Source organism: Lottia gigantea (genome assembly GCF_000327385.1).
Source record: "Lottia gigantea unplaced genomic scaffold LOTGIsca_125, whole genome shotgun sequence".
Taxonomy (NCBI): Eukaryota; Metazoa; Mollusca; class Gastropoda; family Lottiidae; genus Lottia; species Lottia gigantea.
In genome coordinates, this window is record NW_008707332.1 from 160,343 (window position 1) to 232,431 (window position 72,089).

Genomic DNA, 72,089 nt, shown 5'->3' on the forward strand with positions numbered 1-72,089 from the left:
CTTTGTAGTTCCACCCTCCATTTCAGGGAGAAAATCGCTTATATTTTGCTTTGGCGAAAAATCTGAGACCAAAAGTGCTGTAACAGACAGGGTTTGCATGGCTGGAACTTTGGAACAGAGCAACTTCAAATGGGTATGTACCGTCAGTGCAAATTTCAGCTTTACATCTCTGATAGTCTTCCATTGGCAGCCTGTCAAAATTATGGCCTTCACCCCAACCAGTGCCATTGGACTGCATTAGGCTGGTTTCAGACCCCATCCCTTCAGTAAAATGGCAGGCTCGTAGCCAAGGGGGGGCTTGGCGGGGCTTTGCCCCCCTTAAATCAAATCTTGCCCCCCTAGCAAAATGTACCGGTCACTTTTTTAAAATACACCTTTTCTTATTCCCGAGTCAATAGGAGCCGCAGGTAACTGAGTCTGAGTGAATAGCACACATTGGTCATTCTGGTCAGGCATTTAATGGTGGAGTAAGTGCACCAGTCAGCTGCTCTTGCATTGTCGATCATATGATGAGTATTTCGATAGTTTGATTATACGTAACGAAAAATAAGGTTATGGCTTTCAGGGCTGCGTTATGCGAAATGGTTAAAACAAATACTAAGTATTCCTATCTGTAGGCCTACTTAAGAACTGTTTTTAAATATCTTTCTGTTTATAGTTAACTGAGGATGAAACCAGACATCATAGCTTTTAATAACATTTTTAAATTTAATTACATTAGAATAGACAATTTGATACAATTGAGTTCGTTGAAAATCATAAAAAGTCTGCAGTAAAGCGTCATTGGTAACAAAATTATTGGTCTCATACTGGATTGTAATCTGTCCCGTCTCAAAATTCAAAAGATTTGATTGGTTGATTATAAATACTAACTAATAGACATATATTATCCTAAATTGTATTCATATGAATCAAACAACCAATCGTAGGAAAAATGGATAAATATTTGATCAAAAAAGACAAATTGCTTGATGGTTCCGACACTATTGGGACTGACACTGCTATCAAAACCACAGCGGGCAACACAACGGATGCAGTACCAAGATGCTCTGAAAAGACAGGAGTACCAGGTGACATTGGAAAAGAAGACGTTCCAAAGCAACCGAGAATAGAGCCATAAAACATACCCGACTACGTTGAAACTAAAACGGCAATAAAAATGTAACGTATTATAACTTGTGTGTTTTAACAAAAATAATCTCGAATCTAAAGTACTCCATGAAAGTCCGTTTCCCGACGTTTAATCGTCTGTTAAGGGGCTTTGCTAAATTTGCCCCCCTCGATTGCACGTTTGCCCACCCAGGAGTATTGGTTAGGCTACGGGCCTGTAAAATGGCCATAACTCGGCCAATTTTGACCCTAGAGGTATAATTTTTGTTGCAAAAGACAGTTTAACATGTCTCCGATCTATTTTATTCGGAAACCAAAATTCGCTTTAATTTTTCGGGGAAAAATTATGAGACTAAAAGTGTTGGAGGAATTTTTTCAGAGCAGGAACTTGATATTTGGTTCGAAAAAAATCGACTTTGAAGTTTCACCCTGATTTTTCAGAGGAAATGGGCTTAGATTTTGTTTTGAGAGAAGGTCATCTTCTAGTTTTCGACCTATCTTAAAATGGCCATTACTCTACCAAATTTTGACCCTAGATAGCCTATCAAGTTTTAACATTGGGTCGGCCATCAGTCTTGTAGCCTATTGGACTACAGTGTAACCGGACAGGCTGGGGGTAAGACCAAAACTTTTACAGCCGCAGTTCGAAAAGTTCGGTGATGTAAAGTTGCAATTTGAACTGAATGTGCGCAACAGTTCTGTTCCAAAGTTCCTGTCATGGTTTTGGTTTTAACCAGAGCTGTATATAGAGTCTGGCCAACTACGTCACAAGGCGCCATCTTGTTACCCTCTCTTAGCTACAAGACGACCGACTTTATCCCTCGTAAACGCTCTAGAATTTACAGTTTTTAACAGATTTTGATAAAATTTGGTATGTCTATACAAAAACACAAAAAGAAGATGAATTTTGAAGTTTAGCACTTTCCAAATATTAACCACCGAAATATTAAACCTGTAATCTTCCATATTAAAATAGGGCCTAGCTGTATATTGTACAGCTTTATGGAACAATAGGCTAATCACTAGTTATAGTTTATGCAACATATTGATAAGTAATACAATGTATGATATAATTCATATTGTTTTTGATCAATAGGCCCTTCCTGACGACTGCATAAACTATAACCAATGATTGTTGTTACATAAAGCTTTAGAATATAGTGAAGTTAATATAAAGGATAAAAGAGCGAAAATAATTCTTTTACTTGTGGGCCTGAACAGAAAAAGGCTCATTATTCAGTTTCAATCAGCACAATTTATTTTATGTCATGAAGGCATGAAAGTTATATCACACCACTCAATAATCATCATTTCAGCTTTGAAACCATGGCCCTCAACAAATTTGCTGCCAAGTTTCCCATCAACATTCAAGTTTGCTTCAGCCTTGGAAGATCGTTTCCTATTTTCCTTTCTAGCCAAAATGTACAATCGAACATTAAAAAATGTAGTCAACAGTTTGGTGCGCATGTGATGGCAATCCGGAATATGATCATCAGTGAGGACTATTTCAGCGGAGTTTATCAATCTCTCTACCAAGTTGTAACCCTTTAGACGACCACTTTCCTCTGCATTCCTGGTTTTTTTGAAAATCCGGACCAGCACAAACATTAGGAGCCATGGCCCCTTGCATCACCGTACAAGCACCAATATGACGCACACCTTTAAATTATACTGTTTGTTTTGGTGATTGGAAGTAAATAATACTAAATACTAAAAAAGTAAATAGTCTTAGAATTTCACATTCATAGAAAAACATAAATCGATCGATTAAGTGTAGGTCTATCAGAATGTTGTTTTAATCAGAGCCGTATATACTGCTCTGGTTTTAATCATCCTGGTTGTTTGTAGACTGAAGTCTCATGGATTACGTCCCCTTCTCAAATTTCTAAAAAAGAGAGGAGAAAAAGCCTATTTTTTTTTTTTTTTGACCTTCAATTGCCTAAACCTTTAAATAAGCTACAGTCCTTTTAAATAAGCTACACACACTGATTTAACTGATAACAGACATGGATGACGATTGCCAAATTGAGGTAAATGGTTGCATCTTTTCTACTCGTAGGGGAGAGCTGGGATAATTGGGCCACCTTTTTGTGATCTGGCATACATCATCACATTAAAAATTACACCAAGAATCAAACAATTGGCCATTTCTCAGATATGATAGTAGATAGATTTATCTTAGAAATTTTTTAGGTTAAATGGACCTTAAGTAGTTATTATGAGGTAGGCCGAAGGTAGGACACTTGAGGGAGATGAGGGGTACATGACAGGAAGAAGTGGGACGCAATATTAAAACATATTATTACATTTTACTATTAACTTTTGATTAAAACAGTCTTTGTTACTTCTAATGACTGGAAGTGTGAGTTTCAAATAATTTGAATCATAACTTTTCAGTGAAATATCTGCAACGCATTTTGAAATTTTCAAATAGTGTAATCTTTATGTTTAATCTGTATATTACGTTTTACTCCTTTTGTAATATCTCAATCTCTACACTAGTTAGTGTAAATAAGCTTATAGTAGTTTCTTCTCTGTCTTGCTTTGTTAGGTTGCTGTTTCGGGCTACTGCTCCCAACATGTTTTTTTTTTATTTTTTCAGTTAAATATTCCTTCAAGAAATTATTTTTGATAGGTTTGAATTTTATTTTTCAGGAAACAACAGTTGTAGTTGAATTGAATGGGTTAACAGATACAGAATTTTTGAAAAAAGATAACGTACAATGTAAAGTGCTTGTAAGTAGATACTTTCATTTCAATGTGATCTAATGGTTTTATATGATCCATGATGTGAGAAAATTCACTTTTTAATCCATTTCTATCAAATTTTAACTGCTATTCATGATATTGTCTATTAGTGGTGAACTAGGGCTACTTGTGTAAAAGTATTGATTTTCATCAAATCTCAGTGAAGTCTTATAGCCATATATGATAACAAAATGATATTACCAGTACTTGTAAGCTTAATTTATTATCATAAATTAAACAGGGCCATTCAATAAGATATGTATTACATATGGCATGTCATGTTGATATTTCAATTCTCCAATCTGGATTTGTTGTTATAGATTTTGAACATGTTGTTTTGTTACTATGCATTGATCTTTATAAAGAAATGTTCGCAAGATGGAAACTTCTTTAAGAAAAATGCTACATAATTATGTCATTTCTTGGGGCGAGATATTTATTAAGTTATAAATTGATGGCTAGTTATATGACAAACACAAGATGAAATTTGAATTCCCAGCTGATTTGCTAATCTAATACACTTTTTATAGGATTTGCTTTAGAGCTCAATTTTGGCAATTTCAAGGGACTTTCTGTTCATAAAAATTTACTAAAATTTTATTTGTTATATTGGAGAATAGGGCATAAGATTTTAATTGTAAAAAATAAGCTAAAATTTAGCTCTATCTGCAAACATTAGACAGCGTTATTTTTTAGCTCGAGAGTTGGTAAATTCAAGCATGGATTTTTTACTATCATCCAAGTTTTCCACAATGTTTGTTTTATTATAAAAAGGTGTTAAATATGAATTGTATGATGCTATTACCTAATTTTTTTTTTAAAGGGTATAAATACAGAAAAACCATTACTGCAACTTGGTACAAATATATTTAGTGGAGAATATAAAGATAGTGTGGGTACATATTTATTGTTGAATAAAAAATCAGGTGATTAATTATGATCATTATTATCATGTTGTTGCAAGCTTTCATGATTTTATCTCAATCTGTCTTGTGAGAGTTTCATATATACATAGCCAATCAGATACCTTGTTAAAACTAGTTACATATCGTAGGTGACCGCTTGAAACCTAGTATAACGATATATAACGCGGAATTAGTTTTCGAGAAAAACGCAAAAAACTATTTGAACGCATATTTTGTTAAAATCTTTTTTATTATTTTTTTTACTGTTATACGTGGTTTCCATTCTTGGAAAATATAAACCTCGTATAACAATTCGATATCTCCGGCCTATTGAACCAAAAACTCGTATAATAATACAGTATACAAGGTTTTTCATTTTCATGCTCAAAAAAAGGAACATTGAACCTTGTATAATAATATATTTTACGAGGTTTAAATTTGACTGTTTATATACGTGTTATTTAATTTGCGCTTTTTGAGTTGTTTACAATCAAGCTAAGAATACGAGGATTTGATCACAAGATCAGCGCTTTTACGAGCTTTCGAGCGGTACCAAAAAGTCAAAATGACCAAATATGGCATATACGAGGTTCCAAGCGGTCACCCAGGATATGCAACCCAATGATTCAAGCTTTGATAAAGAAAGTCTTAAATTCTTTTAACCTTACCCTAAGCTCCTCTCTACTCTTAAATCTTAACTTTTGATTCCAGTCATCTGATTGGTCAATTACTAAGATTAATATTAAATTCAGTTTTATTATCCAATGAGATTAAGATTATTATATTTCTTAAAATATTGGTTTTACCAAGGAACCACATGTACATTTTGAATATTTAATTTATTGAAAAAATATGGTTTGAGAGTTCTTCTTCTGACATCATTTGCTTTGTTACGTTGAACAAATGGCGGCTGTGGGTTCCGATCGTGATTGGTGTGTGAAAATGTGATTACCTTAAATAAATCATCTTCACTCATAATATCATTTGACCCAGCCGTAAATGGGTACGGATAATCTGAGAAAAGACCAGCTGGTAGAAAGGATCCTTAACTGTGAACCTAAGTTGTTATCCTTGTAAAATATAGTTGTTTCTTTTTCCGTTGTATTTTCTATTTTCTCAACTTTACAGAACAAGATGCTGGTGTAAGTGATGTTGAATATCATAGTAAAACAACAAAAACTCTAGTCATGCATCGAACATTTCTAAATGAAAAGACAGGTTAGTACGACATGATTTCAGTTATTTGTGTCACTTAACAGAGAATAAACCTGACACCTGGTCAGTCTGTAGTTTATGATAAACTTAAAGGAAAACTGTCAGCAATCAAATGAACCAAAATCTTTTTCTTTAAAGGGATTGTTAAGAGGTTTTTCTAATATTTTTATGTGTATTATGCTGGTAGCAGCAATTTTTACCATTCCAATTTTCAATCAGACGTCTGTGGTTTCTGCAATTTCACAAAAAGAAGTGCTTGATGATGTCACATAATATGCTATATCACATATGGCCCTTCAAGAGGTCATCAAACATTTAATTGGAATGGTGCAAATTGATTTCTATCAGTGTCCCCAATATACCATTTGTTTTTTTAGAAAACATCATTAGAATCCCTTTAAGTTAGTAGAGACACCTTGATAAGTGGATCCATGGCATCAAGGTTCACACCCAGAACAAAATTGGCTTTATTGTCACATTAATTGTAAAAAATGGTCAAAAATAGTTATCTCATTGTATGCAGAAACCTCATGAAAACACATTGGTCTTACTATATCTTTGGCAAGAAAAAATGAAATGTGTTCCTTTTGGTGACATTGATAGTTGAAAGGTATAAAAATATATTTCCTAAGTTTTTTTACTGATTAAAAAAGAGATACATTACAGGTAATGGTGAATCATCAAATGTTAATGATAACAGAAGTAAAGAAACCAACAGATCAAGTTCTTGTAGTTTTATGCTGGAGAATACTTGATAAGAATAATGCAGTTAATTTGATAGGACTTCATGTTGGTTGGCTCCCTACTTCATGTGGACAATGCAAATTATAGTACGAACAAGGACCTGAAGCATTTATTCCAAGAAGACTTGGAAATTGTGGGAAAAATCGTCAGTTATATTCCGGTAGTTGAAATGGAATAGATTCAAAAGTTGGAGATTTAGTCTCAAATTTTTAAGAAAGAGATACGAGATATTTAATTTTCTTTGACAGTGCTTTAGAATCTACCAATATCAATATGAACATTTGCCACTTCCTGTGCAAGTTCAAGGACATGAAATTGACTAAGTCAGATAACAAAGTTTTTCTGAACTGGATATAGAGAAGTAAAATACCACAGAGTTCATGTTAAATGATAGTATATTCATTATTTCACAGAAATGAAGCAATATTTTTGTACATAGAATAGCTTATACTTTTATCAAATAAAATAGATTAGAGTTTATGCTCTTTTTTTTCTCTTTTTTCCATAGCCTATTCACTTACCTAATTATTATATTATCTATACTTCAACTTGAATGATCATTGCAGGTGATATTGCACCACATTTTTGGTTAATGAGTTTTACATTGTTGTGGATCCCAAACACAGGACTAGAAAGTTGGGGTCAACAGCTAAACCGACAATAGGCTAGAATTGTTTTGAATTAGTTAACACTGTCTTTGGTTGATTTGAAGTAATGTGTTTGTTGTTTATCGTCTTATCATCATCTGTAACACCTAAAAATTGGCTCAGAGCTTGTTTTACCATAAGACAATCTGTTCTGCAATGCAAGAGCGACATGGAATGGTCTTAATCTTGGTGGGCATGGGAAAGAAGTCATCCTTGAATAAGTCATCTTTCTTGTATGATCTGTCCGAATCTGTCTTGTGACCAAATTACTAAATGTGACACGTTTATCATGTAACCAATTTACTGCATGTGATCCATTTATCATGTGACCAATTTACTGCATGTGACCCATTTATCATGTGACCAAATTACTGCATGTGACCCGTTTATCATGTGACCAAATTAGGCCTACTGCATGTAACCCTTTGTCATGTGACTAAATTTTTGCATGTGACCCGTTTATCATGTGACCAAATTAATTAATGTGACCTGTTTATCATGTGACCAAATTTCTGCAAGATACCCGTTTATCATGTGACCAAACTACTCTGAACAATCGCCCATATAACGTGACTATCACATTTCCTTGTGCACAATCAATTGGTCAACAAATCTCGGAAATAACTTCGATAGTCCTTTTATCCTGTCTACTAATAGGCAGGCCCGTAGCCAAGGGGGGGTCTTTTTCCTGAGTTAATAGGAGCGGCAGGTAACTGAGTTGAATGAATAGCCAACAGTGGTCATTCTGGTCAGGCATTTTATGGTGGAGTAAGTGCACCAGTCAGTTGCTCTTGCATTGTCGATCATATGATGAGTATTTAGATAGTTTGATTATACGTAAATAAAAATAAGGCTATGGCTTTCAGTGCTGCGTTATGCGAAATGGTTCAACAAAATACTAAGTATTCCTACCTGTAGACCTACTTAAGAACTGTTTTTAAATATCTTTCTGTTTATAGTTAGCTGAGGATGAAACCAGACATCATAGCTTTTAATAACATTTTTAAATTTAATTACATTAGAATAGACAATTTGATACAATTGAGTTCGTTGAAAATCATAAAAAGTCTGCAGTAAAGCGTCATTGGTAACAAAATTATTGGTCTGATACTGGATTGTAATCTGTCCCGTCTCAAAATTCAAAAGATTTGATTGGTTGATTATAAATACTAACTAATAGACATATATTATCCTAAATTGTATTCATATGAATCAAACAACCAATCGTAGGAAAAATGGATAAATATTTGATCAAAAAAGACAAATTGCTTGATGGTTCCGACACTACTGGGACTGACACTGGTATCAAAACCACAGCGGGCAACACAACGGATGCAGTACCAAGATGCTCTGAAAAGACAGGAGTACCAGGTGACATTGGAAAAGAAGACGTTCCAAAGCAACCGAGAATAGAATATAATTTCCAGCGAAGTCTGGTCGCCATTTTAGTAACAGCTGGTATGATCGATTTCCATGGCTGGAGTATTCAGTGTCAAGGGACACCCCTTTTTGATTTCCATGTCGGGTGTTTCACAATACATCAGCGGGTGCATAAAAATTCATCACTGAAGGCTACACAGATTGGAAGCATGCTGAAGGTGATACTGGAAAGGGCCTCGAAAAGCCTAACAATTGAGGTGTCAAAACAATTTCTCCAAGATAACGTTGCCAAGACAGAAAATCAGGACTCCAATCTTGTTCTTCAAAAACTATACGAGCAGAAATTGGCTTTCCCTAAATTATATGCACTGGCTGCAAGCGTTGTCACATTCGGTTCTAGTACCGCTGTGTGTGAAAGCAGCTTTTCAACTCTTACTCGCGTTGACTCACCACAACGACGATCTATGACTCAGCTTCGCCAGCGCAATCTTGTTCTTCTTGCCTCCAACAGGAAGCGAACCCACAAAATTAACTTGGACGTATTTGTTCAACGTTTTGCCATAAAACATACCCGACTACGTTTAAACTAAAACGGCAATAAAAATGTAACGTATTATAACTTGTGTGTTTTAACAAAAATAATCTCCAATCTAAAATATTCCATGGAAGTCCGTTTCCCGCAATTGACACTTCGTCATTACTTCAGTGGCCGGCCCCCCCTCGATTGCACGTTTGCCCCCCAGGAATACTGGTCAGGCTACGGGCCTGCTTATAGGGTGTATATTGACCTTGTCTTGCTATCTAATATCGCAGTTAAATATTTCTTCACTAAAACTCTAGGCGTCATAGCAAATTATACCGTCTGCAGGAAATGACACTTAACTGAGGTTGTAACTTTAAATAAGGAGCACATTTATATCCGTGTTTATTCAATAGCTATTACGACGGGGATTAACCAACATGATCACTTTTTTGTTCTAATGGAGGATTAATTCCCTTCACTTTCAATACAATATTACATTTAAGGATTAGGACAGGTAAGTAATGCCGGTGAAATTTATTCAAATCCAGCAAGCTTAGAATATAAGGCCTTATATAGGATTCGGAATATCCTATTAGCTAGCAAGAATTTTTTCTAGCAAATTTGAGATTGGAATTTGTACAGTGTTTAGGTGGTCGTATACTATTCATATAGACGTAGTTTAATGAGTTTTATCCTATTCCCTTGATACTTTTTAAACCAATGATTCGACGACTGAGATTTCCTATGAATGTACGAATCGACCCCTAGTGTTTGTTGTACTTCGAAACGACTCGGAGTATACTATTTCCTTCATAACAGTTCGAAGATCATATGCGTTGACTTTTCTTCTTAAACTAATTCAAAACTTAAAATACCTATAACATAAAATAGCTTGACTCTTATCATCCTTATATTAGTTTATTTCTGTTCAGACTAAATTCATGACCACTTCAACCAGAGACTCTAGGATGAAATACTGCGTGGATATAGTTTATCTACTATCGGGGTAAATGATACTTCCGGTTTTTGTATTGGGTCAAAACTTTTAAAAATTATTCCGTAAGTTTTCTTATCATTTATTACCGGTATGGGTTTAGTTTTTATTTGATCGTGTTTTCTAGCCGCTGACACACAGTCGTGTTTTTTCACATTTTAGTGAGTTATTTTATCAGTCAACTCAAAGCCAACTCTAAACTTCAACCAACATTTTTAGTCATTTGGAAGCAAGCCTCTTTCTTTCAATCCCTACCCTAGCCCCACAGGCATCTGTTTCTATCAATAGTCGACTTTATCTACATAGTATATACAGGCATCTGTATATTGATAGAAACAGATGCCTGTGCCTAGCCTCAACGAATTCACATAACTACCTAGTAGATAGTACAGTGGTTTAACCTATTTTCGTGGATATAAGGATTCAACACCGAATTTCGTAAATTAAAAAAACTGATTTTTTTTTTATGTCTTAGATGTTTCCTCAGATATTCTACAAAATAATCAAAATTGGTTTATTTCGATTTTCTTTATGAATCCTTCACTTTGACCCATATTTCATGAGCAACCAACTCGGCAACGGCGGAAGAATGCGTCACCTATTTTCGTGTATAATGTTAGACAATAAGTCTAGAAAAACACATTGTATGGATACCGGGTGGTATAATTAACTTCTCTTAGTATTTATCTTTAATATCAATTTATTATAACTAGTGACAATTCCTTCAAAGAACCACAATTTAAAAAAAAAAACAGTGACTGACAAAATAAGATAGGTAGCGTGATTTGGTCTGGCCTAAAAATAATAAAATCTGTCATATCAATCAGACATCTTTATATCTGAGTGTTGGTGATTAATACTTATTTTGAGCTATTATATTGCTTGTTTTATCCTCAAATTGTCTTACCTATCTTCTTTAGCCCAAACAGATGCAGACAAGAAGGATTTTAAAGTATCAAGTTTCATTTCAGTTGATTTGAGTCTGTAGGCTTAATAAATTAATTTAATAGTTAAAGCATGTAAAGGTCTTGCTATGGCTGAGCGATATTGGTCCAAGTAAATATCGCTAAGCTTATATTAAGCATTAATATATCGCGATATGAGTATAGATAGGGCTAGGTAAAATGATTGAAATAATCGATTATCCTTGCTATGAATGTATAATTTCGATTATTGATTATCAAATTTCATAATCGATTATATGTTAAAGTTACATTTTCTCCACTGTACCTGTTAACAATTAATAATCTCTTCCACATAGGTTCCCTTCAGCACATGTATTACCTACAATAAGCCATACCAACCGATTAAAGCTAGACTAGAATATACTTCTATGACGCAGAAATAACCCATGAAATTAAGAATTTTTGCATGTTTTAAATTTAGTATTTAAGCTTACAGGGTTTGAGTTATTTTGATTATTAATTGATTAGTGCTCAGTAGTCTGCCATCGATAATCGATCTCAATTTGCTATAAAGCTTATTTATTAAGATCTGTAAGCTTATGGGTTTTATTAGTTTTTGAAGCAATATTTTTTTCTTTTTCATTTTAAATGTAACAAAAACAAAAAAAAATCTTTAAAAAACAACCCAAAAACATCTGTTTCAAACATGAAGTTGCTACTTTTTATATATTTATTTTTAGATGATATTAGCTGGACAAAAATTTGATGATCACTACATCATGAGAACTATCATAATCATGATATTGTGATATTTTTTTTTTTATCAAGCTTTATTACTAACGGTAGAAATTTATTACTGATATAAATTCCCTACCAGTATTTATTCTGATGCCAGTATATCCCCTTAGTGCTTGCTAAGTTTGTTGCCAAGCTTAGTAAAATTCCATTTGTTTCATTTAATTTAAGTTTGTACTAATTACTCTATTTTAAAACAGTTTTGAAATTATACAGGCCTTCTATTACAATTTAATTGGTAATTGTGGTGATTTATTACATTTTGTTCTGTATGCATGAGTTAGTATGATTAACTTAGTAGGTACTGGTAACTGATTTCTTTAGACCATATATATTGATAAGATTAGACCATAAAATCAATCAAGCTTTACCAAGTTCTACATTATTAGATATTTTAGACCTAACATTGTCCTAAATTACTACACTTATTAATAGTTTAGTATAGTGCTGCTTGGATTTTCCTGAGGGAAGATTGGATTGTGTGTTCTTCTGTTAATATTTGACTCAAAATATATTTGGATTATTAATTAATTAATTTGCAATCAATAAAATTTTAGTTCTTTGAAGTTATTGAATTAAGCTTTGATCTTTTGTCCAGAAAAACTTTACATGGTAGTTGAACATAACTTGGAATTTCTTTTCTTTTACATGCATTGTGTCATAAATCTTGAAGAGTTCTCTTGACTTGATGTTAGATAAGATATAAACCATGAGAGGTTATATCCTAAGACTGTTATTTAAATAGGTTTACTCTAGTATAGGCTTATATTGGATAGTAAAGTGTTACAGTTGAAACTTCTTTCATAATATTGACTGGGCAGAATGGTGTGTGCATGTAGATTGCAGTTAGTGAAAACTTATTGAAATACACTGGAATGTTTTGATATGAAAGACCATACAAATTATTTTATAAAAGTAATATGTTCCTGAATCACAATAACAGAACACATAATGTATCTGATTAGGAATAAGGCTATTATAAACAATTTTGGATTATGTCGCAGATGCAAGTAAGTTATGAACTTGTTCAGTTATTATTGAGTAACTTATATTTTAGTACCAAAAAAGAATAGGTAACAATTTTATTGACTCTGTGCCTTTGTACTGGATATACTATACTGAAAGCTGATATGATACATACTGTACAAAGTCACATTCAACAGCATATATATATACCGGTGTATGTCTTAATATCTATCTATCATATAAACTTAGAAATATTAAAACAGAACCTAAAAAACATGTTGTTACTCAGAGTTTCATGCTATATGATCTTCTTGACCTAACCCTATCATATTAGCTTTTGCGTTGATTTAAAGACAATATCTATTCCACAACTTTAGCTTACTCATGATTTGTCTTGCCATTTTCATCAGTGACTCATCATATTAGTTTTATTCCATTATTGTTCATTCTAGTGTATTATTTGAAACATCTGATTGTCGTTTGAATTTTATTAAAAACACATCTAAATATTCATTGTGTTTATTAATAAGCGTATATACATGTCCTGAAAAAGACACATAACTAACTATAATAAGCTGCTCTTACATTCTGAAGCTCCGAGTGTAAATATAATAAAATCATGATCATGTGTAATACAAGTTATGCAACATATGACATGTATTTATGTGACCTTACTTGGAAATGGCAGTTTCACTCACAGCTAAAGTATAATATCAGCTCAAGTATAATATCAGGAAATTATGTGGCTAGTTTTAAAAGGGTTGATATAATCAATGAAAGATGTACTGTGATGTTTTTGTTTGTAATGCCTATAAGGAACTTTGTCTATAAATGTCTTGTTTTGATGCCAAATGCCAAACATAGTTTAAGGGGAGATCAGAATCAGTTGAAGAAAAGGGTAGTTGTTGAATGGCAGAATATTTCCGCCATCCTTTTATATTATCAAAATTAGTTTGCTTGAAGATTATTATTACCTACCAAAATTCTTTTTTTTTCAAGCTACTGTATAACACATATAAAGGGATGTATATAGTCATCTTAAAATTTTCGGATCAAGCAGAATTTCAGCTGACAGCACATATTGTCAAAGTCAGATATCTGCATGTGAGAATTCAAGACACAAGAGTTTAATTCTGACAAATTGGGCTCTGTCAACTTCCACCACTGTATTCCTATACATCTAGAGATCCTGATGACACTGCCTCGTTTTTTCATTTTGTAAAAAGATTTTTGAAGAAAATCGCAATATTTTTTTTTAAAAGACGTCTTTATGTTATATAAGCTTATATATTTTTTTTAGAATGACGTTAGAAGAAGATGGTAACATATCTGGCATATCACCATTGGAGTTGAATCTACCACCATTGGAAAAACCAATGATTCACCCTTGTGTGGATCCACCTTTATGTCATTGTTGTCAGAAACAAGAGTTGTCTTTCTTTGATCCAGGATGTCCAGACTGTCGAGATATCTTGTTAAACCCAAACACTACAGTACCAGAAATATTTGCTATTCTACGCCAATGGACACCACAGACCCAACATAACATAGAACTGCTTGTGAATGAGGTAAGATTAAACATTGTATAACGAAACAGATCTGTCCGTTCCTTTGTCAAATTTTGTTATCCTCCATTGAAAGTAGACTTACACCAAAGCATTATTTTAATCAACCTGGATATTTGGTCTGTTTTTGGCATTCTTAAAAAGAAGCTTTCAGATTGAATAGAATAGAACATCACTTCTGCAGACAATGGCAGTAACATGTTCTGTGGTCAATGAAATTGTTTTTTACTACTGCTTCATTTTCTTTGCCTTAAAGTCCATTCAACACAGACTCTCTCTGATGATAACAATGTGTTCTTACTGTTTTTCAGATAATAAAAAGGGGTGCTAATATTAATGATCGAGATGGGTTAACAGATATGACATTATTACATTATGCTAGTAAATCTGGTGCAGCAGGAATGGGTGATGCTGATCTAGCAGCTAAAGTTGTATCCTATCTTCTATCAGAAGGTGCTGATGTTAATATTCGTTGTAGATGGACCACTATGACAGCCTTACATTATGCTGCTTACTTTGATGTTGTTCCTGTTATTAAAGTTCTACTTAAAGCCACAAATGCATTGGGTAAGCAATAATGACAATTTTTAAAGCAAACAGCTAAATTCTCTATAAAATTAAGATTTCAATGGTTTACATCCCATCCCTCACAAGGGCAAATTGGCACCATCTTATTTTACCATACCGATGATTTGCCAATTGCTGCTTGCATGATTCCAGCTTTTTTCAGAAATCTTTTTTTTATTTCTTATGTCAAGACTAAGCCTGATATCCTGTCTCTTTAAAACTATTTTAGATATTGATAGTCCTTGTGCAGAGTTTGACCAAGGTACAGTGTTACATATAGCCGCATCTAACTTAGCTCACGAAGCTATCAAAGTTTTACTACATAATGGAGCTAATCCCAGTTTACAAGATGATCTCAATAGATTACCAGTTGGTAAGAATAATAAAATTTCAATTACTTTAAAGGAATTGAAAACAATTTAAATATGTGGATCCAAAATTACTATTGCTTGCACGATACATAACATGCCCCATTTGCATATAGTCCTTTTGTAAGACTGTGAACTTACATCTCACCCAATACGGAAGAAATTGAATGTAAATATACCATATGTGCATTTAAATCGGGCACTAATTATGTTATCCACAAATATACATTTATAAATATTCATTGAAACTTCGATGTTAAAGTGATGCTTTTTTTTTCCCAATACACCATTGTGATACATAATATCCTATTGTGATACATATCTTATTGTGATACATATCCTATTGTGATATTACATATCTTGTGATACATATCCTATTGTGATACATATCTTATTGTGATACATACCCTATTGTGATATTACATATCTTGTGATACATATCCTATTGTGAAACATATCTTATTGTGATACATATCTTACTGTGATACATATCTTGTGATACATATCCTATTGTCATACATATCTTATTGTGATACATATCTTATTGTGATACATATCTTATTGCGATACATATCTTATTGTGATACATATCTTATTGTGATACATATCTTATTGCGATACATATCCTATTGTGATACATATATCCTAATGTAGCTCAATTAGCTTAGGCATGATTGGCAATACCTTTATATATATATACTCATATATCAAAGGACAGTCTATGTGAACTGTTTTGAATGTTGGTTTTATACAAATTTATTTATTTTGCTTACAGTTAGAATTTATATAAAGTACCTGTAGCCATTCTCAAGTAACTTAGTACTTTCAATTTTTTATTTTTTATTTTTTATTTTTTTTAAATATTTCAGATTGTGTACCTGATTCTAGTAGTTTTGACCAAAGTTCTGATATGGCTAAATTAGCAGTGAAAGTTAAAAAGACATTATTAGAAGCTACTCCAGTTTGCCCTAAACAGCCACCACCTAACTATGATTTAATACAAAGTAAAGTGACATTACAAGCTTTAGGATTAAAGTTAGGTGATAATATAGTGGTTGGGGGAACAAAGGTAAGACATATATTGTTCATTGAGTTTCTGAGTAGAAATAATGATATGAAATGAATGGAGTTTTACTTCTTAATTTCTGCACTGTGAGCAAACGCTATGAAGTTGGCAATGCAGGAAATTTTGCCTGGACAGCAGCATTAGCTTACTCTTTTTTGATTTCCAACTGTCAATGGATCTTTAATGTGCAAATGGATACTGTCCCATGCGAACGACTAGACTCTTTTTCATATCAGTCCCCTCTCCCATGTAGATTTATATACACATAGTTGGACAAAGATATTTATGTAGATTTGAGATCTACACTAGAAGAGTCTATTGTCTAAGTAAAGAATGGTGTTTTAGTTAACATTTAAACACCCTCAAAATATGATAACCTGCTTGTGTTTACGTTTTGAATCATATCCAAATGTAGATAGATGCTTTTGATAGATAATACTGCTATCAGCAATTTTGAGCTGTGATTGTCTGCAAATTTTGATTTTACTTTTTCTTTATATTTGATTTTTAGCAATATAGATCTGTTGTCTGAAGTTTATATGTACAGCATAGAACTAGAGGTAACAACATGTTTCAGATTTTACTTTAATATTTCTATACACCATTTGTATATCAATTTTTTTAGACAGGGACACTACAATATTGTGGACCAACAGAATTTGCGTCTGGTGTATGGGCTGGTATCGAGTTAGATGAACCTGTAGGGAAAAATGATGGTTCCATTGGTGGAATTTCTTATTTTAAATGTCCTCAAAATCATGGTGAGTTAACAAGTTTCCATAAGAAGTTTGTATGCACCTTGGGCAAAATCCTACTAAAGTGGTTGTATAGCTTTTGAGTTAGAGCCTTGTATGGCATCTATTTGCATCATTCCTATTTGCTGTCAGATGTCTAATTATAGAAATTCTGAACCATATGTTAAGTCACTATTGCAAAAACTGATAATGACGTTTAAAGACCTTTGTGATAAAATAAAACACTTAGTTTAAGTGAAATTGCAACATCCATTGATGTCTGACTGAAAAGTAGATTGGTGCAAATCGATGAGCTATCAATGTTGTGATACAGATAAAAACTTTAAAAACTCTTTAAATTGCTTTCAGTAAAGTTTCTTCAGATCATTTCTGTCGAGATAGTTCAAAATAGTAACGAAAATCTAGATCTGCATTTTAATCTTTGATTTTTAAGGGTTTTTTTTTAAATATCTGAATGTCTTGGTAATTTCTTTTCTTTTTAAAGGTATATTTGCCCCAATAAATAAAATCTCTAAACCTGGTGCAGTCAATGCGATATCAAGATCTATCAATGGGTCACCATTAAGGTCCCTATTCAAACCAGCTGTAGTAAAAGTTGATCATGTGACAGCTAAAGTAGATACAGGTAGGTTTAAGTGTTATATTTTGGTATGATTTGCTTTCTGAACTACTTGGGAGTTAAAGTGGCTCAGAGAGTTAGGCTCTTGAGCACCAACCTGAACAACCAGAGCTCATTCCCAGCCTAGTTCAAGATAACACCTTTCAATTATTTCCCCTGTCAGTGATGCAGTACGAGAGGCTGATATGGATCAAATGTTCCGATGAGACAATGAATCAAAGACATGTGTGCTAGATTTGAAATTCCTCTGAATTAGTACAGTGGAATAGTATACTTAAAAGTGTAATAGAAAAATAGACTGTAAGCCATCCTGAGACAGGAGTAAAAGCAAAATACATCCATATATTTAAAGAAATAGTTATACTGTGTCGTATAAATTTACAAAGAAAAAGGTAAGATTTCGTTGCAAAGGTTTTGTTGACATGAGATGTATATATGTGTTATATTGCACATGAACAGAAAAGATACTGGGCTGAGAGATCAAGCGTGAACTTCACTCGGTATTGTGACTGCTGCCATGTAAACATAATCATCTTATTCATCTATATGTTTGTGTTGTAATGTTACCCCAGAGTTTTTATGTAGCGTCTTGTATGTTTGTCTACATCAATAGATAATCCTAATCATCAAATATAGTTTAGAGGTTTCTCATTAATATTATTTCAGAAACATACAACAAATCAATAATTTTTATGTGCCTACATGTAAATTAAATATGATCTATGTAAATGACGTGTATTGAACGTGACCAAATATGAAAATAGTTCAAACATTGCTAACTCGTAGGCCCTACTAGTTTATACAATATGTCTGTATGTGCAGTAAGCAAGTTGGCTAAAGTTTGATGTGCAGTAACAAGTCTACTCACTGAGTTCTTTGGCAATTCCAAATATCTCAATTAGTCGCATTTCAAAGAATTTCAACTTGGAAAAAAAACCATCTGCCATTTTGACATGGATCACTGGAACTACCCCGACATGGATCACTTTTGATATTCAACTGGTGAAATATACATGTAATGTAAAACAGGTATTAAAAATAATCACCTCTACTATATTAAATAAGAAAAGGGTATTTTATTTTAAAAGAAAAGAAGCTTGGGTTCCCATGGATTCTATCTACCAGTTTGGCCAAACCTATGGCATGGATCTTTCTTGGCTTATCTGTACCCATTTTCAGCTGGGTCAACTCGAATAATGAGACGTGACTTATTCAAGGTCATAAGATTTTCATGCTGATCAGGGTTAAAACCCATTTGTTTGACTTACCAAGCAAATAATGTCAAGTAAAGAATGAAACCCAGAGAGCTACAAACCCATCTTCAAATTAAAGCGATAGATATACCATCCGTCCGACCAATCATACCTTAGTGTCAGAAACAGGAATTTTTTAGCTAAGCTAATCAGTAATATTGTTGAGCTGTCAAATCCATATGTGTTCTAAATTATCCCAGATTAAAACTTGAGGTTAAAATGCAAACTCGCCTTCTCTTCAGACTCCTCCATACATAGAAAAGACATTTATAGAAATAGAAAATGAAGTTTCTGGTTTGAGGTATATTTGAGAGAATTAAGTGATTTATTTACAGTTCTAGTTCCTTTGAAGACTATATATTTAAACATAGTGAAAACCCCTGAAAATGGCAAACACGGCCTTTAATAATAAATGCTATTTGAAAATATATGAAATAAACAGGTATTTCTTGACCAATTATTTTCACCGGTTCCAGTAAGCCTTGAGATATTTTGGCAGAAATTGTCATGCTGACGAAAATGAAAAGAAGGATATATATGGTTATTGCTATCAGTTATTGCTTAGTTTGCAGAGAACTACCCCGACAAGTCTAAAAAATTCTTAAATAACAGCACCATCAAAATATCTTCATATTTCAAGGCTTGAGTGAGATTAGGTCTATTCATATCCCCTGCATTGTTTTTTTAGCAAGGAGTGTTTCTGACCTAATTTTGTCTATTTTGATCAGCTGGTGAGATAAATGCATTTGCAGAAATGTATTTAAATAATCGATTTGCGGATTCGATTCCTTAGCAAATTTGAATTGGGTCTTGTCATTCGGTTTAAAACAACTTTCGATTTCTTGTAATTCAATGTTGACACAAAGAAATACCTTGTTGTTTCAACACACGCTATGTGATTGGCCAGAGTCTACTGACCTAATAACCTAACGGACTAATCCATTACAGAAGGCGTCACAGACAGTAGTTAGTTTTAATTTTGCTATCAAAACACCGTCTTTCCTTTTAGGATTAAATACATTTCTTCGATGAGTAATACACTAATTTATTCCGAGGGATTTACGAAGGTGTAAATCGATTCGTAATCCTTTGCCATTGTTAGAAGTTCTTTGCACACCTTTCGTTCAAAATGGTTTGGCCAACTGTATCAGAGGTCATTAGTTTTCTGTGAGAGGCGGATATCCAAAAATAACTCCGGCCCATCAATGGCAAGTACTACTGTTGGCAGTGTTGAGGAAAGAGAAAGGCCTAAAAAGATGTCTTCCGATGTTCAAACGAGACTTATGGACGCTGAAAGATATTTCCGAAAGGCTTGTGAACAAATTGTGCAGTTAAATAGACGTTTGGATGAAATGGCGAAGCGTTATGATAAAGCCAGTCGTGAAAATCATAGATCGTTTAGATATTCGTTGAGACTGCGCATGGCGGTCACTGAAGGAGTAAGAAATATGTACTATGAATACGCGGCCAACAAAGCCGACGAAATTACAGATCTGCGAGTGCAAGCTATGAACGATTTTGAAATGGGAATGAGTGAAGAGGATAATAGTGACTTTGATCCAATGGACGAATATGGATTTGAACCAAATGATGATGCTGAAGCAGAAACAGAATCTTCCTTAGATGAACAGGAAACCCTAAATTCTCAGTCACAGTCCCCCTCCTCTAGTTCTAACAATTCCATCCTTAATTTAAAAAACTAGCATTTAATGTGCCATATATTCCATCGAAAATTGATTCATTTTGTGTCATGCCATGAAATTCTACTACGGATTGTTGTGCAATGAAGAAAGCCAAGAATTGGATGTGTAATGATTTTCATCGGCTATTTCTGCATGTAGAACTGACTTTAATGTATACGCGATACTACTTAATTTGCAGTGCGCAAAGACTAAAGAGATAATTCTTAGTACATGAAATTATGGTGTTTGAAAAGATGTATCCATATTATTAATATGGAATTACGTGTCCTCCTTATTGAGGAAACTAGTGTTGAAATTGCATGTGAGAAGAAAGTGTCTTGCTTTCTGAAATGCATAACACTTCTGAGACAATACAAAGTATTATATCAATACTTTTAGATGTAGGCAATGTGATCTCTGACTGTTTATAAATTGATGTTAGCTCTAATGATAGATTTTTTAAAGAATTTTTATTCTTTGATTGGTACAATAATTAGATCTTGAATAATATCACAAAATATACCTTTCATTGTATAAATTCAAAGGATTGGAAGTTTTATATTTACAATATTTCATGTTGTTTCTACAACTTCAGATAAACTTGACCAGATTATGACAGATTATGATGTTTTTAGTGTATAGTAAATACCAAAAACATTTCAAAAGTATTTTGTGATACTGCTAATGCTCAAGTCTTTCTGAAATTGTAGGAACCACAAACGTCAGAAATGAAATTGGATCTCTTAAAAAAGCAATTCTTCATAGCACATCCATTACAGAGAGATCAGCATATGCAGTGATCTACCTGAAAAGATAATTCCTGCACATTGGCATATAAGTTGTTTACAGCTTTCAATTTATCTGCTATGTTATTGGTTTTACAACCTTTCTTTTATGTGCCAAAATTAACCAGATAAGAATTTGAGAATATTATTTTATTTCTATTTCCATTGTGAAGATATAAATATATTCTCTCAATAGTTACATGTTGCTGCTTTAGAGATAATACTTTTCAGTATTTTAAAATATGCAACTTGTAATGTGCAGACTGGAATTGGAACATGCCAAATACCATGCTTTAGATCAAGTCATAGAATTGGTTGCTTTTCAAACTTGTGGAACTCAGTTTCAGCTACTGTATCTGAAATTTTTTTTTTAGACAAAATTTGGTTAGGTTTCTGAAAAGATAACAGCAGAAGTGGCCATTGTTGACAGTCTGTATATTTAGATAATATGTTAATTTGGCCACAAACCTGATGTCAAGTTTTCTTTTCAAAGTGCTACAGATAGCTGAAAGTGATCTCAATAAACATGAAAAGCTAATAATTCAAAATCTATCCTTTTCATGTTAGTGCTGATATTGGACCAACGAAATTTCTATTTGTTTAATAGCTTGATATAATAATGTATTGATCTGATCATATTTTGTTGTGAAATTTTAAATTGAACATTGTCATCTATAGTTGAACAAAGATATTGATGCATATCCAGGTACTATCATTCAAAACATAAACACGACCAGTCTACTTTATTTTTGGGTAGTTTAAGCAGTAATCTTCTTAATGTTTAGTCTGCATAGTTTCTTATACTATTTATTCTACCCAAAATGAAAGTGGACTGCTCTCGTTCATGTATAAATTGGACCTGAATGAGTAAAAATATCTTTGTTTGACTTTTTTCATGTGTTTTGTTGACCATCTATCAGATATTGTTAGTTTTTGTTAAAAAAATGTAAATAGCATTTAAAAATATATATTTTCATCATGAAGACCTATGTCTTTTGACATAAAAATCATATAAAATTTATAACATGTTGTTTTTTCTCTGAAATTTTATTAAGGCCTTGCTCATTTATAATTGGGGTAGAAAAGAAAGGTTCACTGTCATTTGTACTATGCAGTTTGACTTTGATCTACCTACACAGATATGACCAAAAATGGGGGATAGGGAAAGGAGAGTTTGTTTTAAAATGGAAGAGAAGTAAAGATAGTGAAGTCAGTATTACTATTTTGATCAGCACAATTGTAGAAATAGTTTACCTAATATTAAGACCGGCAGGTCGATTTCTTCTTGAAATATAGATATCATTTTATGTTGCTGACATTATATTTACAAACCTTTTCTAAACAGAGAGCTTATTGGCTTTTGAAATTGACTTGCATCTTCAAAGTTTACACAAAATTTCTCATTTGCAAACTCACACAATAAATGTATTTTACAAGATGAAAATATCAATATGGATGAAAGATTGGATAGATAGTGAAGCACGCATTTAATAGAAAATTGATTTCCTCTCAAAATTTCCGTTACAACTCAATTATACCACTCAATGGAATGAAATGGCTATTTGAATAGAGTTTTGAAGAATTAATGACAACTATCAAATTGGCTCTTTTCTATGTTTAATAATTTGAATTTCATTGCGAGATGATTACCGTTCTGTATAAAAGGCTAATTGGCTACAAAATATGAATAATTTAAAGGTATATTACCCCTTAGGATGACCAAAAAATTGAAATTTTTAAACTTGGTAAAAATTGTCTTAGTTCATCAGTCATGATTATACAAAGGAATCCCTATATATAATCCAATAAATTCATTAAACTAAGTAATAATTCATTAAACTAAGTAATAAGTCATTAAACTAAGTAGTAAGTCATTAAACTAAGTAGTAAGTCATTAAACTAAGTAATTTTGAAACATACTTAGAAGAGTGTTTTAATAATTATTTAGTTTAATGGATATATTGTCTCAGAGATTATGATATATTGACCAAGACCATTCTAAGAGTCAGTATTCTTTTAAAGTGTATTAGACCAAAATTATATTGGTTTTGGGGAATCTTAAATGGTATGCACAGCCTACTTCATATTCGATAGGACAATGAAATTTACTATAGCTGCCCCCAGTGCATGTTATTTAATCACTGTATGGAATTATTCTTATCTCTCTGCAGGATTAAGTAAATCTAGAGCCTCATCAATTGGTGATTTAGGTGATATAAATCTAGAAGAGAGGGTTATAGTAGCAGGACAGAGAAAGGGAACTGTCAAATTTATTGGCGAAACAAAATTTGCTTCAGGTATGTACAAACCTTAAACCTGTTATGAAAAAGTTCTTTATAGTATCAAATCATGCAAAATGGTACCACTCTGATGGACATTTCTGTCTAATACTACCAGGAATGGTCATTATTGGTACTAGTAGGAAAAAATGTCACAGTAAACTGTATAATAGATAATAAAAACTAAGGTCGTTTGTGTGAAGGTCAAATATTGGCAATGCTAATCTTTTAAGCTATTATCCTGATTACAAATTGAATTTGAAAAGTTCAACAACATTATCAAATAGAATAAATAGAAAAATTAATTTTTTTTTGGTGGTTATTCTCTCTCTGATAAGAGCATTTTCAAATATTTACAACTAAATTACAGCGAATTCACTAGTTGTAATCATTCTATTTTATGATTATTCATGATCTAAATCACTGAATATTTTTTTTAATCTATATAATTCATTAATCTTGATTTATGTATTTTTTGTCAAAATAATTTTTGTTAAATAACAGTAATCACAGCATGTTAGATCAATTATCTCATCGCAATAATTCAAATTATATGCTCACTTTAATTTTGTTATCCTTGTTATATATAGATGTTTCTTTCTTCTTTTTTAGGTACATGGTATGGTATAGAATTAGATAAACCGGCAGGAAAAAATGATGGCTCAGTATCTTGTGAAAGGTATTTCACTTGTCAACCTCGCCATGGCGTCTTTGCACCACTTTCCAGAATTCAGAAGTACGTTTCTTTCAGATATCATAGATATTTATTTCATATGTAATAACATCTTGACAATGTCAAACAAACTACAAACTTATACCTTGACTGCTAAAGTCACCTTTCTTAAATCATGAAGTTTGTAAATGAAGCGATTTAATTGGATTTTACGCTAGGGAATACAGCCAATCAGAGACCCCGACAGAAAGTCTGTGAACACAAAGCCATAATGTAAATAGTTTTTCTGTCAAGGGCTCTGATTGACTATATTTGCTGGCATACAATACTATCAAATTGCTGCCTTCAGTGAAACAAGAATATTGACTATAGTAGTCAAGGTATAAGACAAAGTGCGTAAAAGCTTGACATTGTGAAGATGATGTAATAAAGTCTTATTTACTTGTAAGTTGCATTTTGTACATGAGTCTAGAATCTGAAAATTTAGCATCTTGACATTTGCATGTTATGTTTGAGAATGTTGTCATTTTTTTGTAGGTATAATAGAAGAAGATATGTATTTATTTTTATAGTTTAGCTTTGTTTTATTTGATATTGAGTGGATTTTCATTTAATTCCTACTAATTGATAAGGGATACAGGCAGTATATCGGATAGGGATATATTCATTATTGGCTATGGATTATGGGATATATTTATAGGATAAGGGTATATATTTTGAGGACGGATATAACTCTTGTAAAGTAGGGATATTTTTTTAGGGATATATTATTTATTTTCAAGTAGGGATAATACTTATATTATAGCCTGGATATATTTATAAGTATTTTTAAGCATGAATATTACTGGCAACTAGAGGTACAGATTATTAGTCAGATATCATTATATCAGGAATATAAAAACTATATAATAGTTACATAGAGTGTGGCAATGTATTTATTGAAATGAAAATGCTGTGATATAAATGGTGTTGGTGGGTTATCTACGGATTTTAAAGTAGCATGTTTTGGATCATGATATATCATAATGTATATTGTTTTGGTGTGGTTCCATGTGTAATATCTTGTGTGATTTTGCTGCAAGTTTAATCCTATTTTTGTAATGCTTTTTTGATGAAAATAGCACCTCAGATGAGTAAAGTTTGTTTCACAATATCTCAATTGGCTTCTAAGCTTTTGAAATTCTAAAATTTATCATGAGGTAGAATAAATTGGGTACATGTAAGTAACACAACTCACTTAGGTTATTACAGTATGATGTGTTTTTAGTTCTGATTATGATGTGATCTATTGTGGGCCTTGTTCTACAGCCTTATGAACTAATGGAAAATTTGTGTTTCACATACAACAGTTAACAATGTTTCGTTGTTTGTGTGTCCACTTTTATCAATTGTTTACTTCAAACAAAGTGTATCTAAATATAAACATTGGCTACTCTACACTACACTAAAGATCTCCTTTTTTAACTAATGTTGATATTAAGCTCAGCTGATATTGAGGTTTTTGAATGTTTTAAAGGTAAAGTAGGTCATTTTAAATCAACAAGTCCATTGTTACTATATTGATAAATAGCTTTAAAAGACATTCTTTTTTTGCGACATTATGATTTCCCATTTGATGTCTGTGATTCCTTTAATGCCTGAAAAAATTGTCAAAATCAGATTATGATATCGAGTCAGTTTGGTTTTTGCAATGATCAAGTTTTTGGAATTGCAGAAATCACAGGCTTCAGATCTGAAATGCCTTAGCGTCATGGCTTGACATATAAGGGCAAAAAAATCTTTCAATCTTTATGTGCCTGTTTGTTTGTAGATATATTGATTTTTATTGTAACTTTATTATACATTTAGACTTGGTGATCGAGGCTTCAGTTCCAATGAATCATTAGATACTATTAGTTGGGGTGCTGTTTCAGAAAGACTGGACAGAAAATCGCTAGGTACTCAATCTTTCAACTTACTTCCATGGAGCTTTACCCAAAGTTCTGATTCCAAGGCCAGTGCTTTTGACAGTTGGCAATGTGTCTACTTTCAACCCCTATCATGTAAATCTCCTTGAAAACAGTGGACATACATTTTTACCATACAACAAATTGCAATGCGACCTCCCACAGTAATCTTTTAGTGGAACTTACATGATGAAAATAGAGAAATAACTGAAAGGACATTGATTATTGGCCTATACATAATGTTGAATTTTAAAATATGGTGATTTTCATGTTCTTATTTTAGGTTCTATCTCAACTCCCAGAGTTAAATCACCAAAAACGTATGTATCACATATATATATATATATTATCTTAAAAGTAATTTTATTAAAAGTCCAAAAAGCCCAAAAGTTGTTGCTAGTGCAGTTATGATCTGATATGTTTTTACAGTATTGACCAAAATCTGTATACTATATGTTTGATGGAAAAGGGAATTAGCTCACAGCTAATGTTATTTTAAAGCTTGCCTACTCAACCCATTGTGGTACTACATTCAATGTAAGGAAAGTTATGACTGTCCCCTTATTTAAAAATTTATTCAGTACAAGTTCAAGGATTATTTTCTATTTTTTAGACCAAAATCAACTTTGAAAACAATATCCCGTACACCAGGTTCTAGTATAAGTTTAAAATTAGAAGTCAATATGAGTGTTTTGTGTAATAATGAATTAGGTAAGTATAAGATTGCTGTATATTTTCTCTTCTGTTCACTGTATCTCTTTATAATTTCTCACTGTTTTAATATTTTCTTATTATATTGAGGCATTATTAGATATTTTGATAATTATATTATATTTAATCAATACTTAGGCATTATAAGATATATTGGAAATTATATAGTTATCTATATTTAGGCATTATCTGATATATTGGAAATTATATTATATTTATCTATATTTTAGGCATTATCTGATATATTGGAAATTATATTATATTTATCTATATTTTAGGCGTTATAAGGTATATTGGACCTACAGAATTTGGTGATGGTAATTGGTTAGGTGTTGAATTAAGAACAGCTAAAGGGAAGAATGATGGAAGTGTACAAGGAAAGAGATATTTTACTTGTCGTCCTGATCATGGTTTGTTAGTCCGACCTAGTCGAGTCTCTGTTCGTGGTATTAATGGTGCAAAATTAATGGGTGATAATCCTGCAGACACTCATACTAATGGTGATTCACCAGAACGATTTTAAATTACTTTCAGGAATTGTCTAGTCTTTATTCTATATTTTTACAATGTCATGCTTGTTTCCACCTAGCCAAGAACAGTATCCAGTGAAAATTTTCAATAATGTTTGTAAATCAAATTTTACTGAGTATTATTTTGTGGAATATCAGCTTCAAAAGAAAGATTTTAGATTGACTTGGTCTTGGTGCAATGCATTTATTGTGAAAATATTTTTTTAGTTTACTGTGTCAATTTATTGCCAAAAATCTCCTTTATTTAAAAGTTTCTATTAAGTTATGTTCTTGAAATATATTTAGAAACACAAGAACTTGGAAACATGCAGCTTGATGTTCAATAAATATATATAATAAGGTTTGGCATTTTCTTGAAATGAATTTGTGGCTTGTTGCTTGAATTTGACCCTTGTCAAAAATAACAGGAATATATTTGATGTAAAGTGCCAAGGATAACTAAAATTGAGCAATTATTCAGATGATTATGTCCTTTCATTTTGTACCAACCTTTATTGTATGTATGTCTAATTGCAAGCGACATTCTTAAAGCACAAAACAGATATAAAAAATATATATGGTGGCTAATAACATTGGATTAATCTATATCAGTCTAGTTTATCAATGGTTTCAGGGAATTATATATATACATATATTTAGTCACAAATAAACATCTCGCTTATTATTGTAATGCAATCTAATTACAACTATATTTCTTCACTTTTTCTATGTTTCTATCCAGATTTATTAGCCATCATTAAAGGTATATACTAACTCTTAGGATGACCAAATAATTGAAAGTTTTAAAACTTGGTAAAAATGAGTCTTTGTTCATCAGTGAACTTACCTGGTGTTTAAACTATACAAAAGTATTCCTATATAATCCAATAAATCCATAAAACTAAGTAATAAGTCATTAAACTTTGTAATTATAAAACAAGTTTAGAAGCATGTTTCAATAATTATTGAGTTTAATAGATATATTGCCTTATATAGAGATTCTATTCTTTAGTCATGACACCTAGTAAGTCCAACTGATGAATATATACACTTGTTGATCAAGTTTGAGACTTTAAATTTGATGTCCAATCTAAGAGGAAGTATCCTTTTAAAAAAATATATTATAAACAAAATATGTCTCAAATCAAAACATTCTAATGGCAATAATAAATAGTCATATCATATAACATTCGTTATTGAGAATAGAACTCCAATTTATATTCTTTTTTTATTTTGTCATCTCCATCAAAAATCATCCAATTTATAATGCTGCCAAAAACCACTGTATTATTTGTCTATAGAGCTATGGTTAGTTGATAATATTTATGTACAATGTCTCATTGCAGTATATGTTCAATCAAAAAGATATGAATGCATGTAGCTGAATAAAATTGTAGATAGTTAATGTAGTAATAGACAGAATAAGTCTAGCTTGTTTAGTTTCAATTTCTATTTTTTTTACCCAAAAATGAAGTGGACTTTTCATGTTTATTTTTTGAATGGGACTCAGATGTGCAAATACATAATGTATATTTTTGTTTGTCTGTATCTATGTTCAATTAAAACTTTAAGAAGTCCACACACAGAATTGGCTTCTTCAGTACTGATTAACTGAACTTGAGGAAGAATAAAAGTAATTTATCAATGCTAGTCAGTAATAGTGATCACTGCAAAATTTGAACCTTCAAATCCAGTAAGTGAAATTCCTAGTTTGAAGGAATTATTCATACATTTCTACAAGACTATTAACATACATTCAAGACCTAAATCAACCCCAAAAATAGCGCATCTGTCCTTTTCATGGACAATGAGGACTGTATTGTATGTTTGTACATAAGTATTGTCAACTGAACAGTAAGGTAGTTATGTAATGTTTTGTATATTTATGCATGTTTTCAATTAGAATCTATATCTTATATCAAAATACACCCTCATAGAGCTTTCTACTAGTTATATATATATATACTGTGATTATAAAAATCTTGCCTATGTCCAACAAGTATTAATATACAACAGTTCTAGTTCACCAAAATAATTGTATTTTTGAAATGTTATATCTTGGCTGTATTGAGAATTAATGTAAGATTATCTGATGTTCCTTCTACTGTGAAAACAGTATTTTTTGTGGTGGATCAATTGTCATGGATAGGTCGGCCTTGGAACACCAAAAATAAGGAATCCATGTTGTTTGATACCCCCAAAAAATTAAAGTTTTCACAGTATTTGTGTTTAACGAAATATGTTGATCTGATTTTTATGCAGATGTTTGTGTGTGATTTTGCCAAGTTTTGTCTAAATTTTATATTTTATCCAGTGAAATGATAACTAATTGTTATATCATATTTCTTTTTTGACTATAGCAATATCAAGATTTTATTGTCAATGGATTTAAAAGAGGTTTCATATCACCTCAGACAATTCTGGCATACATGTATGTGGTTCTTGAAGTGCTGGTAAAATTTGCCAGATAATGATATCACAAACATTATGCATGGCACTGGTACCACAGATGTCTGAAAGGAATTATGATAAAAATAGAGATTGTAAAGAGGTCTTCTAAATTTTTTCTGTGTATGGGGGACACTGAGAATCAATTTGCACTATTTCAATTTTAAATCAGCAATTTCCATAAAAATACATCACTAACACATAAGTGATGTCCAACACTTACTTTTAGTGAAACTTAAATTGAAATGTTGCTATCAGTGTCCCCGATACACATAAAAAACCTCTTCACAATCCTTGGAAACAAAAAGGCTCAATAAACCTCTTTAGAATCCCTGTAATGTACATTGTCCGTCCACAAGTAATCATGGATATTAATAAGATTCTATTAAATCTAGTTAAGGTGTCTATGATCATGACATATATTTACCGTAATGACTGTTATAATGTTTATCATAATACTTTGTGTGTAGGTCTGCAGGCAGGCAGCTTATATTTTCTTAATAAAACTTACATCAACCTTGCAATGATTTCTTGTATCTTAATTTCCTTTGTCTGTCAGTCAAAAAAGTCTTGCAGCTATATTTTAGAAATTCCTGTTTTCTAGTTAAACTTGGAAATTTTTACCCAACACATTATTGTGAGGAAAAATACCTAAATTGGCTCGAGATGTCATTGCTTCTCTCTTTTACACCTTACTATAAAAATAAACAGGTCCTGGATCATTGCAAATCAACAAACATTATCAGAAACTGTAGTATTTTAATCATTTTATTAGAAATGAATAAGCTAGCTGTCTACTGTAAGTATACAAATGGTATTTATGTCTGAAAGACATGATCAATGTTTAAAATTTCTTTTTTTATACCAAAACACACAAAATAGAAAAAAATATTTACAATATATTGCACAAAAAGAAATTCTCAACAAAATAAAAATATATATCAACAGAAAGTGAAACTGGGTAGAAGTTATTAAATTTGTTTGAATTCATATTTATTGGTAAAACCACATTTCAGACTATAAAAGAGTTCTACTGCATTATTCTCTTGAATAACTCAGTCATTCAGAACTTGTTTCTGGTGGAACACAAACTGGTTCAGAAAATCAGATATTACTTGGGCACATTTTTTCAAAAATTTTGTTGAGTAAATAAATTTATCTTGATGAAACAAAGTAAAACAGGGGATTTAATCCACACACAAACATATAATTGGCACTGACATGGGGAAGCTATAAAAATGCATAAAGCAGATAAATATAAAATAAATATAAATGGCAGTGAGACTGTCCTTAACGACAAAGATGAATGAACATTTAGATCATTAGCATACCATTTCTGCCAAAGCTGGCTTGATAATGGCTATCAAGTTACCAAGATACTAAAATATTATATGAAATAGTAAGTAATGAATACATGATAGACTAGATATAAATTATTAAACACTAGTATTGAACTTGGTGGGTAGATTGCTCCATTCCTCTCTTTAACTATCAAGATTTTTAATGAGATTTCACCTCTTAACACTGGAGAATTCAATTTCTAATAACTTGAGATTTCCTCAGATTAACATTGAGATGCTCCAGGGGATTGAGCTCTTTTACTTCGAGATTCTTTACTGAAAATATCAATAAATTGCAATATTGAATGGTAACATCAGGAGGAAAATCAGGATAACAAGGCTTCATATGTACATCTTGTAAGACAAAAACTTCCAGTTAGGCTACACGCAAAGCTTAAATGTAAAAGCTGTACAGTAAAATTACTTGCTTGGTCAAAAGCAATCACAGTAGTCTATAAGGACCTCTGTTTTCAGTTAATCACATGCATTAATGAATAATAACTTAAGATTTACCTTTTATGTTTTGATTTTTTAATATGTGGAGAAATCATAGGTTGTATTTTGTCTGTGAAATTATGGAAATTTCTCTCCAATTCACGTTGATATTCTTTTTGTTCTGATGTAATTAAGGCTTTATTCTTACGTAGAGCATCACTTGTCCTAAAATAAATTATATTTTACTTGTAGTTCTTTCAATTATAGCAATCTTTTATCAACTTCAGAATTAACAGGATCTAAGTTTGAACAGCACTATACTTTTACAATTGACTCAAAATTGCCTCCAATAGATATTAGAACATAAATTCTTAACATAAAGCAGTTTTTGGTCTACAGGCAATTTAGTACAACACTACACTAAGAGGTTGCTTGATTGGCAAGATCCGCACGATGAGAATTCATTGAATCTATCATTCACTGAAGTTGGAACAGAGTTCAGTACATGTTCCAGATGCACATAAAAAATAGTTGCAGACAGAATTCAAAATGGTAGAGAAGGAGATAGATGGGAAAATTATGAATGCAACATATTTCCATTCCATATGGTCGCTTGAGGGCAAAATTGAAACAGACGGAATCTCTCCAATCGAGCACCACCAATTATATATAATAGCCCTCTTAACAAAAATAAAACCATGGAATATACTTACTTTTTCATAAAATCTTTAAAACAAAGACGAAGTTTATTATGGTGTTTACTAGGTACTTCTTTACCTTCAGCTACTTTACTTAAAAATACCATAGCAACTTCTAGTGGTCCCTATATTTAAAAACAATACCATTATAACAAGAAATAAAAAACTTTCACTGTTACAGTATTGCTTAAATTAAAAAAGACACTTCTAAAAATGAGGCATAAGTAGGTATAAGATCAGAACTGTTCTATGCTGGTTTTGGGTTGGGTGATCTTTTTTCTCAAATTTGCACAAAAGAGTTAACTTAAAATTGTGAAGTAGCATAACACAATTAAAACTGATGACAATAATTCTGCAACTACTTGACGAAAAATCTTGAAATCGAAACGTATCCAACCTTATGAATAAATGAATTTCCTGACTTAAAATAAAATTACCTGATTTACAGTGGTTCCAATACAACCCTGTAGAACCATTTGTAATATCTTAGTATCTGGTGGATCTTGATTTAAAGCTACACTTAGTTCTTTAGTCTTCTTCTGTACATCTTCAATAGCTACTTCTATTGGTGACAATATTATCTACAAAGTAGCATTATCACTCGTCTTTAGCTTGATTTAATAGCATTATCATTAATATTAAACATGATTTAATATCATGATCATTCGTCTTTAACATAATTTAATAGCATTATCACTTGTCTTTAACATAATTTAATAGCATTATCACTTGTCTTTAACATAATTTAATAGCATTATCATTAATATTAAACATGATTTAATATCATTATCATTCGTCTTTAACATAATTTAATATCGTTATCATTATCATTCGTCTTTAACATAATTTAATAGCATTATCACTTGTCTTTAACATAATTTAATAAACTCATCTTTAACATAATTTAATAGACTTGCTTTAACATAATTTAATAGCATTATCACTCGTCTTTAACATAATTTAATAAACTTGCTTTAGCATAATTTAATATCATTATCACTAGTCTTTAACATAATTTAATAGCATTATCAGCTGTCTTTAACATAATTTAGTAGCATTATCATTCATCTTAAACATAATTTAATATCATTATCATTCATCTTAAACATAATTTAATATCATTATCATTCATCTTTAACATAATTCAATAAATTTGCTTTAACGTAATTTAACAGCATTATCATTCATCTTTAACATAATTTAATAGCATTATCACTCATCTTTAACATAATTTAATAGCATTATCACTCGTCTTTAACATAATTTAATAGCATTATCACTTGTCTTTAACATAATTTAATAGCATTATCACTCGTCTTTAACATAATTTAATAAACTCATCTTTAACATAATTTAATAAACTTGCTTTAACGTTTAACAGCAATATCACTCGTCTTTAACATAATTTTAATAGCATTATCATTCATGATTAACATAATTTTAATAGCATTATCACTCGTCTTTAACAATTTGCAATATACGACATGAACTGAAAAAACAAGCTTTCATCGAGTTCAAAATCATAAATGGAGAACTGTCAATGTAGTTAACCCTTTGTATCATATACAGAAAAAATACGATAGCGTGATGCTCATGCAGTTCCAAATGTGCTTAATGCATGAACCACTACCATAAGCGTCAAACAGGAAATCAGAATTTGTGACAAAAGTTGCTGCAAAAGTATTATACAATAAGCTTACCTGTTGTCTTTCAATAACTGATAGTCTAGTTTTAACGTAGGGGAAGAAATGTACAGTTGTTAAAATAGTTTTACGTTTATATTGTTCTTTTAAATCACCATGGGCTCTTCCATCCAATGTAAATGGTGTGGCATACATGAATCTCTCTGAAATATTGTAATTGTTTAATCAAGAACTTGCATAGTTGATTATTTCAAGGATTGACAAAATATATATTTATAAAATTCATACTGGAATAAAACATATAACATTTACTCTGAAAATAAGCAATAGAGATATAGTGACATTGAAAGGACATTGTCATGTGAAGAATGGTCTTTCATATAAGCACTTTTTATCATCAGCAATCAGTTACAAAATGGCCGATTGTCTTTTCAGGGTAAAGAAGTGCATTACACATGCAAATATATGGTATATGGAAAACTACGAAATATTTGTGGGTTTTTTTTTTCAGTAAATTTTTTTTACCTCAAATGTGCTATAAAGCAAAAATATCTCAAATTCTTGATCAAAAGCTAAGACTCACTTAATTTACAGTTTTTCTCAAAATAAGTCACCCTCTCTCTATATTCATAATAATCAAAATAAGGTTCAACATAGGTGATCTGTATATATGCCTGAAAAATATCAAAATAACATTAGGCTGGCATGGTTTGCTTTACAGCAGGAACTTAAGTCAAAACTAATTCACAATAAAAAAATAAGCTTGTACAATCCTATCATACTACATGAAAATATATTTCTATTGCAATGAAGAATGAACAACCAAAGGCTAGTGCCAACAATCGACAAATTATTAATCTGGCAGCTAACATCAATGCTATCATTTGATTCAATGTTATTGAGTATAATATATTTAATAGTCATATTTTACCTTTTCAGGATCTAACTTCTCCTTTTCTACAGTGTTAGAATCTTTTAATACATGTACAACATCTTCACCAAATCTATCTCCATAGAAACCCTAAAATACAGACTCATGATTACTATTAACATTGCTTTAGTTACAGTTATTTTTGAAAACAACTTCTTCTGAGTAATATCTATAGCACAAATAAAGTTTATGTTAAAATATCATAGAGAGAAAATCACATTCTTTTAGTTTTGTAAGATAAAATGACTTTTAAACATTTATTTATCTAAATTGTAAGGTGATCTTATTAACATGGCAATATTTAGTGTTAAAAAATAAAACTATGTAAATTTACTAACCACTAATCTGTGAGCTATTTCTGGTAGTTTAGTTATAGCTGGTTCTTTATAGATATATTCTTCCCCATCTAAATCTCCAAATTTACTACCATAAAAACCTACACGAAAATAGGTACCAAACATACGCTTTCCTTTCTGCAATATAAAACATCAGTACTTCTTAGCTTTCCATTTTTAATTTACTCTTTGGTTATATTAGTAAATAGTTTACACGTCTGTTAATATTAGTAAATAGTTTACATGTCTGTTAATATTTGTAAATAGTTTACACGTCTGTTAATATTTGTAAATAGTTTACATGTCTGTTAATATTTGTAAATAGTTTACACGTCTGTTAATATTTGTAAATAGTTTACATGTCTGTTAATATTTGTAAATAGTTTACACGTCTGTTAATATTTGTAAATAGTTTACACGTCTGTTAATATTTGTAAATAGTTTACACGTCTGTTAATATTTGTAAATAGATTACCTGTCTAGTTATATTTGTAAATAGTTTACACGTCTGTTAATATTTGTAAATAGTTTACATGTCTGTTAATATTTGTAAATAGTTTACACGTCTGTTAATATTTGTAAATAGTTTACATGTCTGTTAATATTTGTAAATAGTTTACACGTCTGTTAATATTTGTAAATAGTTTACACGTCTGTTAATATTTGTAAATAGTTTACGTGTCTGTTAATATTTGTAAATAGTTTACACGTCTGTTAATATTTGTAAATAGTTTACATGTCTGTTAATATTTGTAAATAGTTTACACATCTGTTAATATTTGTAAATAGTTTACGTGTCTGTTAATATTTGTAAATAGATTACCTGTCTAGTTATATTTGTATATAGTTTACCTGTCTAGTAATTTTTGTAAATTGTTTACTGGAAATACTTGTTATAGTTCACCTGTGTGATTATATTAGTAACTAATTTACCTGTCTAGTTATATTTGTCAATAATTTACCTGTCTAGTAATTTTGTAAATTGTTTACTGGAAATACTTGTTATAGTTCCCCTGTGTGATTATATTAGTAACTAGTTTACCTGTCTAGTTATATTTGTCAATAATTTACAAGTCCAATCATATCTGTAAATAATTTACAAATAGTTTGTCTGTCAATTTGAATTTGTCAACAGTGAAAAAAATACCTGTCTGTTAATATTTGAAAATAGTTTACCTGTCTAGTTATATTTGTAAATGCCTCTTGTAATTTCTGGTGAATATGGGCCAGTTTTTTAAAGTCTCTATTAGCTTCATGAATTGGTAGCAATATCTTATATACTTCATTGACAAGTTCATACATTCCACCCTACAATATAATATCATCATTTTCAACATTTACATTACATGGAAATATGTCATTCGGAATAATTGGTCTTCGGGCCTTCATTTGATGGATTTTTATGTGATCTGTTTTTCCTTACTGCTATCCAGGCAAATGGCAACAGAATACTGCATTTTGGACTATCTTATTAAAAACCATTTTCAACCATTCTAAAGTAAATGTAATAAATACAAACCATTGTAAATGTAATACCTACAAACCATTGTAAATGTAATAAATACAAACCATTGTTAATGTAATAAATACAAACCATTGTTAATGTAATAAATACAAACCATTGTAAATGAACCAGCAGCTTGTTCTAGTAAACCAACTAAACCGTTCTCTGTAAAATATTTTCCAGTACAAATACCTTCTTCATCTGGTGAGACCACATCATCAGATACAGCACTTTCTTCTAATACATTAGGTGTAACATGCTAAAATAATTAAAAAAGCTAAATCATCAGGTATGCATATAACTTTTAAAATCCACTCTCACATTCTTCTGCATTTTAACACGATATACTGTGGAAGCTTAGAGTTTAATCTGAGAGTAGTTAATTCTCCAAGGTAGTAATGACCTGTGATGTTTTATCAGGTGGCCCAAAAAAACAATCTTCAAGTCATTATTATTTAAAAAAAACATCAAAGCCAAAGCCGTTATATTTTCACCTCATAATTATAGAGATATTAAACATCATTTCACCAAATAACAGCCTCATAAGTTGAATAGTCTTGAAATACCAGACTTTTTAAAAATTGCAACTGCTTAAGAGAGTTCAGGTAATGGGTCCTACCTGGAAAGTGACACATCCAACAGGTAAATATGGTCTATCTTCTAACATATTTAAATATTCAGCTACAAGACCAGCAGCATGAACTAAACATTGAGCAGCTTCAGCATGATTACCTCTCTAAAATACAAAATATTCATTCATAATGCCTGTTTTTTTGTTTGAACATTGTTTCGAGTCTGTAGAGTTCATTGAAAAAAAGAACATTGTAAAGATCTCATCATGTTAACATCATGTTCACAAAACAATATTCTTGTGGTAAAGGGGTAAGCTTATAGGTGATTTTTCGTTTGAACAATGTCTATTGTGTGCAGCTACAAAAAACTTGAATACTTGAAATGAAATGAAATGAATGGAGTTTTACATCCTAATTTTCTGCACCGTATGGGCTAATGAGGACTGTTGAATACTAGAAATTGCAAGGTTACAAATTTGAGATATTCTACATAAGTTTCAGTGTATTACACAGTGATAATATATTTACTGAATATTAATTGTACCTGTTGTAAGTGGTAAGATAGTAACTAGTGTACACAGTTGATACATACCTCACTATGTTTACCAGCCATATTTTGTAACCAAGTTAACCGTAGATCAGGTGATGTTTGGTAACCTTTAGCTATACGATACATCAAGTCTAGTAACATCTCAGGATCTTCTTGAAACTCTTTCATTTTAACAGTATCAGATAGGATCATATGTAGATTGAATACCAGATCTCGAACCTATAAATACAAAGTTTATTGTGAACATAGTAGTTCTCATTTATTTTACACTACAATGCAACATGCTATGAAACGCCTATGTTTTGGTGTGTTTGTGTATAATACAACAAGATAAAAGTCATACCAGACAAACACAAATAAAGAGCTGGTAGCTTCAATACTATGTCTTCTGAATAGCACTTCTGACATCAGGTTTCTTTAGAATCTTAAAATGGCATCTAAAATTTTTTGCTAACAAATAGGATTATAGAATTTTGTCTCTGCAGTTCAGAATTGTGCCTCTGTAGAATTTTGTCTCTGTAATTCAGAATAATGTCTCTGTAGCTCAGAATTGTGTCTGTAGTGTATAAAAATTTGTCTCTGTAATTTAGAATGTTGTCTCTGTAGTTTATAATTATGTCTCTGTAGTTTATAATTATGTCTCTGTAGTTTATAATTATGTCTCTGTAGTTCACCTTTGACAGTAAGTAAATAGTACCTGTTCTGGGAAACTGGTCTCCTGTAGTTCTATATCAGCTTCAGCATAAGTTAATATAGTCTTTAATGATTTACGTAAATATTCCTCATTAAAATTCTGATTCTGACCAACTAATGAACTTAATGACATTGTAACTTGCATCTTGACTCTAGCAAAATTCTGAAGAAAAAAACATAGAATAAGGATTGTAGGCCAATACCACTGTTCTGTTTCAATCATTGTACACTGCAAGGCAATGTTCATCTTCATTAGTTAAAAAAGGGCAAAGAAAAGTAAGATTCAGCTAAATATATGAAACTTAAAAAATATATGTAAATTATAAGAAACACAGACATCTGACTGAGAATTTCTATCAGTGTCCCAGATACAAATAAAAAAAAGTTAGAAAGCCTCTTTACAATCCTTTTAATATACATGCAGAACTAGTATTTAGAGAACAAAACTACAAGACTTACATTTCCCAGTTCGAAGTTCTGTCTCATAAGAAGATAAAGTGAAGCACTAGCTTGTGATCTGGTATTACTAACAGATGAACTACAATGTCTTAATAATCTTAAACATAAATCAGCACATTGTTCTGTTTCTTCTTCAAATAACAGATCCAAAAACTGAAACAAATCATTAATTCAAAATCAAAGAACTGAAAAAAATCAAATCAAATGACATTTCAAATAAAGTTTCACTTGAAATAAATTGATTAAGATTTGATAGCTTTTTGGATTGATCATAATTTTTTAACAAAGAGTTGAGATTCCCCACATCTCATTACTTACTACATAAAGTAGTAGGGTCTATCAATTATTTTTTAACAAAATCTCTTACCCTTGTTACTAAAGCTCTTTGAGTAGAAAACATGTTCTGTAACACCAAGGTGCTTTGATTTAAAGCAAACATATGTAATAACACTCTTAAAGCACTGCTTAATAATGGCTGCATTAAATCTGACGTCTGGGCAATCTAAAAGTTAAACATTAATAAGATTCATACAGGTTAACTCAAATAATTACCTATTGGATGATATTTAATTTCCTGGAGCTCATCTCAATCGGCTGAAACATGTTTTGGATACAAAATCCTCAGCAGGACTGCTTGTTTTGAAAATGGAGGTTGTATAGAAAAGCAAACTTAGTCACTAATCTGGAGTGATCTTTACAATGGAACAATCATATGGTTAAACTGTTTTTTAAGCCTAGTTAGTTGATCAAACATTACTGGGTGTTAGCTATGTGGACTTCTTGAAAAGGGATGCAGAGTTCACATACCCAGTTGCAGACTGACATGGCGCCAGTGTGTTTATTTTCTGACTGACTTCCGAGATTAAGGGCTATTATGTTATTTTATGATCTCGGGGATAATTTTGTCCACCAGCTGAGACATAAGAGAATGGGTGTGTAAAAAACAAGTACCAAGTTACTAGAGAAAATTACCTGTATAACTAATTCTATTAAATCTAATGATATCATACTGACTTCTGCTGCTAAACTTCCTTCAACATGACTATCAATTTCTACATCTCTTGGTTTAGGACTGAAAGTATACACACAAAAATTAACATCCCTCACACTGTTCTAGGCCAAGGTCAGTAGCCTCATGTTGTAAATAAGAAGCATATGCAGTCCTACCATAATTAGTCCAAACTTTCATTCTGTTGTTGTTTAGCTCCTATTTTTAAATGGAATGAAAGTTTGGCCTAATTTTAATTATACTGATTCTTAGTCATTCATGAACTTGGTACTTGAAAGCCAAATGGCATTTGTAGTATCACAATTATAGGATCACAACATTGGGAACAGTGCAAAAAGAGTTATAAGTGCCCCTTTTTTTTGAGTCCAGACAAGACCAGCTTCTTTTCAAGACTTTATTTACAGGACAACACTAATATCTGATATGATCCTAATACAACTCAATTAATTTAAAGCAATCTTGCTAGTTGTAGTAGAGTATGGGATCACCTACTCAGAATTTTGGAAGGCTTATTTCAAAACATGATTTAACAAAAGTTACCTTTCATGAACTTCCATTGAATGTCTCCATTGTACTTGATCTTTTCTCCATCTTAATCTACCACTACCACCACTACCATTATTACCTTCACTAGATACTAATGGTGGAGTTCTGTCACCTGATACAACTATATAATATAATTCAATATAAATGAAATGATGCTTGTTGAAATATATTACATGACATGATTACTATATGACCAATTGATTCTTAAACAGAATGAAAAGATGTCTTATAACTTTTTATCTGTGGGGGACATTGTTAGCATCAATTTGCACCATTCAAATTCCAATTGATTATGATCAGATGTGTGAGTTCACTATCACAAAGAACCTTGCGTGATATTTCAGTGGAATTTCAGTAACCACTGATGTTTGACTGAAAATAGGAATGGTGCAAATCAATGCTATCAGTGTCCCAGTTACACATAAAAAATTTAATAAAACCTCTTTACAAACCCTTTAAGTTCATTACATGGTCATGGAATGATCATGCTGCATTTGTTACCTCTCATTTGAACAGGATATACAAGTTTTTAAGTATGAAATAAGTTGTTTATGTTCATGATATTTTTATATAATACCTACCAGAAGTAACAGAGTTTTGACGTCTGCGTAACATCATCTCTGTTCTAGCATTACCAGTTCCTAATATAGCTTCTTCTAACTTTGATTTCATATCAGTTGATTTCTTTAAGGTTTGTTGAGAACATTGATTCATAGCTTTCTTACCCTAGATCATGAAAGGATCATTGAATTATCACATAATATAAATATCATATAATCTGATGAACATATTAGGAAAATCAAAATTCATCCTTTGACCTGTTTTACAATTTAATGCAAGTCAAGAGACATTTTGACATTTGCAAGTAAATTTGTGAATCAGGTCCAAGGATAGTTTAACTGACATTGCAAGTGTGAAATTAAACAAATTCTGGCACAATTTGATTAAAAATAAACTGTACAATCAAATATCATTGGAAAGTATTTTAGCTAAACTGTAACCAGACTTAATCTGTTTTTGCTCTTCTATGTACTAAAGGCAATAGAAAAAGTTGATGGGCCTTCATACAAAAAAGTCAGGAATAGGTACATTTATCGACGTGAGGATGGTTCGTTAAACTGTTTTTACATAATTACATCTATCATTGACCAACAAATGGACATAAGTTTAAACTCTAACTTTACTACTTTTATTTTTATGGATATACACAAAGTTTCATATTTATTGACACAATTATGCACCAAAATGGACACAAATGGACATTTTTTCTATCAATAATTCTGGTAATATTTATAAAAGATTGTAATTCACCTCCCTGCCAATCAATCTTATATACCTGTGATGACATGAGCTGTTCTTCTTTAGAAAAACTTCTATTTAATAGAGTTCCTGTTCCTCGCAGAAAGTCAACTGATTTCCTTTGAATACCTTCCCACAGCTGTTCATGCAATGTTTGTGGCTTGGATAAGAAGCTTTTAGATCGTAGATTTGAGAGACCAGTGAAACCATCCTGCCAATCTTCCAGTGTTTCATCAGATGAGGAGTTTTGGGATGCAAGGTCATAATCAACCATGGCCCATTTGGCCTGTAGACAAGACAACATAACAAGTAGTAAACATGTTGGCAATTGGAAGCAATTCAGCCGTTTGTTTGATTTTTTTTTCCAAATTTGAGTCATGATAAATGAACTAGTGGTTAAAATAGCTCTGTAAATTTAATGATTCATAAAATTTCCAAATTGAATACAAAATTTCATAGACTACATCCTCATAGGTTTGATCAAATTCCGAAAAATCAGGTACCAATTTTTAACAAAATTTGTTGTTAACTACAAAGCTGCAGCATATAAATTAGAAACAAGGAAAACAACTTTATTGTTGTTGTTGTTTTATAAAAATTGAGACAATGTTGAGTTCTATAAGAGTTACTCTGCAACAAATTCAACATTTATCTATTATTGTATCTTTTGATACAGGATAGAAATATTCAGGTATAAAAAACTGCTACAAAGTGCCAAATATCTAACCAAAATCATAACAGTTACCAAATTTTACAAAAATCAGTAAAAGTTCTTATAATCAACAGATGGATTTATCAAAATGGCTGACAATGATATAAAGTCATGTGGCATTCTAAAATATCTATGAGTTAATAATTATGAACAATTTGAGAATTCTATGAATTTTATGAATTACAGAGAAAGTGGTATTCAAATTCCATGATTTAATGAGAATGAATGATCAAAGTAGGCATGAAATATGACCAAAAGATAACCAAAGAAGAGTTCAGAATCAAAACAAAAATTACTTTAGCAAAGACAGAGAGCAATAAAAAAACAGAAAGCATGAAATTAGAAATTAAGCATGGCAAATCTTGTGCTTGAAACAGATAGTCGGCTAAATTGACATAGCCCAAATTCAGCCATTCATATCACTTTTCAGTAAGAAAATTCAATGTTTGGTTTGTCTGCAATTAAAGAAAACATACAAAGTGGAAGTGCAATGACCATAGCATGAATTCCTTTAATTGCACACATTCCAGACGTCAGAATTTCATTCTCACAGTGCTATGATAAGCAGAAATTGCGCTACATGTATATCTGCTAGAAAGGCCAAAAGATGACTATCGTTAAAAATTCAAAGATAGAATGGCTGTCAATGAATAATGAGCATGAATAGAATAATCCAAGATGGCTTCCAAAATTCAAGATGGCTTCCAATTGATCAACATGTGATTAATAATATATGTATGATAGATATTGTCTAATGCTTTTTAAATATACTAGATTGGGGTCTAGCTCTATTTATATATATATATTATAAGGTAATTTAAGGTCAGTTAGAGTATATTAAAATTTGATATAATATTTTTCAATTTAAAATTTGTTAGTTTAAATAATTTTGAAAAAGAATCAGATATAACAGTGAAGAAAAAGTGATTTTGAATAAAAGCAAGTAAAATGATATCAAAGTTGAGATGATTCTATATATAGATTGATATGTAAAGCCAAACACAAAGCTTTCAGACAAATGTAAAATATAAAGCTTAAATTGAAAACTTAGGCTCAAGTACATTACTAAAAGCAATGAAATTAAAAGATTTTCTAAGATCACAGTAAAATTAGTTACTTTAGTGGGTGCTCTTCAAAACAATTTACATTCAATCATAGAAATGTTCATGCCTCATGCTTATTTTCTTCAAAATATTAATTGTTAAAATGTTAAAGTTTGAAAACCATGTCAAAATCAATCAAAAAAGGAGTTATTCCAAGAAGTTATTGAAAAGATCAAAAATTGTACAACATTTATAATTCCATGCCATTTGAACATTTTTCTCATTAAAAAATGGAAACATATTAAAATTAATCATTAACTAAGTTATTTTGTCAATGTTTTATGTGTATTTTTATTTGTAAGGGAATGAACAGTAAATATCAATTTATCATCCATCCAATTTCCATGAGCCCTAAGCAGTCATACCAAGATATCAACTATTATGAGGATAAATCAACATGTTTATTGTAAAAGACAAGATTTCATCACTTACACAATGCTGTAGAATGACCATGCAAATGTAATGCGATTCACAATTGCAGCTATATTTTTTTGATACTCATTTACATATTTTTAAATAATTTTTAGATGTGTAATATCTGGATATATGGTAAAATAGTTTCTCATTCTTAGTTATCTAATTTTTAAATTGGCTAGCTCGAAATGTTCATATGCTTAAAGATCATTTTAACATTACACTGAGAATAAAAGTTACAATAGAAGAATAGCTTGCAGGAATACTTGGAATCTCAGAACGATATTTGTTCTGTCCATTCCCTTCTAACATGTCCTTCATATCTTACTACAAAACACACTTCATACAATTCACAGAAATAAGTAAAAGAAGATTGGCAGGGGAGGTAAACAGAAGAGTCGGAAAATAATAATATTTGCCTATAAACTGTTTAGGGAGGTTATTAGAACAGCTATTATATATGATTATTATAATATAGTTGAAACCCACACCACTGAACACTGTTACATGCTGTACATAGCAAGGTGCCCGTATATTAACATAATAACATAGTCATTACTACCTAAATATATCATTTTCTATGTAATATAACTAAAAATTAGATCCAGTCAAGGTCCTAGGGCTTGATCAAATTTGAGTTGAACTAAAATATGTATTGAGACAGCTGTCAAACGAGGGTTCACCATGTTAGAACACCATATATAAATAAGTAACTGATTTTGTCAAAAAAGGCATCCCTATCAGTCTATATGGCTAAAAATATTGAAGAATCATTGTAAGATTGTATCTGGATACTTGCTGGTACATGTAGCATGGGAGGGCTTGCTTACTCATTTATTGTTAAGTCTTTCAATAACATGCTTTCAATACAATCAAATTTCCAATTGAATACAAGAGAATTAAGATAAGGTCATCATGGGAACTGTTTTTCAAGGGTAACCTAATAAGGAAATGTCCAAAGTTGAAAGTATTTGCAAAATTATGAGGGTGCCAACAACATCTGCTTCCAATAAAACCTCTACAAAATTACAAAGCAAATTATTGGAAGAAGCAAAGTGAGCTAAAACCATAAAACCACTGGACTTGATGAAGATAGTTTTACAGGTTTATCTTAACATAATGACTACACAAAATACAGTGAACACAAAATCTACTTTTGTTAAATATTATCAGAAAAGTTAATAAAACCCAGAATTAGTTTGTGAAAGAATGAATGTCTAATATTACAACAACACAAATTTCATTAAAATTTCATCAAACTTTAAAATCTTTATAACAAGTTTTCTACATTATCAACCAGGGCTGTTGATTAAATGTTCCTTACCAGACATAATTACATGTTTGATATATTCTTGTCTTATGCCATCACACGGGCATCTTTGAACTCCAGCTAGACTATACTAGCAAAGGCTGTAAAATCATTGTTTTAAATGGGTACCGAATTTCATAGATTAGTTTTCATAAGCATGTATTCAAGGGAACAAGGGGATTCAATTTTTCCATATATTTTTGTAAGCTTTTATAAGAAAAATAATCCTTTGATTTGCTTATCCACAAAAATTGAGATCCCCAAGAACAATAATGACTTTGAGCTTTTTTCAACAGCCCTGGTGCTTACTTCAAAGTAATCATAACATGCACTGAGAATGTTTGCAATTGCTAATGTATATGATTGGAATAAAATCAAACAAGAAGTTTATAATATATCATGTCACATGCCAAAAGACGGCCATACTTACCTTATATTCAAAGTTAGATATTATAAAATGTACAACATCTAGTAAACTGGCTAATTTATTCATAGGTAAGGTAGACCACCATTGTCTTAATGCTTTATGATCGCAATTCTTTAACACCCACATAAAACAAACTAATAGATTACGTGTAGCTTCAGCATTTAACCCTGCTTTACGTGACTATAAAATAGAAATATTAAAACAGAACCTGAAATATATTGTTACTCATAGTTTCACGCATCACTGCAAAATATATCAAATCATATCAAAATTATGATCTTGCGGGATAACTAATCCTCAAAATTCTAGCTTCATTATTCAGAAGACAATATGCTAAGTTTAGGTCACTATTAATTCAAACAAGTGGTTGCCTGGCAAGATACACCCATTTCCCTAATAAATGTTTTCAGAAAATCAAGGGAGGCTGTCAATCTCTGTCAAATTGTACCAAACATTTAATTAAAACAGATATTGTTGATTTAAACCAACACCAAAAAATTTCATAAAATTATGACATAAACTGTCAGCTCAAAGATAAACTGCTATGCAACCAAGTTTTTAGTCAAACAGAACAAAAATAATGCGTTGAACTTGACACTCTTTGAATGCCATACCATGTATAGAACAAATAACATGTAATATAGAACAAAAACACTGCGTATAGGACTATTGTTTTGAATAATGTAAATATTGATAAAATATGAACATTAAAGTCCAGTTTCCATGTAAGTCAATGGGAAAAAGTGAGTGTGTTACTTTAAAGAAGTCTCTGTTATAAATTCCACTTACCTTAACAGATGTCTCTGATGGATCAAAAGGAGTCTCTTGTGGCTTATAAACAGCAGAACTAGCAATAGCCATGGCAACCTTTTGATTAATACGATTTCCTTCTTCATCAAAGTGTATAGAGTGTCTATTACGTTCTTCTAGATAAGGATCATATAGTTGTGGTAATGCCTCGATAACAATACCTATTACTGGTAAATACATAGCTGCTAGTCTTCCCTTTATTTCAGGATCTGTATATCGTATGTCTAAATCATGGTTATGGAGTAAGTTACGTAGAACATTAATAGCTCTATGATGGATGACTGGGTTACTACAATAGATAAATACAATATCAGTAAGCATTAGTTCAACAATATACAAAATATACTACAAGTTTAGGAACAGCAAACAAAAATACAGCCTCTTTGTAAGTTTCAAAACATCATAAATAAAACAAAAACAAGATTTGACTAAATGCAGCCATTTGATTGGTTAATAAAACTAATGTCCCAATTATTGTCCAATCAGATGACTTGAACATTGAAACCATCATTATTTACGTACTTTAAGCAAACCAGCTAACAGCTAAATAACCCTTTTTGGGAAACTATTTTTTATCAGTGAAAACGTGTTCTAATCGATCTTTAATTTAGGATTACATGTATTCATACATCAACCAAACTTGATCAAAATTTGTTTAAAAACAATAGACTATAACTGTGAAAACTAACCAACAATAACAGTATGTCCACATAAAAATATGTAGGTGTAAAAAACCATTGAGAAAAAACTTACTATGTGTCAAGAGCTGCAGACAAATCAGACAAAACTAAACCACATAGATAATGTTGTTGTCTAAACTCGATAGTTAGTTGATAGAATATTCCTTTATCAGTCAATGTACTAGTTGATGTATAAGAACTATGAGATGTTATACTACCGGTACTTGGTGTAGGACTACAAGGACCCGATGATGGAGTAGTAGGTGTAGCGAACGGTAGATTTAGAGGAAAATAATGCTCATGACTACACACTATTCTTATAAAATCTAGACGTAATAACATTAGACCAGTAGAGTCTTGTAGTAGATTCATCTTATGTAGAGTCTGAAAAGTAACGTTTTTTCTAGTTAATATAATTTGGACATATTGGTATTAACCATAGGCTTAGCTATCACTTAAATAGGCAGTATGCAAAATTTTCAAAATTAAAAACGTTCAATATTAGATCATAATATGAAGTTTCTAAAAAAAATAATATTTACTTGGTATGTATCTACTTGATTTACTTTAATATTTGAGAAAAAAATTGGATGTTCTAATTGTCAAGTAAGCACTTTAAACTAGTTTTGATTTTAGGTATAAATATTTTGAGTTGAAACCTTTAGGGTAATTAGTCAACCCGCTTCAATATTTTAATGACCATTTAAAATTTAATTGTTTAACTTTTGGGTCAGTAATTTTTTTGTTGACATCAAAAGGACTTCAGTAGAGACCTTTGTTTCATTACCAGTCTAGGACACAGGCAGATTTGCTTTAAACTGGTCTTTATTCTAGAATTGTCCAAGTATAATAGAAAAAGCAAACTTACCGTTCCACAATACTGACTAATCAACTGATAAACAAAACCTCTATCCATCAGTGATAATAGATCATGTAGAAAGAAAGCTAGACTGGTATTTAAACTTTTAATCAATGGTGGTTCCTGAAATTGAATTATACATAATATATTAGAACCAGAAGAAACTAACACAAGGTTTGTAGCCCAAATAAGTAACATATCAAATGAATCTTGGTATGCCATTCCCATTCTCACTGGGACCAAAAACTACTTGATTCAGCAACACTTTGGACACACTGTTCAGGTATGAGCATAAGAGGTCAAAGGGCAATAGAACATAGCTTCATCAGGAGTCTTTTCTTTAATTGATGCAATAGTAGAGCTTCCTATACCCTTGATATAAGCCTTAAACATGTTCTTATCGAATTTTAATCAAGTGCACATATTGGTGATTCCCAAAAGCACTTTCTCTATTTTTAAAATAATACCTCAATAGAAAATTACCTTTATATGTCTATCAACTATATCTCTTATTAACATAGAGACTAATGCTTGTATATCATCTATAAAATGATCAGGAAATCTCATCTGTCTTGGTGCCTCGAGTTTATCTACATGACTCAGATGTTCAGCCATAGCCTTTGCCTGAAAATACAATGGAATTTTACATCTTTCTTTTGAAGAATGGCTGTGGGTAGCACAGTGGGTTAGAGTGATAGAATTATTACATGATTTTTAATGAGTGTGAAAATCTGGTGACCTTGAACTGAATAAGTCATTTTCTCATTATTCCAGTCAGCATATCTGTAAATGAGTAAGATCGATCCCAGAAGAAGATTACAACAAGAAAATTTCATCAGTAGAAATACTCTGACACATATTTGGTTAGTTCTCATCTTGTGCTTTTTTCGGACCTGTATCCCTAAAATTACTCACCATTAGTTCTAGAAAGAACCAGGCATTATTGAGAGCTAAATCTCTAGTTGTACCACTTGATACAACCCACTGTAGAGCAAACTCTTCATGTATTAACTAAATAATATTGAAGAAAATAATATAATATAATAATAGGATATCATCAGTGGAAAATGATATAGAAAACTTTATTGAGGATATATATCTGCTTAATGGGACAGGTGCTCCATTTTGGGGAGTTGATTTTAGTCTTGATTATATGCAAATAGTCTTCAGAAAATCGCATAATTCCTTTAAAAGTACTTTAAACTAGGAATTTTACACACTTTTTCTATATATGTCTTCTCTTTATATCACAGAGTATATTAAATTGTAGTCATTTTAACATTCAATCACGGATATAGGCACACATTGATTTGAAAGCTCAAATTTTGACAGTGAGCTTTGAACATTATTACTGATTGGCTTAGCTGAAAAATTCCTCTTTCTGAGACTAAAGTATGATTAATCTAAAAAAATGGCGCATTTTCAGCTTGTCTTTCTATATTAGTATAATACTGGAGTTAATATAATCTTAAAGAGTTTAACAAAGTAAATGTAAAGTCATTTTACATACCTTTTTCCCTCTCATTTTAGGAATATTATTTGATAGAGTGTCATCACCTCTCATACTACCAGCTCTATCTAAATTACCTCTACCACCTGTTAAATAGTAATCATATATCACAATATAACATGATATGACAATTCCCTTTGATCTTTTTGTTGTATAAATGAGTGGGAGGTGCTTAGGTATGCTATAACTAGGCTTAAATTGTGGTTACAGTGCAATTTACTGTGTAAATGTATAGAGAGAGGGGTGTGTCTGGTTTTGTCTAAACAGATATGATATGTAGATATGAAAAATATTAAATATACATAATTTGAAAACAATAAATAGTTGGTGGACGTACCTATAAATCCAGCAACTTCAGCATCAGGGGATGTAGGTGTTTGACCAGCTAGATCAGGATTACTGGTACTACGTAGACAAGATTGTTTATTTATTGGTAATGATGATGGACGTCCTAATGTAGCATAACCTGACATAGTCGGACTTCCTAATGATTGAACTAGAAAAATATAAAGTAGAAATTATATTTTCTGTCTTAAAACTGTAAGCCAATAATAATATCTCCATTTCTAAACTTCATTATCAATAGACATGTATCAATTCTAATCTATATACATGTATGAGTAAAACTGTAACTATGTCTTCAATAATCAGACGAAGAGATTAATATATCTATCAGTGGACTTACCTGATGTCATAACTAAACTAACTCACTAACTAACTGCATTTTGATAAATCCAAAAATCAAGTAATTATCCATAAAACAACAAATAATTATTGATAACCAAACAAAAAGTAAAGCATTTTTCAATAATTACTTTGTTTTATGGATAATCACATTATACAGGGATTCTGTTGTATAGTTATGACACCACTGATGAATATATACTCTTATTGAACAAAGGTCTGAGAAGTTATATCTTATGTTCATTCTAAGAGGAAGTATTCTTTTAATACTAAAACATACCATGTTGTAGCAGGCCAGGATGAGGTATATTACAACCATACTGTATATAAGTGGCTAGTGTAATATTTCTACCATTGATATCATTCTTCTCTTCTAATAACTCATGGACTTTCTTTACTATCTGTGCTATAGCTTCAAAACATGTTGGTCCAATACTTACTGTAATAAAGCATATATATATATGGTACTAAATTATAATGTCCAATTAGCTAGCAAATTGTAACATGATAGCAGGTAGTCACCTTTAATTTCAGGTGTAGTATGCTATGCTATGCTATACTATGGTATATTCTCGTATTGCTTTATCTATGTAAACAAATAACATGTATGAAACTCATCAAAAAGTTCCAAACAGCATTTAGTATGACCACATCCATTGAAGTTGGATTCAATCTTGGCCCTCTGGCTTGCTTAAGAATGCAGAACAGTTACAGGGTATTACAAAGTTTGTACACCTCCATAATTTAGCTAAGAACAGAACAATTTAATGTCAAAAGATGTTCTACTTTGACTGCATATTCTGTTTCCAGAAAAAAATATCCCATTCCAGATCTATTTCATGCTTCTATAAATCTAACATGGATACTCAAAGCTACAGAGAACTGAACAACTGGGCAGGTCCACTAAAATGCAAAAAAATTATTTAAAAATCCAGTTTATACTTACTTGAATTGCCTCCAATGACTGGTGGTCGTACCATTAAATATAATAACTTATCAAATATCAGATGTAGAAACTGAACCAAACGGTCACCTTTAGCATTCATTAAATCCATGACACTTCTTTTTAATTCATTTTCAAAACTAGTTTCAGTTAACCTAGGGGGTAGTTTCTGTTCATTAGCAGAGTGTGTTAGATTTAAAAACCTTGAGATAAATTCATCCTACAACAAAATAAAATACATTGTTAACAGAAATAGACACAGCAAGAGAAATAGACAAGAGAAAGAGACAAGACAAGAGAAATAGACAAGACAAGAGAAATAGATACAACAAGAGAAATAGATACAACAAGAGAAATAGATACAACAAGAGAAATAGACAGGACATGAGAAATAGACACAAGAGAAATAGACAAGACAAGAGAAATAGATACAACAAGAGAAATAGACAGGACATGAGAAATAGACACAAGAGAAATAGACAAGACAAGAGAAATAGATACAACAAGAGAAATAGACAGGACATGAGAAATAGACACAAGAGAAATAGACAAGACAAGAGAAATAGATACAACAAGAGAAATAGACATGACATGAGAAATAGACACAAGAGAAATAGACAAGACAAGAGAAATAGATACAACAAGAGAAATAGACATGACATGAGAAATAGACAAGACAAGAGAAATAGATACAAGAAGAGAAATAGACATGACATGAGAAATAGACATGACATGAGAATCCTGGCAGTGAAAATCCTTTTGCTCTTAGATTTGGTCTGTTACAAGGTTAACCTGAGAAACAAAGATCTTGATCTTACCTGAGGATGTATTGAAGAGACAGCTTGAATAGATACATTAAATACACCTTTATGACTATCAACCCATTTCATATTATTTAGTTGAACCTGAAATAAGACACATTTATACTGAAGATACATCATTAAACTTTTCATACAAGTAATGGCTTAAAGGATATAGTTATCTAAATATCATAATGTAGATATTACATGTAACTGTTGAGAGACTGTAATAATGATTAATAGTGGAACAGTGTGACAGAATTGTGCTTTGCTGGGTGGATAGGTTGGTTCTACATGGCACAATAATCCAGGATGTTGTATTTCAATTTGTTACAAAGGTTGAACGAAAGGAACTGGGCTTGTTACATTACTTACATCAGGATGTAACATAGAATATCTAGGTGGAGGTCTGTCTACACTAACAGGTAATGTAAAATCACCAACTACTAATTGTCCATCTCTTATTAATGGTAGCCACTGAAAAAACAATTCAAAACCGAATATTCCAATATTCTTTCAAAGTTCATAGGAAATTCTAAGAATCTTAGATACTACAAAGACAGACATTTTAAAATACAGCTTCCTTCTTCCTTGCAATTTCCCATCCACATAATATAAATCTTCAGATAAATAATACATACAGTATATCCAACAGGAACCTCGACCGGTGTTGTTGGTTCATTTTTCTTCACTTGACAACTGATATGATAGAATGTAAATAATAGATGATGAACTTCACTCAATCCACCTGGTAACTTCATCTTGATTTCTTCATAGAAATCAGGAGATCTAAAATAAACACAAAAATCAACATGTAACAGGGCTAAGTTTTAAACATGATAAGTGATAATGCCGCGTTCAGTGCTTTTGGTAAGTAGGGAAGTGCTCAATGTAGTGTAATATTTACTGCATTGTGTATATTTAGTATATAAAATTCTTTAGTTAACATGATTAACAGTTACATGTTATTTCATTGCAATTGTTATGTTATATTTGTAGTTTCTCAGGTTGTATGTATGCTATCAACAGATAAATTCATAATATTAAAATAGCTTCCTCTGCTATTTTAGTAGTATCGAATTAGACATTGCCTCATATGACAATTAATATAATATTCAAAATAGCCTGGAAATTCTAATGTAGTTAACTTACTTATTATGATAGGTTACAGTTGTATAAGCTTCTTTAGCAAATTCAGGACAACTTGATTTACCAAATATAACCTAGAAACAAAAAATAAACTTACAACAAAGTGAAACTTTCATGAAAAGTTCATCAAAATTTGCATTAAAATCTAAAATAAAAAAGAACAAACTTTTGAAAATATGAAATAATGAAAATACTAACTGGTAATGCATGAACTTCATCTTCTCCACTCATTAGTTGAACTTTAACAGCTAAATTACGAGCTGAACCTTGTCGATTGGCAAAATTTAAATACTTGGGTGATACATATAACAGATTTCTGAAATTAGATAGCACACAATTCTTATCAGAGGATTTGTATTCTTTTGCTAATTGTGTGCAGCAATATGAAACAAGCTTCTTTTTTTTTTTTTTAAAAGATAAAAGTTGTGTTATAGTTCAATAACAAATAAGCAAAATTTCAGATATTCATTTTGAAAGATCAGATTTACAACAACAAAATTAAGGAACGATCATATATTGCATGTGAAAACTTACCTGTAAGTGGTAGAAGGTACAAATATTTCTCTAGAAGGAAATTCTAGGATGTCTTTAGTAGGTCGACCTTTATCATCAGGATATGGTTCTACTCTGTGTAAATCTGGTGTCAGAAGATATCTTACTTCTTCTGGACATGGTGATATATCTAGTTTTAATGTAGCTAAAGACAAAAATAGATCACAAACTTATGAGCTATGTAATATTATTTCAACAAGGAATTAAACAAACCCTGATCCCTCATCAAGTTTATTATTGATGCAGACTCCTGGATGAATTATTTCCATATTCAAACTCATCCAATCTTATCAATACACATAGAATATCAATATAGTTTCTCTTCTGTACTCAAATTCAAACTTTTAATTGCACTTTGAATAACACTTATTTTGAAATTCCTTTTTTTAGCTTTAATTTAATCAAACTTTTAGAAATAATCTAGCAACATACCTGGTATACATTTTACTCTCTTTAAAACAGAGGAAGGTCTCTTTAAATCAGCTAGAAATTTATATAGATCATCATCACTTAACTTGTCTGATTCCTACAACATAAGAAATTCAAAATTGTTTAAACAAATAAATCTGAAAACGAATGGTTGACTACATTTCTAGAATTTCTCACTCACTATGGAATCCAGATCCTGGTAGAATCCCACACTCAACTCTGGAAGTGCTCCTTTATCACATTACCTTATTAAAAGCATATCAGACAAGAGCCTTTTCCTTATACCATGTTCTGTAGAATCTTGACCAACTAGCATCAAAGCTAAGATTATTTATGCTAACCAATCAAGAACACTATAAAAGTTGTTTGACAATACAAATCAACGTTGAATATTGAATGTTAAATATTCCTCAAATATAGTCAGTCAATCTTAAAATAAACAGAGTATTTGATTGATTAAATATTAATGACACAGAACCTGGACTGCATAACAATTTCATCAGATCATGGATGTCAAGTAGCCTGCACAAAACATCTATTGAAACAAATTAGTCTTCCCTCTTCCCATGTTCAAAGTGAACTAAGAATATTACCTGTTTAAAGAAACTAGATACAGTCAAGGTAATTGGTCTAAAATTATCTAAACTAGCACCATAAGTATCAGGTGACCAACTTCTACGTTTCTCAAAACCACTTCTTCCTCTATCCATAGAACCTCTTCTACCAGTTGACATATCATCTTTAGATCTCTTTCTAAAACTTTCAAACTGACTGCCAAATTGTCCACTTCTACGATCTAGATAATATCATTTCAAAATATCTAATATTCTGGTGCTTTAATATTTTGATAACCAAGATCCACTGGATTAATGTTTTCAGATCGAGATGAAGTTACTACTTGATTTTCATTTTTTTGAGTGGTTTCATTTTTATGAAAATATGTTAAAACTAAAGAACTGTAGCTTCAGGTAGTGTTCACAGGTGTTAACTCAGTATTGAATTATGAAATCAAACTCAATCAAAATTGTAAGATAGAAGATTAAAGAGAAAAATAGTAAGTAAAATTAAATTTACCAAGTGAAGCTGATCTTGATGTTTCTTTTTCTGGTAAATGATCAACTGATGGTTCTCTTTCTAAACTTCCTCCACCAGTTACTATGTTCATCAGATATATAGCTGTCCAAGCAAAAGGCATTCTGTAGGATCCTAGTCTATCACAGAACTGACCAGCTTGTGATCTGTATTTCTCTTCCTTAGCTGACTGTTGACAAAATGTTTAAATTTACAATAATTCAATTCTGTTCGAACAGATTCAGAAGTGTATATTGGAAAATAAAACGAAAAATGATGGGATTAATGAAGACAGGGACATTGTACAGTGAGCAATGAGGGACACTTTGCCAGGACACCACCAGTAGCCCACTCTTTTTGATTTCTAACTATCTTGAACAGCCTGTGGAACATGGGGCTACATTTTTTCAATGCTGTTCCCCCAAACCTGCAAAACTGACAAAAAGAATGAGGAACTGTTTAACTTGTCTAACTCATTGAGCCACAGCCACTAGTCAAGTGTATAATGAAGCCAAGATAATTATTCACTATCACCTTAGAAACTACCTCTAAATAAAGTAAACTGAACAAACTTATGTTTACAATCATATCATTTCAATAAATGTCTTACCTTGTCTTCTTTCATATAGGGTTCAGCACATTCACTTATATCACCTTGTTGTAAAACTTTCTCTAACTGTAAAATAAGAATCATTAAATCTATAGTAAAGCGCGATTGTTCAGTAAGATCTGCTTGTCAAAGAATCAACCTACTCACAGTTCTATAAAACTGGATTCATAAGGTGTAGACTGAATTTAAAATGGCGGAAAAGGTAATAGAGGGGTAAAACATACATAAATCAACCTCCATTTTGAATATGACATATCCAATACTGTTTGATTGGTGCCTAGACGTGGATCAGGCGGAACGTTTTAGAACGTGCAAATCATGCTTCAATCATAATTTAAATAAATGTAAAGAAATATAGTTGTCTGAATATTGACACATGATGGAGCTCATTTTCAGCTCTGGTTGAAGAAGTCAGCTGTATAGTTGGATTAATGAACTAATTAGTATACATACCCTAACAACAAGAAAGACATCAGGAGAAGGATAAGTAATACTAAATGTACAAGCTCTACTCAAGGTAGATATATCTTGATATGGTATATGATTACTAACTAATCTCTTCATATTCTCAGAATTCAGATCAAAATAAAATGTCTCAGATATCTGAAAATTAAAAAATACATTTTTAGTGATTGTAAAGTGGTTTTCTTGCAATTCATATAAACTTAGCTTTTTATATCACTATTGCACAGGCCTTTAATAACATTTGTAGCTTTGGCAATAGTGACATAAAAAATCACTTAGTTTTAGTGGAATTGCTGGAACCACAGATGTCTGATTGAAAATTGAAATGGTGCAAATCTATAGCAGTGTCCCTGATACAAATAAATAGTTGAGAAAACCTCTTAAGTTTTACAGTAAATTACTGTGTTGGACCAAGGTGGTGTCACATATTAAAACAAAAATTAATTCTTTTGTTGAATCCTTTTTCATTTTCTACCTGGACTATAAGATTTAATCCCCTAGCTCAGTTTATATATCTATATAGTAAACATTATCATCTTTGAAAAAAGTGAATGTAAAGTAAACAACTAACCTTTTTCCTCTCTCTAGCATCATACAATGCCATAGAAACAAATATTGGTTCCACTTCCATTTCAAGACTGAAATCATTCAAAGATATGAAGATTTAATTAATTTCTTTTAAGTAACAATAGAATTTGATTCTCACAAAAAATAAAAGTTTTCAACAGTATCAAAAGACAAACTTACGAGAGTTGTAAACATTTAACTAGAATTCTGTGACCAAAATGTTCTTTTGGAACTTCAGCTGGTGCTCTTCTTTCTATTACTTCTTCCTGAAATGATCAGAAGAATGGAATTCCAATATAAAATAACTTCAAAACATTGTAACATTTGTCTTGCAATTAAATTCTGGTTGAAAGATAGTGTAAACATTCAGATTTTATAACGGATGCATGGAAATATCAAATGGACTATTTCATCATTTCAACCCTCTAGACTCTATCAACTAGCCTGATTTTAACACTGAACGTGTATGTGGAACCTTACAAAATGACCTATTTATTGTGAAATGTTATTAAAACACAGTAAACTTCATAATTCATAATTTTAAAACTGACCTCCTCTTGTTGTGGATAAAGACTAAAAATATTATCTTGTCTTTTCTCTTGTCGATTATTTTCATTATTTTTATCAACTGTTTCAGGTGTTAGACGATCAAATAAATTAGGTAACATCAAATCAGCCTGAGATTGTTTTAAATCAAATATACTGCTAGCCCAACTACCTCGTGGTGTTTCATTCATATGTATAGATTGTCTTTTATTACTGTCCTAAAAATATAATATAAATTGTATATCCCAAGTTCTACTGAACATTCACGTATATATATATAATCAAGCAAAGGTACCCTCAAATCATACACACATCTTATTTTAAGGATACACAAAGCAAAGTATTGACAGGATCTGAGTTATTATACAACATACATATTATAAATGAAACCTTATAAGGCCAATGCAGATAGACAATAGCTTACTGACAAAACTTTGGACAAAACTGTGGAAGAGAATAATGTGTCTTTATTAACTGCCAACTCAAGGGATATTAATCATATGCGTAATGTGTTTTTGTCCCATTCTAGGGAGATTTGTATTTCAAGGGAAACAATGGTTTTGATAGGCTATTTGAAATCAGGGTTATGAGAATACTTACTCTTTCAAACTGTGTAGGTGTATCTTCAACATCTACTTCATATTCTTGATAAATCATACCCTCACTATGGCCCATTCTATCTTTATTACAATAACTAGAGCTGTATGATTGGTATCTACAACATGATATAATACAAAATACCAGTCAAAAATCTTATAAATCTGTTCCAAATACTGAAAACTGTCAACACTTTTTGCTGATACTATCAAGTTTAATACCAAATGTATTATTTAGGGAGTTGATTTCTTTAATGAGTAAGTCATCTTTCCTCCAGTCAACCAATCTTATAGATACCTATTATCTGGGAAATATAAATGCCAAAAGAATTGGCTACTGACCAGTTGGTAGAAAAGACCCTACTGAACCTAAGTAATTGTCTCTGTAATAAACTTACTTTCTAGAAACAACAGTGTAATCAGATGTATATTTCTTTAAACAATCAGCTACATGTGGGTCTTGTTCAGCTCTACAAAAAACATGGTAGAAATTCAAAGTAAGGAATCAGACATCTAAATATTCTAACCATTACAAAGCATTGAAATTCAAAACTGAGATTAATCTCATGATTTTAATCACACATAATCAGTTATCAAAATCAACGTTGAATGTAGCTTATTTGAGAAAATGCAGATTGAATGATACTTGGGCAACCAAAATTATACATGTCAATATATAATAATCATTTTCATGCTCTGTAAAGATTATGGTGCTCATGAGCAAATGCATACATAAACCAGGTCTGTTGATTTGGCTCTATTCAAAGAGTAAGCTTATCTTAAGTATGAGGGCCAACAATATATTGTAGAAATAGACCGACCTTTCAACCTGTTTAAACTCACCCAGGTTCTGGTATAACAGGAGATATAGTACGACAAGCTCTACCCATTGTATGTACTTCAATATCATCTTCAGGAAATAATAATAGATCACGGAAAGGATCTCGTTCTATCAAACATTGATTCTGTATCACAAAATCTTCAAACTCAGGTGGATCAATTACATCAGATATAGGGATCTACAAAATATTAATTGATGTTCAAACTAGTACCAAAAACTAGTAAGGATATAAACAGATCATTTAACATCAAATTAAGAGATACATATATCCAGCAGATAGTAAAATCAATAATCACATGAGCACTTTATTTCATATAATAAAGTAAGCTTCATAATGTTGCTCCAAAGGAGGACGGATTATTTCTTAGTCCATAATCCAAATATTATTTTTGCAATCACCTTTATTTGAATAAATTCATAAGCATAAGCTTATTGTTACTGCTCAAGCATGAAAGAAACTCCAAATAATATTTTGAAATAATTTACTTACAGTCTGTCCAGAAGCTAAACTCAATCCACTGATGCTCTTCGGTACTTCCTGTGAACTAAAAGATACAGTTGAGGAAACCTGACGCCGCACATCTGCTGCTGCATGCCTGTAAGATCATACAATTATATCAAATTAAATAAAATTAAACAAGATGGGTTAGCAAACTAAAACGTTTGAAAAAAGATCATACAGTTCATGTGTCATATCACTGTAAAAATTCAATGAATAGAATGTCACAAATAAAATATAACTAGTCTATAACTGATAGGGGGGTGGGGGGGGGCGGGGGCGGGGGGGGGAAGTGAAACTGTTTTGTTGTCAAACCATTTCATTTTGTGTTTGACATTTGTTCTGAATTTGTTGTGTGAATCACTGTGAATGACCGACGTCTAATGCTGATTAAACATCTGAATGATAACTATATAGCCATTTTTTACTGGAAAATTATTCCACGAGTCAATATATTTGCATGTAGCATAAGAAAAATCTAAAAGACTGTGTAAAATAAGAATGTTATACGAACTTGTTTAGCTTTTGAGCAAATGCTCTTTGGCCTATGGAAGCCATTTTCTACAAAGGATGGACAAAACGTCATAAAAATGAGTGTAACATTTTACAACCGAACAAGTTGTGAACAGCCAACTCGAACCTGACCCGAGTGAATAGAGTAAATCTAGTGCTTGTTCTTAGAACAAATGTCACGTGATTTGTTCAAAATGGCTTCTTTCAAAACATTGCCGGATAATATCATTCTTGAAATAATGAGTTATTTACCTGTGAAAGATCTGTGTATATCTGGAAGGTTAGATTTTATAATGAATATTGATCTACCAACCAAGTAAATTAATTGGATTTGGTCATATACAAATATCATTTTGATTTAGGTTTGAAATATTTTCTCATTCTGAACAGTGGTGAGTGGAACTGGAAGAAGTGTATGTAGAAAAACTATAAACAAATTCACACCAATGACAGGGTCTGTCTGACAAATAAATTTGATGACCAGCTGCCCAGGGAAGTGAAGAGAGAAATACACCACCTCTCACACCTTAAGTTGTAGGCCTACCAATATCCCCCAAACCCACGTACCAATATTCTTTATCTTGAGACCAGTTTAAGCAAAATTATCGATTAGGGGAATACATCAGCCACTCCATCTAATTGCTCAGTCAAATCTCAGAGATGGCCATTCATTCTAAGCTTATATTTGCAGTGTTAATCGTAGATGGAGAAGAATTGTTCGTGATGATAGTTTATGGAGACATATAGATCTATCACCATATCATCTAGATCTAACCAGAATGTGGAAAGTTATCCGTGCACATTTTTCAGAGACATTATTAACTATCAAACTGAAAGGCTTTGTTAAATGGGGTAGGTAGACTAAATCCCTCTGCAATTAATGTTTTAAGATATACAAAAGCTTTTATTAATTTTATTCATCTTCCACCCTTTTTTTTTTTGTCCAAAGTATGACATCTGCTTGACTCTACATACTGTAGATGTAGGAAATTTCTCTGGTTCAGTTTGTTCCTACACTAAGTTGTTGTAAGTTAACTGCTGTTTCTAAATCTGGCTCTCACTGCTAATAATGATTTGTCATATCTGAAACACATGCATCAGCTGACAAATGTTCTAGCCAATAAGCTTTAAGTTGATAGAATATTCTCACTGTTGATTTTTCCCTCCTGTCCAGTGCATTACTGACTGAAATGTGTGCCCTTGTCAATTATGGAATTGTTTCAATTTTCGTACCTGGTAACCAATTTGTTCTGGTATATATTTCAGGTGGGCCTAAATATAAGAAACACACCATATCTAATGCAATGTTGGATGATTTAGCCAAGCGTTGTCCAAATATCAAATCAATTCTTCTTTATGAATGTAATACAGATAATTTAGAGTGTACAAAATTACCAATTACTTTAAAAACGCTAATTATTCAAGATTCAATATGGAGACCAGGTTGGTTTAGAACTGGAAACGAAGTAAAACCGCATCCAAATTTAAAACATCTAGATCTATCAGGCTGCTCTAGAATTGATAATCAAGACATTAATGATTTTATTGTATGGGAAGATTTAGAAGTCCTTGTATTGAATAGATGTTATAGAGTGAGTGAAGAAGGGATAGTAACCATAGCAACACATTTCCCAAAGTTGAAACAGCTAGAACTGTCAGGTACGATGCTAGGTGAACTAGCAATTCATCAAATCAGTAGAAATAAATCTCAACTTGAACATCTGAATATCTCCAAATGTGAACAAGTCACTGATTCATTTATTGGTGAAATAGAATCAGGTTTACCTAATTTAAAATTATTAAATATATCTAATTGTGATAAAATTACAGAGGATGGATTAAAATTTCTCGAGGTTAGAAAGAAATTGAAGTTAGTAAAATGATATTTTTACAAAGCTATTTTTTGAGCAAAGTAAAAAGTTTTTTTAATTTTTCTCATTATATTTATGAGAATTGGAATATCAGCCTCAAAATAATACTGATAGTCTTAGAATGGCTGCGTTGAAAATATAAACATAAGCATATATTATGTCTTCTACAATTTTCATCCAAAATTTTGGACTTTTCAGGGAGAAAATGTTTAATGTAAACTTTAAAAAAATTTTTTATTAACGCAAATACATTCTAAGACTAACTGTATTATTTTGATGCTGATATTTCAATTTCTCATAAAAATAATGGACAAAATTCTAAAAACCTTTTACTTTGCTCAGACACTAGTAGACATTCTCAGAAGTATAATTTCTTTCGTCTTGAGGAGAATTTGTACAGCAATTGGCATTGGTATATTACAAACGTGAATTTCATCAAATTAAATTATTGTTGTCTGAAGTGCCAATAAATGCAAACAGTAGTTATTTCCCTTCGACGATTATTAATGATTGTGTTCTTGGATATAAATATCAACATGAAAGTTGCCTTTTATGATATATTTAATATGATGTTGAAGAAAAACTTTTCCATGCTACTTAACCTTTTTCGTCTTCATACTGAAGTTATCACTTTTATGTGTAATTTTTGTCCGCTGTGCAAAAACATTGATTTTGAAAGTTGTATATTTGTATTATTAAACAATAAGAACACAAGTTATATAGATATACTACTTCTAGTTTTATTACATACTACGTTTCGTAACACATACAGGTAACATTGTCGTAGTATGTAATAAAACTAGAAGTAGTATATCCATATAACTTGTGTTCTTAATGTATATATTTTATCGTCTTAAATATGTAAGTTTACGTCAGTTGACAGTCGGGCTGAGGTCATACCTCAGTACCCTACCCCTTTCGTAGAAATTTAGATTTACCCCCTACTTTAGGTAGATCTATAGGTAAGCTTATATATTACAGAGCAATTTATTACGGGTTCCATGTACTTTTAACTTGGCAGCTTAGTGTTGTATTATCAAGATATATTTAGCAATGTGTTTAACTGTTACTTTTATTTTAATATTTTATATTTACGATATTGATCCGTCATATTAAAGTAATTTAACCACAGTATCCTATACTTTTTGTGCACAGATAAAATAGCAGATATTATCATACCAAACTACTTCAGTTGATTGGAATTTATTTTGTTCCACAAGTTCAATCATGAATTTGCATTGAATTGTGCAAAGTCTGGTTTAGCGACTTAAAATGTGCGCAGGTCAGACGAACACATATACTTTGACACATTGGCGTCCGGTTCTCTCGTCACCAATTTCAGGTATTTGAATATCCTATTTTGAACCAAATACAGCGCCATATTTGAGGGCTAACTGAATTGGATTGCACAGTGGTAGATTTGATTATCCTAACCTCTTCCAGTCTAGGAATCCACGAAATCAAACTTATGTAGCACGGGCTTAAAATTCGTTACAGAGTTATTCATCTCATTTTTATAGATGATTGTCTTATTATCTTAAAATTGACATTCTTCATAACTTAACAATAATTTTCCAGTCGAAATCTTAAAACACGATGAATAACTTCGAATTTTATCCAGACAAAAATTGAAGCACAGAAAAATTTCTTGATGGAGGTCATTTTGTGGATGTTTTTTCAAAAGCTATGAGATTTAAATATTGAAATAAGATTCTCTAATGCATTAGATAAATTTGATTAAGCTGTCGACTTTAGCAATTGCACAATATATGGCGTTGCCTGTCTTCAATGAAATATCAGTTGTTGAAAAGAAGGTGATCAGCCGAACATCATTTCGCAGAGTGATTGTCTTTTTGACACCCTGCCCTCTTAAAGCATTGTTAATAATTGGAGGACATTTCTTCATTACTCCCAACAGAATCGACTATCTCTACTCTAATGAAGACTGGGATACATTGTAGGACAAAATTCAAAATTTCCAATATCAAGAACGTACAGTGAATACACCTGAAAATATGATATTTACATCTATCTATCTATCCATCTATCTATCTATTTGAAATACGTAGGTGACATATTTCTCAACAATTTGGCGTTTATTTTGATTTGCGTTGATTAATGTTAACCTTTTAAATAGTTTAAACTGAATAAATAATGAATTTTGTGGGCGGTTGTCTTTTGTAAATTCTTGGAAACAACTTTATCTGTTTTATTGAGTGAACTGGCAATTTTCCATAGACTGTTATTTTATAGAGACTTTTATCTATAGGTAAAGTGAAAAACAAACATGTTTTTATGAAATTGAAATAAGATACAATGTGTTTTAGAACTTTGATAATTTTTACAGAAGTTAAAATACCTCATTATGTTGATATCAAACTTAATGTATCAATATACAGCCAATAGTATGTCCTGCTTCATTGAGCTTCTCCCCAATTTTTCATCGTTAAGTACTTAACTATACTGATACGTTGGCTACATACTTAAGAGTTCTGGAGAATCTTTCAACGATTTGTGTTTTTACGCCATTACAATATCAAAGATGTTTTTTGCTACCAGCACAATTTTAAACCAAAAAACGCAAGGTTTCGCATTGTATTTAATATTGGAGAATTAAAAAAACAACACGCATAATGTTAAATACCGCGAAGGGATTGTTAATATTGCACAATAATAAGGGAATTATCTAAATAGTGTGTCGAAATATACTTTAGGAAACTATACCAAAATTGCACTAACTGTATTGAATTGTAGGAAACTATCTGAATATTGTACAAACGCTATTGAATAATATTGAGAACTATCTAAAAATAATGTATAATACTTCTGAATGATTAATGAAACTTTCTGAAAATTGCATCAACACTATTGAATAATTTTGAAAACCATCTGAATAATGTATAGTTTCAGATTCCAGTGAAAAAAAAAGTTGTATTATATACGTGACCCTATTTCCGAACCTCCTTCTTAGAAGTCTTCTTAAAATTACATTAGTTGATTTCTAACACAAGAGGTTTTGACGAGTTTCAAGTTGAACATTATTAGAATGCTGATAGATATATTAATGTGTAAAAGAGCGTAGAGAACATCTTTCAAACAGAAGATACAATCAACAATTCTATAATACGATGAACAACTGAAGTTTAAAAATGATATTTTGTCTGATCTCTGTGTTATAATGATAAAACCACACGGTGAAACATGAGTCAAAATGTTTTACAAGACAGTTAATTGTAATAAATACAGAACACTTGCAGTTGAGCAGAACGCTTGCCTCATTGAAAATCTGAAATGCAGAACGTTATATATGAGATAGTTGATGGTAAACATTACTGATATTTGGGGTTAAATATTCGACCACTATTATAATAGTTTATAATGAAAATAATCTTTAATATCAACCTTATTTGACAGCTAATTGACAGGAACTAACGATTCCAAAGATTCTCTACCAAAGGAACAGTTTGTCTTGGATTCCTGATATTACGCAGACAACTATGTCATGTCAAACTTGTGAGAAAATCACAATGAATACCTGTCACTCAAAGAGAACCCAAATATCAAATCATAAAGAGAAGATATTAACCTCTCTGTCTTTCAAAGTTTTCATATAACATAATGTTGATAGATTCAATACACTTGAAAACTGTATTATGTCATTTATTAATTGTTGGAACAAATTGAATCAGTTCTGAATAAACTGTCCACGGTAGTTTTAACCTCGTCCTTAACTTACATATTTTTGACTGGGATTCATGTAAAACAAATCATCCCTCGTTAAGTTCCCTTTAAAACAGAATAATATATAAACGTCTTCATGAAGACTTAAGTGCTGAATGATAAAAATCTACAACTACCTAAATCACAGCCAAATTCTTTAGTTGTAGTTAAGGACTTGAGAACATCTTAGAAGTGCAATGTACGTTACGCCCTCTGTCTAATTCCAACTAATGAAAAGTATTCAAACTAATCGGGTAAATTTTAACTCAGGTGGTGAAAACAAAATGCCAATTGGTAAAAGATGTACACTTATTATAAAAGCAAATAATTATAGATATTACATACAATGGACACCGGCAAGTGTACTGTTCATTAACAAAAGTGAATTGGTAACCTACTGTTTTGAATTTAATTAAGGACTGATTTGAATTCAATGTTTCGTAAGAAAGTGTTCAAATTTGAACTAAGGTCATTGTCTACTTAGCTTTCAGTGTGAGTTAAAATCTGGATTAATAATATGTTTGTCTTGTATAGGCCTCAGCTTTCATTCGGTAATTATCTGAAGCCTTTTCCCTTTCTTGATCAACCAGTTTGTCACCTTAATGATCCTTGACCAGCACCACCTGAACAGCTAAACACCATTGCTTCTCAGTCTATCTCAGTCTTAGATTGTACAAACATTGTCATTCCTAACGTCTTCCCAAGTAACATCATAGTAGAGTTATAGTGACTGATAGTGAGGGACATGGCACTTACATTATAGAGTTATAGTGACTGACAGTGAGGGACATGGCGGTTACATTATAGACTTATAGTGACTGATAGTGAGGGACATGGCAATTACATTAAGTGACTGAAAGTGAGGGATATGCCACTTACATTATAGAGCTTCATCAATTGTCACTGCGTACAAAAAGATTTCTTAAAAAAAGGGGATTTCGCTCTTTTCTGCTCTCCTCCCCCCTGTTTCGATGATGGTCAAGTACTAATTTAAACCCCGAATATAATAGCCAGTTTTTACAAATTCTAGTTCCATTGCTTGTTATTTGGCCTCACAGAATGCAAACATTTGGTTTGTAATAATTTCGTTGTTATTTTAAATAGTAGAAAATTTATTTGTAGGCTTAATGTCATTGATTTCATATGATCTATTGTTTGTCTACGACATTCTTTTGGCTCAAAATTCTGACATAAAAAGTCATTAATATTCTGAAAATGTGCAAAATGCCATGATTTATTTTCAACACAACAATTAAAGCAATTGCCTTGAAACTGACAAAACTTCAAAAGGTCTATACTTGTGCAAGTCTATTATTCATCAACTATATTTCAAATAATGTAGTCTGGATTTTAAGACGTTATAAAATGGATTTTGAAATTGGCTTGAAGACAAATGATAATTGTTTTGTAGTTTTCTGGACAGTAAATTATTTTAGTAGAATTTTTAGAACAAATTTCATTGTTTAAATGGTATGGTCATGTAAGAGCTAACGTTAGTGGAAACATGGCAATTACGTCTTGTCGTTCGGATGGGGTAAAAAAAACACTGTCTCTGGCTATGGATGTCAAAGATGTTTAAAGAGTAAGCAATTGCCGTTGTCCTGGTGAATATAAGCTTACTCATTGCAGACGCTTTCTTGTGCAGAAAAAAAAAAGAAGTAAAACGTCATTTCATTTCCATAAGCTTTTTCTAGTATATATAGCTCAATTTAATTTGTAGAGAGCTAAGTTCAGACAATGAACAGCCTGAGTGCAGAATGAGTGGGTTCTTGAATCCACTGTTTGTCAACACCTCTTAAAATCATCATAAAATTTAGAAATTTTCTGCAATGAATTACTATAGGATGATAATGATTCATTCGGAAATTCTCCAATTACAATGTCAATATAATTCGTTTTATGTGATTGTGTGATTTACTATTGGAAAGATCTACAGAAATTCACAGACATCTATATGGTTCACATCATTGTGATTTTTATTCAAGGCATAATGAATTCAACAGTATATTACATTACACATTCAAATTTTTTTACATAAAGTATTTTTGTGAGAAAATTGAATAGAAATTTGAATATGTAGATATCATTGTATTATATCCACTGGTGTATCTGACCATTAGCATGCTTCCGACACTCGTTCGTTACAGTTACAGAATCACTACCCACGTTTTCTCGATAGCGCTAGGATGTCCTAGAAACAGTGTTAAAAGTTAAGACCTTAGGACATCCTAGCGCTAGAGATATCGTTTCGAGAATACGCGACCAGGACCCCAAACGTAGTATTCATGTCCATAATTTCTTACATTCATTAGCAGATATATCCAAATGGTGAACCAAGTGCAAACTAGCAGGCAGACATAATAACAAATTTCAATATTTGAATCATATTGACAATACATCATTTTTTTTTTCGCATTTAAATCAGTTTTAGACGTTTAACTGGTGTTTTTAAGAGCCAATAAATTTGACCAAAATTTCATCTTGTCTATTTGTTACTATTTCAAGGTATTAATATTCCAAGTAAGACGCGACAATGAATAAATTTACCTTCTAAAATGATACAATAACAAAATATTTTTACTGTTAAAATAGTGCTCCATACATCAGTTGTAGAGCGATATAATAGAAATATTCAAACAGGACCTGAAACATGTTCTAAGATGATATATTAAAAATAAACAAATATACATAATTATATTAAAACTAATTTATATACATAATATTCATCTATAATCATGATAAATATAAGACAAATATATAGATGTTAAAATAAACAATACAAAAAAAGGTAGATCTTAAACTTTTTGATGCTTAAAAAAGATATGGCTGAAAATTGTGCCAACCTGATTGGGGTGCTTAGTTTCGTATTTTTGTTTTTCAGGTTTGCCATGATATTTATCCATGATCTGGGTTGGTTGATAAGTCAATATAAAACCAAAAAAGCCCGAATTTATCATATTTGCATGTATTTACATGTATTTACCATGTTATTTACATGTATTTACCATGTTATTTACATGTATTTGCATGTGAAAACAAAACTTGTATTGAAGAAAGCATTTGCATGATGAAACATTTGTATTGCAAAATCATTTACAGATCATGAATGGTAATGACTCTCAACAAAAAAGCACAAAACTAGACACCCCCTTTAGCATTGCATTTATTTTTATTACAAATTAGTTGTGATCAGTTAGTAGCATTGGGCTAATCACTTTAAAATCCCAACGGGTACAAAACCAAACTTGAGAAAGTTGAAAGTTTAGACATGAATTGTTATGATGTGGTTCAAGTAACCTTGTGCTCTCAAGATCAACAAGTTACGAGGTTTATGAAATTTTATAATTTATTATAATTAATTGAGATAGGTACAGATATGACTTCTGGGAAACGCCATGGTATTTAGTACTAATCTAATTAAGTGTAAATTAATAGTAACACCCGTATTGGTACTAATTATCCCCGTCAAAAGTATGCTCACAGGGGATTCTTCTTTTCAAATATCATGCACCGAAAAGCTTTGGTAATGCTCCATTTTGAAATCGGAAGTTGTTTTCCATACTTCCCTTCCTTGAGGTAACTTAAAATGCTGTGACTCTGTGGACAATTTTCTGGCCCCTGCTCGGTCCCCTCACCTGATGTTTCCTTGATACGTCACTGTTTACGAGATAAAGATCTGTCAATATGTGATGAGCCTTTTGGCTCAGTTTCAGCCATCTTGACCTCAGCTGATTGTCCTACAAATATAACGTTCTGGAGCAGCTTCGTCAAAGCCCTTTATTTCTTGTATCTAATACAGGTGATGTCAGTATTATCTGTACAAACCAGTGACTACCTACAAACGACTAAAGTGTCGTATTTTCCACAGATAAATTGAGACATGAGCTTTTTGTTCTGCTGCATGGCGTTAATTATAATGTAATTTGTTAAACAAGTGTTGCAGACTAAGTTATCCGAGAGTGAGCAAAAATGAAGGCGAAACGAAATAGAGCATTAACGTCAATCTGATAATAACCACAACTATATCTGTTACTGTTAGCACACGATAATAAAACAATACCTTTATTTCAGACAATTTTATCAAATACACAGAAATGAAAAGTATTATTTCAACACATATCTTAGTTTATAAGCTTTCTTCTTTACCTTCAAACACATACTTATCACTTTGAGGAGCGAGACTGAAGCCAGAAAATATGTATATGATAAACAATGTATTTGTGTATGTGTAAATGTAGCTTCAACAAGAATATAATGATATATATTTTACCAATTATTCTGTTATAACAGCGTCTGTATTGTTTTTATTTCATATGGTTACAAGTGTTCTGACGTGGTAAGAAACCTACAGCAAACACTTCGTTCAAAGCCATCGACTAATCTTGCAATACTTCTTGACCTTACCTTTCACTTTTAAATGATATGCAATGTCAATTTCTACCAACACATTTCAAACCCTCTACGGTAATGGTGCGGTTTGGTGTCGCCAGACATGTCATGTTCAGGGAATAAAGCTATCTAAACGACTCGTTTTCATATAGAATTAAAAATTTACGAATCAATGACGGTGAAAGGTGTAACAAATACTCAAAGTTATGAAAATGGTGAAAAACTCGGTTGAGGTGGGATGTCATTCAGATATAACATTTCTTCTTTTCTCGCAAGACAAAGACAAGATACAAATGTATCTTAATGACTGTTTCACCACATACAAAAACACGTTGTAATTTTCTCTAAAAAAGAGAAGAATTGGTTCTCGGTAAAGAGAATTACCGGCTGGTTTTCAGCGGTGCTGAACTTTTCATCCAACCCTCATATTCCGTGTCTTTATAATATGCGTTGATTTTGAAAAAAAAAATGAAAATTACAAATTATTCTTAGGATGTTTATAAAAAGGATGTTTGTGTGAAAAAATGTACCTAATTCCTGTTGGTTTGGTGCCATACTGCCAGGCTCTCAGAAGAATCGCTCTCTATTATTATATAAGATCAGTAAAACAATGCTTCACACTGTAATGGATTGCATCAATTGATGTCAAGACTAAAACATTTTCAAAGTCCTATATCTATTTTTTTTTATCAGTTTCTTAACTCAAATTATCTTCACAAACCACAGTTTCACATTTCTTAAATCTTCACATACCATCAACCTTCACATTGCAACTTGTATCCCTGAATATCTCCGTCCGAATTGTGACACTGAATATCATCGATAATAGAAAAAACGTGACACAATTTTTTGGCTTTGGAACATTAATAAGAAATTCGTTCCACAAGATGATCAAAATGATGAAATAAATACTATTTACAATTAAATTATCACATCAAATTCTCATTTTCAACTGGCTGCAATCCATATAATGATATATAACAATGCATATCCAAGACTAAAGTTTAATATTTGCTTCCATATGGCACTAGATCCACTTTTAATAGGTATTTTCTCATTGAATGAAAAACCTGCAAAAATAATTTCAAGTAAGTTTTATCATACGACAAAATTCAGATTTAAAATACTGTCCTCGTAGTTTCTTTCAGCAATTCACGAGATAATTCTGGATTCGAGAGTGCCTAGAAAGCCGAACTTAAATCAATACCCACGTTAAGGTGGAAAATAGTGGGTATGCTTTAGGTGGCGTCGAGACGTCTCTTGGTGGTAGTGAGGTTCCCAAAAGTTCCTTAATCAAACACTCCAAATAAATAAATGTCGCTACCTACCTCTTTTTTCGTTGTATGTATCAGCTGAAAAGATAAAGACAGAACTTTATTCATCCACAAAAATAGTTTAACAGTGGGCCAATTGATACAACGTTACATTAATAAATTTACGACGGTTTTATCTGAATGTGCTTAAATGAAATTACAATACACCCCTCCCCCCACCTTTCATCCCCTAATATCGCTCTGTCTCAAAAGAACATTAAACTTTGATTTTAACATTAATTCTAACATTAAACTAAAAACTTTAATGGTCTTTATAGGGATGATTGTGTTGTTTTATTTTGATTAGAACGCTTCTTAAATCATAACATCTTCACATCGCCAAGTTATTACGACCTTCGGCTTATACCTTGACTCCGATAGCCGCTTTTATCGTAACACGGAATGCAGCGATTTGATTGGATTTGGAGTTTCCAGACTTTTTGTCGAGGCTGTATTGGCTAGCGTACAATCCAATCATATCACTGTATTTACAAACTTCCGTGATACCAAAAAGGCGGCTATTGTAATCAAGATA

The 72,089-nt window shown here is 31.5% G+C and overlaps 4 protein-coding genes across 4 annotated transcripts; 3 read left to right on the plus strand and 1 right to left on the minus strand.

The window, feature by feature from the left end:
• Positions 1-3,036: 3,036 nt before the first annotated feature.
• LOTGIDRAFT_237960 (hypothetical protein) lies at positions 3,037-7,386 on the plus strand (the record flags this gene model as incomplete). Its single annotated transcript, XM_009048594.1, has 5 exons — positions 3,037-3,140; positions 3,766-3,846; positions 4,682-4,784; positions 5,892-5,981; positions 7,289-7,386. Exons 1-5 carry the CDS (start codon positions 3,117-3,119, stop codon positions 7,384-7,386), a joined length of 396 nt encoding a protein of 131 aa, XP_009046842.1. The 5' UTR covers positions 3,037-3,116.
• A 6,922-nt stretch (positions 7,387-14,308) lies between these two features.
• LOTGIDRAFT_224824 (hypothetical protein) lies at positions 14,309-30,680 on the plus strand (the record flags this gene model as incomplete). The annotated part of the gene is made up of 12 exons (XM_009048595.1): positions 14,309-14,500; positions 14,809-15,064; positions 15,294-15,437; positions 16,302-16,501; positions 17,124-17,259; positions 17,738-17,888; positions 20,372-20,521; positions 23,687-23,889; positions 24,484-24,607; positions 26,414-26,562; positions 27,142-27,201; positions 27,480-30,680. The coding sequence occupies 12 exons, from the start codon at positions 14,309-14,311 to the stop codon at positions 27,722-27,724; spliced, it is 2,010 nt and encodes a 669-aa protein (XP_009046843.1). The 3' UTR covers positions 27,725-30,680.
• A 234-nt stretch (positions 30,681-30,914) lies between these two features.
• LOTGIDRAFT_199704 (hypothetical protein) lies at positions 30,915-59,427 on the minus strand. Its single transcript, XM_009048596.1, has 45 exons — positions 59,252-59,427; positions 58,807-58,878; positions 58,413-58,527; positions 57,818-58,030; positions 57,447-57,532; positions 57,271-57,337; positions 56,688-56,837; positions 56,235-56,300; positions 55,674-55,814; positions 55,147-55,302; positions 54,557-54,650; positions 54,107-54,269; positions 53,771-53,888; positions 53,576-53,646; positions 53,065-53,212; positions 52,799-52,900; positions 52,442-52,528; positions 51,627-51,843; positions 50,957-51,119; positions 50,330-50,476; positions 49,997-50,075; positions 49,402-49,497; positions 48,970-49,110; positions 48,509-48,609; positions 47,701-48,030; positions 46,933-47,236; positions 46,141-46,317; positions 41,455-41,599; positions 40,868-40,985; positions 40,291-40,390; positions 39,686-39,820; positions 39,319-39,471; positions 38,864-39,022; positions 38,209-38,385; positions 37,664-37,780; positions 37,160-37,303; positions 36,717-36,848; positions 35,544-35,678; positions 35,206-35,295; positions 34,858-34,948; positions 34,332-34,477; positions 33,069-33,212; positions 32,647-32,756; positions 32,012-32,158; positions 30,915-31,774 (listed from the first exon to the last, which is right to left on the minus strand). The coding sequence occupies exons 1-45, from the start codon at positions 59,296-59,298 to the stop codon at positions 31,723-31,725; spliced, it is 5,946 nt and encodes a 1,981-aa protein (XP_009046844.1). The 5' UTR covers positions 59,299-59,427; the 3' UTR covers positions 30,915-31,722.
• Positions 59,428-60,455: 1,028 nt separating this feature from the next.
• Positions 60,456-61,994, plus strand: LOTGIDRAFT_84554 (hypothetical protein; the record flags this gene model as incomplete). Its single annotated transcript, XM_009048597.1, has 3 exons — positions 60,456-60,528; positions 60,940-61,113; positions 61,528-61,994. Coding segments are annotated over 3 exons (714 nt in total), but the record flags the coding sequence as incomplete, so codon positions are not given.
• Positions 61,995-72,089: the final 10,095 nt, after the last annotated feature.

Bases quoted from the DNA above. Each gene is read 5' to 3' on its own strand.
- LOTGIDRAFT_199704 (XM_009048596.1), bottom strand. From the start codon at position 59,298: ATGGGTAGAGCTTGTCGTACTATATCTCCTGTTATACCAGAACCTGG. The intron at 54,270-54,556 runs GTATGTTGCTAG...TTTTGTCTTTAG, and splicing joins GAGAGTAAAATGTATACCAG to CTACATTAAAACTAGATATA. The intron at 50,477-50,956 runs GTTTTAGTATTA...ATCATTAGGAAG, and splicing joins GGCCTGCTACAACATGGTAT to TCCGACTATGTCAGGTTATG.